Source organism: Numenius arquata, chromosome 7 (genome assembly GCF_964106895.1).
Source record: "Numenius arquata chromosome 7, bNumArq3.hap1.1, whole genome shotgun sequence".
NCBI classification, from domain to species: Eukaryota; Metazoa; Chordata; class Aves; order Charadriiformes; family Scolopacidae; genus Numenius; species Numenius arquata.
Window position 1 is genome coordinate 15,824,818 of NC_133582.1, and position 68,594 is coordinate 15,893,411.

The 68,594-nt window shown below is 40.1% G+C and overlaps 1 protein-coding gene across 1 annotated transcript; it reads left to right on the forward strand.

Moving 5' to 3' along the window:
• The first annotated feature begins 18,437 nt into the window (after positions 1–18,437).
• CDC40 (cell division cycle 40) lies at positions 18,438–60,507 on the forward strand. Its single transcript, XM_074150541.1, has 16 exons — positions 18,438–18,632; positions 28,954–29,040; positions 30,577–30,706; positions 40,371–40,454; positions 42,411–42,550; positions 43,175–43,271; positions 44,757–44,896; positions 46,453–46,527; positions 47,167–47,212; positions 48,614–48,715; positions 50,008–50,123; positions 50,208–50,341; positions 55,461–55,537; positions 57,662–57,806; positions 58,733–58,936; positions 60,007–60,507. The coding sequence occupies exons 1-15, from the start codon at positions 18,438–18,440 to the stop codon at positions 58,908–58,910; spliced, it is 1,746 nt and encodes a 581-aa protein (XP_074006642.1). The 3' UTR covers positions 58,911–58,936; positions 60,007–60,507.
• Positions 60,508–68,594: the final 8,087 nt, after the last annotated feature.

Here is a 68,594-nt window from a genome sequence, read left to right on the forward strand (position 1 = left end):
CCCAAAAGGAGGTATTTATTAATCTATAAAACAGATTCAACACATGTAATATAGGGATGGACAGTCTACTGGGACAACATCCTGGAAGGTCAACACAGACTAATACTGTGTTAAAGTGAGTGTGTAACCACTGCTAGTGCTACTGCTAAGAAATTTCAGGCACACCAATATACAACTGTTCAGTAGCAGTAACTTCTCATCACTACAAAGATAAAAACAAAAATAGAAATGTTTTTTTTTCTCTTTAATTTACAAGTTTGGAAGTTTGGCCTTTTTTTCCTAAGATAAAAATCTAAAGAAGCCTTTCTTTGGGGACTGGCCTTCAAGATGTTCAGGGACATTTTTCACTTCGGTAAGTCCATAGATCGTAAGCAGAGCTGTACAGAATATCTAGCTCTGATCCTGTTTTGACACAGTAAAAGAAAAACCCACAACCAAACTCATTTTATAACAGTAAAAAGAGGGACATGGGGAAACTTGACAAGTGGGTCACCTGAAACTGTGAAGTTCACTTAGAAGTACAAGGAGGTAGATCTTTTCCACACATCAATCAAGGCAGCCCTGCTGAGAAGGACCTGAGGATTACAATGGACCCTAAGCTGAAGACAAGCCAACAATACTTTTTCATCACAAATAAGGCAAACGGCACATGGGGCTGTATTAGGAAGAAAGAGAACAAGACAGAAACAAGAACAAACAGAACAAGAAAAGTTACCATTCCCCTCTAGCTCAGCACTAGTAAGGCAGTATCTAGAATACTGGTTTTGGGGTTCCCACTTCAGAAAGACTAATCAGAAACTGGAGACGGTTGTCCCAGACGGTAAGGGGCTGAGAACTCACAGCCTCCAAGAAGACTGGGCAACCTAGACCACTTCAGCCAAAAGGTCTCAGGAACAGCAAATAACAGCAAATGACAACTACTGGATAGGAGTTACAAAGACAATGGAGTCAAACTCTTCTTGGTAGTAGTAGACAGTTAAAAGTGAATGGCCATAAATTGCAACTTGGAAGGTTCAAGGCTGGACTTCTGGAGCCAATTCCTTCATAGGAGGATGGTATAGGGCTGAAACCAGTTGTAGAGAAGCCTGTGGAAGCTCCATCTTTGCAAGTGTTCATGACTCATCGAGACAAAAGGTACCCAGCCTGGCTTAATGCTGGCCACAGCTCTGAGTTGAGCAGGAGTCTAGATAAAGCGAGGTCCCTAGTCATCGTGTCCGTGGTTGTATCTTATGAAAAGACTTTAAAACTGCCAAGGGATTAACAGAACAGGCAGAGGCAGCTATAGAAAAATGAACCTAATTTTCCTAGTGTTATGATAATTAAGAATTGTAGGTCTCTCTACCCTTAAAGTAGTTGCATGGAATAGAAAATAAAACAGGAAGGAAGTTTGGCATTACCACTAGAATAAAATGTGTCCTTCCACCTGAAGCACATAACATACAAAGAAATGGTCTGAACTAAACCAGTCCAAATGCTGTATTAAAAGATTATTTTGTGAGAACGATGTCATGCAAAACAAGCTTCCTCCCATCCCCCACACATTACTTATTACTTTAACTTTTTAATATAAACTATGTATTTCATTCTTCTGGAAAAATAAACAGTTGCAGAAGTCCGTTTGACATGGCACCAGATTACTGATATCTAACTTATGCATGCAAAGTGTTTATTTCATTTTAGAACAATCTCTTTCTACTGTCTTACAGAACTGACAGCATAAAACCTCATTTCATCTTAACTGTCATCCTTATTGCCTATTTTATTCCAAACTCCCTCATCCCCAAGTTCATTAATAAAGCTTCCCCATCCATAATGCCACACTTAAAATTAGGAGGTTAATTTAAGGGATTCACAGATTAGGGTGCCTCCAGCTTAGAATAACATATTTGCTGGAATTGCTTTCTTCTGAAAAATAGTCTGAGTTTAAGAAGAGTAAGGACTATTTACAGGTATCACAGAAACGTAGGGGTTGGAGGGAACCTTTGGAGATCATCTAGTCCAACCTCCTGCCAAAGCAGGGTCACCCAGAGCAGGCTGGACACAAATGCATCCAGGCGGGTTTTGAATATCTCCAGAAGGAGACTCCAAAACCTCTCTGGGCAGCCTGTTCCAGTGTAATTATTTCTGACAAAAGCCCAACTGATATGTGAAGTCCAATTCCAAACTTACATAGATGCCTTATTTTCTTACTCTGCTACTTTAAAACTAAGCATACTGTGATGAAAATGAAAAAGACGACTTGTGTCTTGAAAGAAAAACCACAGGAATTCCCTCCAGCCACCCAGCTCCCCCGGTCTACTTCTTTTTTTAAGGAGCGTGATTCTATTGAAATCAATTGATTCACAAGTGCAGATTTCACAAGTGCAGAAAGATATTTGAAGAGAATTATTGGAAAACTTTTGCAACAATCTGCTATGAATACTTAGGTAATAATTTGATAACTGCTTTTAAAGGAGCACAGACAGAAATCCTATCTTTTTACCCCCAGCATGCAGGTAAAATCAAAAAGAACAGAAAATTAATCCAAGTAAAACAGAAACCAGCAAACAAAACCAAAAAGACCTTGCATGAGTACCCAATCCCACTTACTGTAAGACCATACAACTGCAGGGTGACATGAACACAAGGACCATCAGCAGGGGCTACCTAACAAAAATGGCACAAGAATTTCTTCACAGTCTGCGTTCTTACAAGTACCTTTCTGAAACTCACTGGGCCTACTTAAAATATTTCAAAATACAGACATAGAAGAGACACAGAGACAGGGTTCCTGCCTCGAGTTCAGTGTCAACAGTGCAAGAATTTTATACAACATGATATTAGACTAAGTTAGTCATGAAGTTTCAGATTGTATAATGTTCTTAAAACCAGACATTGCAAATTGTTAGCATAAGGCACTGAAGCCTCATACTCAAACTTCAATAACTGGCTCTGCAAAATCTTGTGTTGCTATATTTAAGGAAAAAAGCATCTGCCAGAAGGCAAGATGAAAACCTAACTGATACTCTAAAATTATAGGATGAATGACAATGACTAACAAGATATTAGTCTGACTGTCTAGATGGTCCTTTGACTAAAACAAATATGGCCCATAAAGAAGCTTTACTAATACTTACATGCCCTTTACATCTGCATAGGGTATCTAACCTCAAGTTGTAGTTTAACCTAGTTCTGTATCCCATATTGCTCTTCCTCCCTCATATTTTTGTAAGATTTGTTTGCAAATTCAGGTGGTTTTCTTAAATGAGCCCCTGATTTAGATGGATATGTGCTTTTATCCTCTGCATCCTTAGTATTTTGTTATCTTCCTGCTTGCTTTTCTCCCTTCACTTTCTGTTTTCAGTCACATTTTCCACCAATTATATTTGTACACAGGATTTTGTTTCCCAGGTTATTTTCCCTTCCGTTACTGCTATTTCTTCTCAAACGTACATATCAGCACACTAGAGCTTTCTTCCAAAGCTCCTTCACCTTTTACTTTTTCCTAAATTGTTTATCTACACACCAGATTTATCTTCCTTTCTCCCTTTTCCAGCACCGAGATTCACTTCCTCCTCCTAGCACCTCTTCTATCCTTTAATCCCTCTCCACCCTCTCATTAACTTCCACTCTTTCCAATGTATACAATCTACCTATCTATCTATCTATATATATAAAGCTATCAACATTCAATACATCATTAAAGAAAACCTTGAGAATATTACTACCAATTGCAAAAGGGTCAGGGCTTTACATAATTTAAGAGAAAAATGGGCAGTTTTTAAAATTAATTTTCCTAAAGGAGAAAATCGCACAGAAGCCTCCAGTGCCCCTCAAACTCAATCGGTATTTGAAAAATCACAAATGGTTGGGGTTTTCTTCCTATTCTATCTAACTCCTCCTTACAGTTTATTGCTGCACTGCTTCACCCATCTTATCTTGGCAATTAACTCCTATGCCTTCAGAGACAATGCCATCTATTGATCCCACCCATCTTTCTTGCAGCTCCATCACACCAGGATGTCATCAGACACAACTATGAACATAATCACTGAAAATAACCAAAAAATCTGTTTTGCACACATGGAAGACTGACCAAAACAGGAGTTTCCTCATGTTTTCAAAACTGTTGTGTTCTTGATGTAAGTAGGACAAATTACTAAGTATGACTGCAGCCACAGTCCCCTTCTCATCATTTGTCAGGTTTAGCTCTTCCCCAAGGAGAGACAGAAATTAAGTAGATAAAACACTATTTGAAAATAAAACCCAATGCTATGCAAAGAAAGCTTGCTCAGGAGAGAAACTTTTAACTAACTCAATGCATTTGTGTATAACTAGGACTTGAGAAAATACCTTTCTAAACAAAACTTTGCGATTACTGTTAAAAAATTTTGCTGATGTTTTCATTGTAATTCTAGACAGAACTGTGTTTAGTGAGAACAGAATAAAGCCATAATCCTGAATGGACTTTTTTATTGTAATAGTTTAGTAAAATAAAGAAACATGCACAAGTTCAGAAAAAAACAGTCATCTTTGGTGTTAGCTGATGTGTTCATATGACACACAAAATAGACAAGGACAGTGTAATAAAGCAACAACATCTATGAAGAAGAGGTTAAATTATTATGTTGCTTACATTTTTAACCTAAAAGTTCAAAAAGCAGAAATCAACATTTTGTCAATGTCTGCTAAAACACGCTGTCAACTTACATCAGTTTTTGTTGTCTGGAGGAGAGTTATTTTTAGAACAATCTAGAAGAATTATATTTTGGAGTGAGTTAAACTAGCCTGCTCGCATTGCATACTACTTCTTAATACTTCTGACAGTAGCTGTTGTCTTTCTTTTATGGCCACCTTCAAAAAAAATCCCATTAAAAAAAACTACACTCTTGAGATCAGAGAGTAGAGTTTTAGAAGTTGCTTAACGGCCGACTGAATGCAACTACTATCCCAAGCAGTAATGTGGATTGCAGAGGTCGGCAAGGGTTGAAGTCAAATGCTCACTTCAATTAGTTTCCCATAGCTGAAGTTCAAAATGTTCTGACAAAGAGTAACTTACGAATTCCATGAAATATCCATTATCTACATGTCACAAGAATGTTAAAGTGACTGAAGGCCTTCCTGCTCCTAAAAACCAGCAGTCACACAACATCTGCAGAGATCTCTTTTGCCATGACATGAGCTGTCAATCTGAGGGGCTTCTAATGTTGGACTGATGCATACTGTAAGAGGTGACCCCTTACAGATAAGGATTTCTCTAGGGCAGGTATGACAGACCATGGATGGCAAAGCTATGAGGTGAGAAGAAAAGCATTAGCCAGCATTCTCTAAGGGAAGCTCACCCCTGCCCTTTAGAATAAACCAACAGTTTTGGGTACCTTCCTTTCCCCACTGAGTGCAGACAGTGAACCTACTGCCTCTCCCCATTCCTCATTCTCAGCTGTGTTCTGTGGGTGTGCACAGAGGTACCACAGAGCAGGGCCAGACCAACCACACCGGTGTTTCTCAAACTGCCCTAAACTGACTGCTCAGGAGCTTCAAGGAAAAAGATTGCTACTTTAAGAAAAGGTACTGTTTATATTCTTATTAGCTGCCTTACAGCAACGGAGGTTTGCAGCACACCACCAGATTCAGGGAGAAAAGATTAAGGATATCAGGCACTGAAAACGGTGGAACCACACTGATAGCTGTTGATTTTTCTGCTCCAAGTTTCTCTGTTGCCTACAGAAATAGATCACCTTCATAAATACATGCTCCATCGCAATTAAAAAAATGCCGACAGCAAATCAGCATTTACAGAGATGCTGTGTTTAGAAGACTGAAAGGAAAACGGTGTGACTTTAAACTTTACTTGTCCGGGAAAGAGTATAACATAACTAGAATTTGGATGAGGAAGAAAAGTCTATAATCACACATGAAACATGATTCTACATTCTAACAATTCTTATTTCCCTACCAAACCATGATATGACAGTTACTGGTCAGCTTCATTTTTACCATCTGTCCCCAAACAGCATTCACGATTACTAATATTCTATAAAGCAAACTTAAGTTACCCAAAATGCAACTAACAACTTTGCTTTCGTCATTACTGAAATATTGTGAGAAGTGGAGGGGAAGGAATTTAAAATATTTTAAACAAAAACAACAAGACAACAACAAGCCAGTGTTTATTTTCACGCATACTTCATTTTGCTAAGAAATGCACTAAGAGACACTATGACTCCATTTACACAGATATCTGTGTCACCTTTCATTTAACAGATACATTTTTCAGTACTGCATAGACAGCTTTATTCACACACACACACACACACACACACAACCAACCCCAACAAATTGCTTTTATTTACATGTTGTGTCAAGCAGCTTTGCATGATATACCATTCAGACAAATCGGGTCACACCATTAAAGCCTAGACCGAGTAAAACATTTAGGGATGTCTACCTGGACAGCTGAAGACAGCTATCCATTAAGGTGTCTGGAAATGAGCCAGCACTGCTTCAGCCCCATCCAATGCCCATGGCAGTATGGACTGCCTTTCAGAGAAAAATCTTCATTTAGGCTTCTAGACTACCCACATACAGTATGATGTGAAGAGGGTATAATCTAAATAAATCTATGGATGACAGTAAAGACAGGTAAATTTTATATTCCACCCCTTTTCTAGATTTCATCTGTCAGATTCAAACCTGTAAACCAGCATCTTTATCCACTAAAAATGAACACAGCTGTTTATATTCACTCCTTCAAAGAATGAAATGTATGTCCTTATTTTCTCTTATATAACATGGCCAGGAGAGAGGGTGCCCATCTTTGATATTAGGTCTGTCCCCTACAAAGACAAAACATCTTCCTTGGCTCTCTGGGAGTTCAAAAGTGTTGCCCACGGGAAGTAGGAGATACAATAAAAACAAATTAGAAAACCATTCACCTTCTCTTTGCAGTTGTTCCGCTAACCACAAAACAACTCAAGATTCACAACAGCAGAAAAAAGCAAGCACTACGGTATGACCTGGTGGTTTGGACATACAATACATCCTCCAGAGAGCCTTTCCGTATTTCATTTAATAACTGTCTAAAATTCCATGTTATTACAACAAAAAATACGCTACAAAGAACACAGGCAGCATCCTTAAAAACTGAATACAGAATAAATTTATGTTCTCAGGAAGTTTGACATTGTTATTTTAATTTTATTTGTTAGAAAAAAAAATAATAGTTAAATGCTAAACAGGACAAAACATCAAGGACTGATGATTTGCCTGACAATTTTTAGCTGCAGTCCAAAGCAGCAAGCAGTTGACGCCTTTTTTAAACAGTAAGACCCACCACCAGTAACACTGAGTTACAGTTCCTTGATTAAAGACTAGCAATCCACCACTTTCTTCTTGAAAAACAAGATCCCTAAAGTTTGTGTTTTCTATCCCAGGATCTCATACACTGCACACACCATATCTCAATTAGCACTGGAACAAGGCCAAATCACTTACTTTCCCCTTTCATTTTTATGCATGTTACAGAAGAGACGAGAATATACCCAAGTCTCAACCAAGTTGACAGGCATTAATTTCATTCTGCAACTTTCTGACAAAATCCAAGCTGCAGCAGAGGGACTGAAACACACTGTGTATTAAATAGGACAAAAATAATTATTATTTTCTTGTAATACTTGATACATTATAGGTATCTAACTGAAAGCACAAATTATAAACTTGCTGAGCTTTAGGCTGGTTTTCATAATAAGGGAAACTTCCTAAATATTTACTGACAAGGTATCCTCCTAATATTGCTGGTTGTACTAAAGATTCAGTACATTAATTTCTCCAATGCTAATCAAACTTCTTAAAAAATATTTTCTCATATAATGCATACTAGTCACCTTAGATTTTGAAGCACTTTTGAATCTTTAGAAGAATCTGAAAGTGGCATCACAACAGAAGCACACTAAAATTATTAAGCAGAAATCCTGTATGATGATCCAATTCTGACTAGAATATCACAAAAAGACAACTTGTCATATAATTGACACAGGGAATCACAGAATTGTCAGAGTTGGAAGCGACCTCTAGAGATCACCTAGTCCAAACTCCCCTGCTAAAGCAGGATTGCCTAGAGCACGTTACTCAGGACTGCATCAAGGCGGGTCTTGAAAATCTCCAGAGAAGGGGACTCCACGACCTCCCTGGGCAGCCTGTTCCAGTGCTCCTTCACCCTCACCGGAAAGAAGTACTTCCTCATATTTGAATGGAACTTCCTATGTTCCAGCTTGTGCCCGTTGCCCCTCGTCCTATCACTGGGAACCACTGAAAAGAGTCCGGCTCCATCATTCTTCAACCCACCCTTTAGGTACTTGTAAACATAGATAAGGCCTCCCCAGAAATTGAAGAAAAAATAATAGTATATGTAAGGGGGAAATTGTTAAAGCCCACGCTTTTCTAAATAGGTTTTAATGTTGATACTCTTCAAAATACACTTTCATACTAAGCTTGATAAGCTAAAAATAAACACAGTTTAAAAAAAAAATTGAAACTCAACACTTTTCAAGAGTGTGACTCAAATTTGTACTTTTTGATATAGAAAGTCTGGAACACAAGTAGTTGGTTTATAGAAGAGATAAACAATGTAACAGAAGATCCTAATACACATTTAGATCCATTTACTCCTTGTTTATCTGGTAGTATTAATGCCAGTTCTGATTACAAGCTTTATAATGCATAAGCACATCCACTGAAAATACTAAGTTTTGGCTCATACTGGCCTTGGAACAGAGTCAAACGACGTTGTTCCCTCATCTGCCCAATTCATGGACTAGCTAACTATATTTAATAGACAAATTTCTCCCCTTTGGGTATCCACTAATTACAGAATGTATTTTTTTAAATCCTAACAGCTGCACAATAGCAAACAGTATTAGCAATACTTTTACTTTCTAAATATGTAATAATTACAGTATATTTCATTTTTACTAATAAACTTTCACTAACTTTGGATAATGAGTGATTTTGAAGCACTCAATTGTAACTACATCTATATAACAAAACCCACAGCATTTCTAACAAAATAAAAATCACTACATATCAGCAATTAGCATTGTTTTGTCCAATTAAACCTAGAAATTAAGTTACAATTTTATAGTTTTTAAATACATCTGCATGTCACATTAAATCTTATCTGAAAGCTTGCATAATTCTACCCAAAATTAATACATGCACTACAGTGAGACCACTATGCACCAGTTATAAATTTTCATTACCAAAAAAACCACCACTCTGAACAACACGATTATCATCATTATATTCAAACGCTTCATTGTCTGTTTTCCACATCCTATAATGTCTGTACTATTTAAAGGGCTATAATTCCGAGCACCGAACACACATTTTCTTTCTATAAGACTCCAGACATTTCAACATTCCTATAATCTTACAGAAATAGGGTCCTCTCCCAATATATATTTTTCTGAAGTGTATTTTTTGAATGAAAGTACTGTTCCTAAGTACAGGTGAACCAGGCTTCTCCAGAACCCTTTCAACAACAATGTCCAAACGGTTCCTTGTGTTCCAACATGAAATCAAAACCATCTACCATTTTGTCTCTAACTCAAGCTCAGAGATAGCTGAGTATTCTAAAAATAAGGCTAACAGATGTGTCTTGGGATCTAAATGGACAATAACATCTTGAAAATTAACATAAACCGCTAACCTGCAGAAATGGTATATAGGAAAGTTGCAACTCAGAAAAAAATGTATGAAAAGCCTCATGTTGCAAGTCAGACTTTTGAGGAAGGTGGGAAACCAAGACCAAAACCTCCTACAGTGCATGTTTGAAAGTGTTGCTACATGAGCTTATGAATTCCTGAAAAAGGAGGCATAAAACAGGTAGAGAAGAATTTTTCTGTCAAAGTCTTTCTCAGTCTTCTAGAAGGTTACCATCAAGCAGAGTCCTCAGCTCTCTCAGACTAACATGCTTCAAAACAAAAACTGACCAACAACCAGAATCAAACATCCAACACGTTTTATGACTGCATCATACAGTTTTTACGGCTTTCTTTTCTAGCTGTTTCAATTTAAAAATCATATCCTTATTTCTTTGCTTAATAAAGTTAATCGTTTTTCTAAAAAGATTCTTTGTCTAATGATACAGAAGGTTTCAAAGGAAAAATAACTATGCGCAAAGAGGCTCATTATAATCAGGGATGGACTAGAATATCTACAGCAAGCATATGGAAAAACTGAAACATTTGCTTCCTAGCACCTAAAAAGGATTGGATGCTACATTCATACTCAAAAATCAGCTTTGGTAGCCAGTGCCCAATATGCAAGCTCTGAGCTAGGGGGAAATGCTTACATTTCTGAAAATACTCAAGACACAGAAGATGACCCATTTAGATTGTTTCTGTACACAAATGGCTTTGCTTTTCAATGTATTCCCAGGAACAATGAAAGACAGAATTAAGGGACCATGTTATGTGACAGGACGAAAGTCTGAAAGTATTCAAAATAATTAGGATTTTTCTCAACCAACAGGTTATTCTACATGAAACCTCTTACCAAGTATCGCTTTAAGATAATAGTAATCATGAAGTGGCTGTTTCCTATGGGAACTCTCTAACGTCTAGGCTGAGAGCACATTCAGTTGCTATCCGAAGTTCAGAGTCAAGAAAAATTTTAGGCCACAAAAGTATATCATTCATCAAGATGTCCCATCCTTGGGCCACACCGATACACCACAAGGTCATTCCAAGCATATCATGCTATGCTGTATGAAACAAATCAACAGACACTCAAAGGGATGGTCCACAGGTTTCAAGAGAATAATCTTTTGGCTACACTGATCAGATGTCCAATGAATAAGCAGACAGTAAACTTGTGAGGAATCCAGAGTTTATTAGAAGACAGCCTATAAATAGATTACCGCTTCAAGAATCTATCAAATATGGTAGATATTAAGAACCAATCCCATCTACCTCAATTGCAATAGAGAGTTTGGTATATAAGGCATCAGGCAAGGATTGAGAAGCTGTAAGAATTCCTTTTTCTGCTTTGACATAACACCACTACTATCAAATTATTTCAGCTACAGAAGACTGAGAATACCTCAAGCTAATTATTATTAATTTATTTGAGTAGTCATCTCTGATGAGAAAGAGCAAAGTTCAAATTATTTGTTTGAAGCAAATAAAGCAAGGAATTTAAGCTGGTTGTGTGTATTCAAGAGAAATAGTCTATCACTGAATGACAGACATTGACAGATACACACATGGAGAGAAATATGGGTACATTGAGTGAAAGAAGGAAAAAATTCTACATTCCCCTCTCCTTACACGAAAGTACAGCTTCAACAAATTGTCTTTTACTGAATGCAGCTTTTTTTTTATTTTACATCTGCTATTGGAGAGTGTAAATTCACATCTATTTTATAACTTCCCACTCCTCACTGTTTTGATCTGCATTTCATTTCCTTGGGTAAATAATTCCAATCTTTTAAGTCCCTTGAAAAACTCTGCCATATCCTTCATATCGAACTCTCTACAATACTGTGATTTATCTTTTTTTAAACTAATTGACAGTTAATAACACACTCTGAATAGCAGATAAGAATAAAGGAATTTGTATAGAATAGCACTTCTTTCTCTATACTTTTTTCCCCACTTCTGATTACAGCTATAGATTGGGTAATGATACCTCAAGCAAACTACAATGATGCCCAAATTTTCTTGTTATATTAATACTGTTAAATTAGGAACTTTTAAACGGTATCTCATGTCTCTTTTAAGGCATATAAACGGTATCTCATCTCCAAAAGACACTGTTTTGCATATGCCAACAATCAGTTTTACCTGTCATCCTGCTGTCCTTTCACACAGCTTGCTTAGACTTCTCAGGTGACCTTTCCAGTATTTCTGAATTTGATTAAACAGTTTTAAATCCTCAGTAAATACAGCTATTTTAGAAATTAAATTCTACAGATGATAAATAGAAAATATTGAACAGCTCCTGATTTAAGACAAAACATTAAGCCTCCTATAACTTAACATTTATTTCTGTTATTTCCTCTCAGAGATTTTTGTGACCCTTGAGAATATTTTACCTCTCACATCATGGCTTCTTCATTTAATAGCCTGGTGTGAGGAACCTTCAATTACACCTTTAAAAAGTATGTAAATTAGAACTATATTAAAATTTAATCTGCTATGTTATTACTGCAATCAAAAACCGTAGTAGATTAGTCAGGCACAACTGTCTTCACAGAAGCAGTACTAACTCCATTACTAATACTAGTTAGTATTACTCAGTCTACCATCAGGCGTTGTTGTCACTGTATACTTCTACCTACAGGCAGTTGCATCTGTAAGGGATGAGAATTATGAATGCATGTTTTTTCTTTAAGAGGTCCCAACAATTTTCAGACTTGTTTGCTATGCAAACAAAGTTTACAAGATCACTTGCAGAAGATTTGTTGGAAACTCCCCTTCAGTAACTTAAATTGACTATTGACCAGTTTCTACCAAATTAGACTCGAGTACATTGAGGTTCTCCACATTTGTGAAAACAGGAGCCAGATAGAGAACAGAGACTCTATTAATGCTCCCAGTAAATGAATGGAGCTTACCACAGAGCAGGAAAAAATGGGAAAAAACAGTACAAATGCCCTAGCTATAAGAAATGCTTCAACAGAATTTAATGCCTTTTATTAGATGCCAAAAAAACCCACCTGGGTTTAGAATAGATTCTTGTTTTCTACTAAGTTTCACGTGTAAGACAGTTATTCGTAATAATCTACTTCTGTTCGGAGCCTGCTGTTGGAAGACTAAATTCACGTCGCAACCATAGCATCTAAGTAAAAAGTCAACAACAAGGTATAAACTCACTGAAAACTATCCATTATTTCTGCTTTTCATTAAACGTTTTAACATGTAACTACCTTCGTTATGCTGTAGTTCTCTGCGTGTATAAGGTAATTTATTACACCAAGACACTAGCATAAGTAAGCTAGCATTGAATTTGGCTTTCCGTCCCACCCCCCAAAAATACAGGCACCTAAATTAATATATTTTTAGAAATGTATACACTTTTTCTGTCCTCTAAGTGATTAAAAAAACATTTTTCAGAGAATTAAGGAATCTGACATTAAAGATATGAGAATTTCTCCTTATGCTAATTAGTTTATTTTCCTGGAAGTCTGTGATTAATGTTTTAGCTGCCTCTCTGACACATTCTCTGTTCAACTTGTGTTGGGAGATGCAGGTCATAGCACTGCATAAGCATTTGAGTAGTCTGAAGAGGCCATACAGAATGCTTCTGACCTCTAGGGAGAAGATGGCTCTGCCAAAAAAAAAAAAAAACATTTTGTTTGCAGAGTCAATTGAAATAAGTATGACAGTCTAAGTTGTTCCAGTTTTATCCCATAACTTTTCTTCTTTGAAACCACATCTTGTAAACATGAAATATATAGCCTGTAATCTGTGTCAGATGACCTCAAGATCCCTCCCAAAAAGCTTTAGAGACTGATTCACAGATGTACTGGAACACAGAACTCCTATTGCAATCTGGCGCCTTGATATCTTTGAGAATCCAGGACATAGTCCAAAAAAACAAAAACTGGAAAAGCAGTATTATCACCTTTGCAGCAGTCAGAAGCTCCAAAGTGGTAGAAAAAGCAGAGCGTGAGTTATAACAGGTGCTTCACTCCCCAAGCAGTTAAGTTAAACAGAGCACATTAAGATGCATCAGACACAGAAGGTTATAAAAAGGCCCAATCCAAATGCAGTAACAGTAACCTGATAAGACTTCCATCATGATACCTTTTCTCCGCAGCCAAAAGCATATGAGCAAAGGAAAAAAAACCCTCGTTTTCTTTCAAACTCTGTATTTCCCACAGACAATAGAGCTTCATATTTTAGTTCAATCCTCAGTCTGATAAGTATCTGGCTTTCTTTTTTTTTTGTCTTCCCTCCAAACTGCAGACTTACAGATATCGGTGGATGAGAAGTAAATGTATATGCAAGTGGGGTGATGGCAGTTTAAGAATGTTAAAAATATATACGTATATAGAAAAAATAGAACAAGTGGGATTATACGCATCATCTTCTGTGGGGAAGAAAAACCAACAGAAAACACAGGGTATGAGATTAAACACATCCATCATGCAAAGTGACAAAAAGAAGTATGAAAGAGCAATTAAAGGGAAAGGAAGGTAGGATAAAACACATTAGAAGCACAGGGAAACAGATTTCACTACCTACTATAGGGAAGAAAAGACTGATGTGAAGGAAAAATTGTGAAATGTTGGGTTAAAACTTAATATACTTTACCCCACCTTTTTAAGGAAATTAGTCTCATGCAGGAAGTGTCGGGGAGGGGATCCCCTATTTGGAAACCAGCTGGCTGAATTCAATCAAATTTGACAGAAGGGTAGGGGTCTCAAAGATAATTGCCTAAGAAAATGCTAAGCTCATGAAATCAAGATGCTATGAGTGTCCTGACCACGGGAAAAGCTGCAGTATGCATTAAGACCTTATTAGGCATTAGATGATCCACAAAAGGATGAGGCTATAAATGTTTCAAACAGGAAAAAAAAATTCCATTAGAGCTACAATCATCTATGAGATTTTTAAAAAAAAAAAAAGAGAAAAAAAAAAGAGCAAGAAGCCAGACTTAAATACATCTTCCTCTTTCACCTGGGGAAAAATGGAAGGCATAGTAATATTTGGTATAGTATTCACCATCAGGAGTAGTAACAAACAAGTACCAAAAAGGCCCTTTTTATATGCAAAAGTGGTGTACAAAGTGGGACGTTTTTATCTTCCTTTGAAGAAATCAAAGCAAGAGAGGCAAAGTGACTGCAAGGAAAAACAGCAGTGGAAAAGCTGGATGGAAAGAAAAGCCAAGTAACCCAAATCACCTTCCACCCACTACTCCAGTCTGCCTTCAGAACCAGCAGCATCCAACACATAATATAACACGTTCTCTGGAACCCAATTAAAACAGAATGTACTTTCAGCATACAATAATCAATGAGAAGATGTTTTAAAAAGCTGTATCACTCTCTTGATTTCTTTTATAACGATGAACCCCTTCTTGGATTCACAAATAATTTGTTTAATAGTTACTATGTGTTAACATATTATCTCAACACAAATGACAAGCAGCAATTCCTCAGCTTTTTCAAGAAAAACAATTTTTAGACAACCATATATATTATCCACTTACACTTTTATAGCGTAGTCAAGTCAGTATTTCATATTCAAAAATGGCACCTGCATGCTTGCTGAAAATTAATCTTTGCTACAATTTAAGCAGAGAAACTTCATAGTGTTCCACTGAATACCTGCTTGTGTGCTTGCTTATATACTAGCCCGATGGTACCAGAAAGGCACCAAATTTAAACCAGTAAGTGATTTTCTTAGGTTCTACAATTTAAGCATCTAGAATCTGAGATGATTAAATTTTGCTGGCAAGTGGGCTAGGATGCTTGGACACGACGTAACTGAACATACTTAAGCAAACTACCAAAGCTTTGTCAAACATTTCAGATTCGACGGTAAAAAAGCAGAATTAGTTCAATAATTTTCAACACAATTCTCCAGATAAAACATCACAGACTAGCTGCACAAATGGATCTTGAAATATTTCCCTTTTCAGGAAGCGCACCTTTCAACTTCAGACAATACCCAGCATCTGCATGCCAAGAGAAAAAGGAATGCAGTCATATGGAATCAGTTAACAATTACAGCCAATAAACAAATCGACTGCAGTGGAAGATCCACTTTTGATACTAATAAGCAGTGACTCATGTGAAGCCTCATATAGCTTTCCTTACTTATAGATGCATCATCCATGTATTTAAGAGAGGCATTCAACTCATTACCATATGAAACGCTAGTTAAGCATAGTATATTTCAGCTGTTGGAGATGCAAACAAAAGAAAGGTCTTAGTGTTGAAAACGTGGGACTGTTACCTAAAATCCTGATGCTAGCATATTAAGAGGCGGCACGTCCGTGTTTAATAAAACAGATCTAAATGCAGCACCTTGCTCCACTCCATGCTGCGAACACTTTCTATTTACCCTTATGTGTATTCTATCTTTTTTTTTTTTTTCAAAAATAATCCAAGTTACATCTTCTCAAGCCTAAGGTATTTGTTTAAAACCATCACGGCTGAAGAGGGTGGGAAAAAAAATCAAACTAGAGCATTTAATCTGATTAAATGCCACTGTGTCACAATTAGATGTCACTGTATGTTCACTTTAAACCCGAAAGCACATGCAGCATGAAGAGGAAGCCACGGCAATGTACCGCTCCAGGTGCAAGCTCATGGAATCTATATGCCCAGCGTTAAAGCTAGCCCTTCGGCGCTCTGGACTCTCATCTATTTATTCTGCCCGCCAGCGAAGCGGGCGCGGAGGAAGGCGTTCACGCCGGCCGGAGAAGTTGGGACCTGCGTGCTTCCTCCTGCCCCCCGCCAGCCGCGACCTCCCCGGCCGGCCGAACAATGGTCGCAGTGTTCCCGCGGGCAGATCTGCCCTCCGACGGATCGAATCCCCTCGCCTCGGGGCGGCAGAGCGGCCGCCCGTCCCCGCCTCTGCCCTCCCGAGCCCCCAGCCATCCCGAGGGGCGGCCAGGAGGGGAGCGGACCCCGCCGCCTCACCTCAGCCCGCCTCGGCCCGGCGCCGGCCGCGCGCACCTGGCTGCGGCTGACGTCACCCCCACCGCCCCCCGCCCCGGCCCCGCTGACCCCGGCCCCACCTTCCCCCGCCGGCCGATCCCGCCGCCGCCTGGCCGGGTACGCGGGGCCGAGCGGTCTGGGCGGCGAGGAGAGAGAGAGAAGGAGAGAGAGAAGCGCCGCGCTCCGGCACAACCGCGGCCCCCCCTCCCCTCCTCCGCCTCACAACACGCCCCCTCCTCCCCCCGGAGAGATGGGGGAAAGGGGCTCCGCGACGTGCCGCCCGCCCTCCTTCCCTCCCGCTGCCGCCCGCACGGTGCACGGACAAAGAGGAGGGGGCCAACACCTGGCGGGGGCCGGTCCCTTTGTGAGGGAGGCATAGCGCCGGGGAAGGAGGGAGCGGGGGCCGATCCCGCCCGCCCCGGGGGCCGCCAAGGGAAGGGTTGCGGGGGAGGGGGCAGCACTTACCGGCCGGCCCGGCTCCCCTGCGCCGCCCGCCCCTCGCCTCACACCTTCACGCCGCTCAGCCTCGGCCCCTCCCTCCGCCTCCGCCTCAAGCGCTGCCCCCGCCGCCCGTTGGGGAAACTTCGCGCGGCGCCGGCCGTTCCGCGCGCGCCGCGGCCAGCCGGCGGGGGCGGGGGCCGTGGGCGCGTGCGGCCCCGGCGGCGGCGGCGCGGAGCTTCCCTCAGAGGCGTCACAATAGGCACCGGGCAGCGCGTGTGTGTATGTGTGTCTGCCTGTGCGCGCGCGGGAGGCGGGGCCTCTCCCGGCGCGCCGAGGCAGGAGGGAGGGATGGAGGAAGGGCTGTTTACCCGGCGGCCGGACCCAGGTCCCCCACCTCCCCGCCCAGGCTGGTCCATGAGCCGCCGCGCCCCCCCCTCAATGCGAGGCAGACGAGCCCACCCACCCCACCCCGCGGGTGGCAGGTGGTACAGTCCAGCCCGCCGGGCTCCCTCTCCCCAGTCTCTGGGCGGGGCGGGGCCCGCCGTTGTGTGACGTGACCAAAGCCGGCTGCTGGCGGCCAATCAGCGAGAGGGGGCGGGGTTCCCTGAGGCTGCCCGGGCCGGTGCGGTGGGAACTCAGGCGTGAGGGCCGGGGGCACGGAGAGCCCGGCCCGGGGCGGGCAGCAGCAGTTCTGCGGTGCCGGGATTCCCGGCTGCGCAGCGGGCCCGCCTCGCTGCCGCCTCTGTGCCGAAGAGGTGGCGAAAGCCCTTTGTGTGTGGGTGGGGGCGGGCGCCCAGGAGGAGCTGTCGCGTTCGCCCCCTCCGCTGAGGGGGAGACCGCCGCTGTTACACAAGGCGAGCGCGGGGGGGGGGGGATAAACCCCAAGCGCCCATAACGGGCGGGAGGGCGCGAGCAGGGCGACCGCCTCTGTCATCGGCGGGCGCACGTTCCCCAGGAAGTTCCCCCTGGCGCTTGTCTCCCTGGCACGAGCGGCGCCATCAAATCGGGCGGCCGGACGGCAGCAGCCGCGCCACAGGCACCGGGGCCGTGGGTCCCGCAAAGCCGCCTGGGCCGGCCAGGACCGCGTTGCATGCTGGAGCTTGTAGTGGTCCCGCCCAGGAGTCCTGAAAGCTTAAGCACCAACAACAACAAAAGGAGATGATTCCCCTCTAAACGCCTCTATATCCCATAGAAGACCATAATTTGTCCATTAAAGAGTATTTTCCCTTTTAATGAGCTACCTTTTAACGTGCAGCCCCGCCTCGCCCGTCCTGCGGGGGGAAGGGATGTGGCGAGCTCCGTGGAGCTGTCAGGACCTGGTCGTCCCGTCATCCCCCGCGCCAAGATGTCGGCGGCGATCGCCGCGCTCGCCTCCTACGGCGGCTCCGACTCGGAGCCCGACTCGGAGCCCGAGACGGAGGGCAGCTCCCAGCGCGCCGCCGCCGTGCTCGCCAGTCGCGACGCCGTGCTGCACCTCCGGGCGCCGCCTGCCGCCCCCCCGACCCTCGCCGTCGACGCGGCCCCGGAAGTAGCCGTGAAGGTAGGCGTCCCTCAGCCGCCCGAGGGAACAGGGCCTGCGGCCTCACCTTCGGCCTTCAGCGCCGGGAACAGCCTTGGGGCAGCCCCGGGGCGGGAAGGGCAGGGTGCTGGGGCGGGTGCGGGGCCGGCGGGGGGGACGTTGCTGCCGCCTGGCCTTGCCCTGCCCGCGGTGTAGGGGCCGGGGAGGGAGGGCCTGCGACCGGGAGCGCAGCCGGTGGATCCCACTGTTATAGGGTTAGGTGTATTAAAGCGTATTATCTTTGTCTCAAAGCCGTGCGTTTCTTAGAGTTCTTCAGATACTCCTGTGTTCTGTTCCTCTGAGCTTGAGATATTTTTCTGCGTGGTTTGCCTGGGTGGTGGGGTGAAATCGATACTTGATAGGCTGAGTGCAGCTGAGTCCAGTTCTAAAGAGCAGCCTGAAAGCTGATCGGTGTTACTGTTTTCATACTAGTGTTGCTTGGGAACCTTAATTTCCCAAGATCAGTATCATATTATTTAATTTCTGTGACTGCAAAAGGGGGGGAGGGGAAGGTGTTGGTTTGGTTTTGTGATTTTAGTATAGGCAACTAGTTTCTAATCAAAAGCAGGCATCTCACTGTGATGACTGTCACTGTAGTAGTGTGTTGCTTCCAGTTGTTCTGAAAGTTTCCTGCTTTGTGACAAAGAGGTGGATGGACTCTTTCACTTTGTTGTCATTAGTTAATTCATATGCTGTTGCAACTGATAATATTTGTGTGTGCATGTTATATTGTATATACTGACTACACGTGCATTTTCTTATCTGTTAGAGTCTTAGAAATATCTAACTTCTTGAATTACAGCCTCTGGCAGACTGTCTTATACAGGTTTTGAAAGGAATGCTAATTAACATCTGTAATATCTTTTGAGTGTGAATAATAAGTGGCAAGCAGCATTGGCTGTGGTCTTTGCCGCTCTTTAGGCTGTAGCAACAGGTTTTCCCTTTGCCATGCCAGCACAAAGGTTTGTGCAGTTGTTTGGTGGCTGACATCAGGGAGCTGATCTGAATTTAAAAAAAAAAAAAAAAAATCATTCTGGTGGAGTTATTTGTCCTTGGATCTGTTCCTTGATCTGGTTTGCAATGCAACTGCAAACACGCTGTGCCAGCACAGGTAAATCCCCAGTGCCAGAGCAGGAACAAGCAGCTGGAGGAAAGAGTGAGGCGTCAGCAGCACATTCCATTCGATGCTGTTTGCCAGACTGTGCCCTGAAAGGGGTATCCACCAGTGCAATGAGGACTGTCTTTGCTGCAGGCGTTCTGCTAACTGAGTTAAAAAGGAAGTGAAGTTTCTGAATATCAAGATGTTTCATTAAAATGTTGTCTGTCTTTTTTGAGACCATAGATGAGATGCACATACTGAAAAGATCAATGACTTCAAGCTGAGGCTTTCTGAATACACAGCATACTGGAGTTTCTTTTAGCACTGCAACTTCTTTTGAGGAGTAAAGGGTCATTTCCTTGTAGAGTGATATCAAGGTTTCTTTTCAGACTTCTGTGGTTCAAGAAAGAAGTGCTGGTCTCTTAAACAACATACTTTCAAGGCCTTCCATGTCTAAAAATGATAACATCCCACCAATCAGCAGTGAGAGTTTGCCAGTCACCCTCTCAGGAATTTACCCTAATTCTTTAGGGTTAGAAAGCCCTTGCTTGAACAAACCTAAAAGACATTATGTTTGAGTGTAGGTTACAAGAATTCTTTAAGTACAGGGTTGGAAAAACAGGAAGCTGAGTGAGGAGGAAAGCAGAGTTACGGTTCAAGTATCACTTGACTTGTGCAAATGTTGTTTTGACATGAATAAGGACCAGGTACTCTTAAGTGCATGGATATGTATTACACAAGGGACCAGGAATGGATAAGAAAAGATGGTGGTAAAAAGGGAGGCTAGAAGGCTTAGTCATACAATAAGTATAAACGACAGCTGCACGCAAGTGCATTTTTGGCAGTTGAGAGTGTAAATCTTAAGTGGTTGGTGTTCTGCGTCCTAGATCTAATCATTGTGCCTGTTTCTGGTTTAGAACGTTGGCCTGTTAACTTGCGCAGGCGTTAGGTTTACATGTACTTTAAAGAGGAATAGGTTCCCCACTCTTCAGCACACTCAGCTACAGCATTCAGTTTCTTTGTTATTACTTAAATGTACATATCAAATATAGCCCTAAGATATTACTCCAAGATGTATTTCTTTAGTCTACATAAATCTGCTGAGTCTTTGCCTCGAAGTACATCATAGATATATAAAATTGTATTTCTGTGACAATAATGTTTCTATAATTGAAAACTATAGTAATGATTTGTAACTGTGTTTTAAAGGTTTGAGGGGATAGCTTTTGTTACATCCTCGTCTTACAGCCTGCTTGTTAAAATAGGCCTATTGCTGATCTTGATGTTAAATTACTCATAATAAATAACATTGATATATAATTATCGGTTACTTCAGTCCAGCTGTACTTCTACTTTAATTATAAATTGGAAAGCTGACTAGATGAAAGTGCATGTTTCTACTACTGCTAAAGCACCACTGATGCTGAAAACATTAGGGTACCAGAGGAAGAAAGCATGCACTTTGGGTCCCTTCATCCAGAAAAGGATACATTCCAAAAGTTCAGAGAAGGGGCAGCCAGGCTGAAGAAGCATCCTGCTTCTGTATGAGAAATTACTGAAGAGGCCAAAACTGAACAAGAGATGACTGAGGTGAAAAGTATGACAGAGACCTACCAAGTCATTAAACAGCATGGAGAGCGGCTTGAATACCCACTGCGTCTTCCAGGACAGCAACTCTAAGCTAACTAGTAGGAGCTGGGTTCAAAACAGACAGAAGGATACAGTTCTTCATGCAACACGTAAGACTGTTCCCACGCCAAGAAATATTGTGTATGCAAGAACTTTACACTGTTACAAGGAGAATCTGGACAAATACTTGGAAGAGATCCATTGAACAGTAAATGCACAGATTTCTTTAAGCTCACAAAGTCTTCTAACGTGAAAATATTTGGCTGCTGGGAGAGTGCAGAAGTACTGTCGTGTACACTTGCCCAGTTCTTACTCTCCCCTAGGCATCAAATTATCGTAAGGCTGATGTTTTCATTGGTGGGGAGAGTGGATAGGTTAATTGAGATATTTTCTTACTCCAAATACAACATCAGGTAGCAGGTAAGCATGACAGTGGTGTTGACAGAGGCTGTTCCACCATCCCATCTGACTGTGTAGTAACTGCACTGGCTAAGCACTCACCATCCTGGTGCTTTGGTACTGGTTTTCTACGGATGTTTTTTGCCTTAGTCAGCTTCATGGTGAGATTTAAGGCAGTTAAAATCAATGGTAGGTACAACATTTTTGTCTTTGTGATGTCTCCTATGCCACACGTGTGGCTTCCAGAGAAAGGGAGGCTTATCTCCCTTCTGTATAGGAACACCAGTGCTTTCTGCTACTAGTCAAGCCTCACGCAGGCAGAGGCTCTTGCTGTCTGTTGCTCCCGCCAACTTTAAGGAGAAATAGATCCACCTGAAGTAAGGCCTTAGGCCTTTCTGCTGTGTAACAGCGTCTTGCTGCAGGATGGGTAGCTCCAGGACTCTGATTATTATGGGGTATGAACCTATGGCGAACTTGAGGGACTGGGTGTGAATTGGCCATAGAGATCTCCTCCCCAGCACGGCAGTGGCCATGATACTGGGCAAGGCAGGCTCTTCATCTCTTATGCTCTTAAAGGCACCAGTTTTGTGAACTGATTAAGGTAAACACAGTGAGAAGAAACCCAGGATTAAGACATGGGAATCTGATGATGTAGAGCACCTTTGCCGTTAGATATCCAGAAACTGGCAAAGTAAGGTGTTTGTTGGGTGGCTTTTATGTGTGGAATAATTAAGAATATAAACTGAAAAAGTCAAATACAGCCACTTGCTTACTTGGTCCTTAACACCAGAGCATTATGAATGTTTGTTTAGTGTTTTAATAGTGCTGCCTTTGATTTGAAAGTAGAGGCCAGCATGTGTTTCAAGGCCTATAACATAGCAGTTTCCTTTTTTCACTATAAAGCTCTTATTTTAGGATTCTTTCTAAGTTATATTTTACTAAACGTTGCCAAACCCAATTATAATTCATTTTCCTACAGCTTCTACTGATATGAATAAAAATCACTCTAAGGTTGCTCACAAAGTATTTACCTTTACTATTGAATTAAAAATGCTGAAGGAAATTAAGGAAATTGTGCATTCTGCGAAGAAATCACTTTTGCAGGAAATGTTGCAGCTATAAGCTTTGCTTTTGGAGAGAACATTTACTGTTTGATCTCCATGAGCTCAGTGTGAGACTTGGATGGGAGCAGATTTTACAGTATTTATCTACAGTGTCTTGTTCGGTGGTTTTGAGGAGAGGAGACTCAACTGGGTTGAAATCAATTAGGCTGGCCTGGCCCAGTGCAGGAGCTGGAGGGTTTGTGTGGTCTTTAATGTGGGAAGGGGTTGGAAGTCTCGGGTCTGCTTCTCTCTTGAATCTAGTTTACCTTTGGCACTATGCAAGTGACCAGAAAAATATTACTTCAGGGGAAGAAATAGATTTTAGTCCCATTTCTTAATATTTTTAAAACCTAATCCCTAAGCTATGGAGAGAGGAAAGATAGAAAGTCAGTGTGCGACCATTCTGTGCAGTGATTAACGTTAGTAACTTGGGAGGGTTTGTGTGTTAGAAATGTTTGGGCTTCTTTTAATATGGTGGGTTTTCTTGCTTTCTTTGACACAAAATATCTTGTAGAGAGTAGATGGTTAGAACTCGTCATCCTGCAAGACGCTGGGAACCTAGCCTAGCAACATACGCTTTTCTTACTGGTTTATTTTTATTCTGTTGAAGTTAGTGGGATGGGCATTTACTGTTAAGAGTGTATGAATGGGTAGAATGACTAAAAGCTGATAACAAGCAAATCTTAATGTTGGGTCTTCACTGTAAATGCCATTAATCTCTTGGTAATAAATCTGAAAGTCTTTAGAATGAGATAATACTGCGTATTTGACAGCCCAAGTGGTTTATGCAAGAATTGGTACATGAGAAATTGCTTGAATCTCTGTGGCTCATGGGATGGGGCCTTAATTTACCATGTTTTAATTTAATGGATAATTAAAACTAATGAAATCTTATGCAAAGCAGCCTGCCCTTTTCAGCTATTTGGCTAATTAGTAATTAATTTACCTGGGGAGAAAGGAACATTGCAGGTTTATTATTGAATATGTCCAGGGAAAAAAAGCCATATAGACATCACAGCTCTTTGCTTCCATGATATTGATGAAACTGGAAAACTCTGACCTTTGCTTTGTTCTAGCAAACTTCCTGTTTAGACAAACACTTGAGATTTAAGTGTCAAATTCTACTTCTAAATGCATAAATGGCTCTCATTAAACTTACAGATAGCGACACGTTAGCACAGTGGGAATTACAGAATTTGGCTGAAATTTAAAAATATTGTGGATTAAAAGGATTGTGAGATGCCTTAACATAAACAACATTGTATTTTAAGGAACAGAATTAGCATCCAGTGTTGCAGTCCATGCTGCAGCTTGTTTCTTTTATTTAAGGTTTTGCTTTTTACAAATGCCTATTACAGAGATTTGGCCTGTGTTTAATTCAAAAATGCTTGGGTCTGCCATACACGTAGAAGAAAACTTCTAGCAAGCTTTTTTTTCTTTTTTTTTTTTTTTTTTTTTTTTTTTTTTTTTTTTAATTAATGAATTGCTTTGCATTCTATAAATCAAATACTTTTAATAGATGATGATGGTTTTGGTTTATGGCATTCAGGTAGGGTTTTTCCGAAGACAAACTAGACTGTGGCATGTTTAAGGAATCCGCAAAAAGGAAAGCTAATCTGATGTACTGTCTTTATAGTCTAAAATCCCTTCTATTTCCTGTGTTCTTTCCTATGCTGACTTTTGACTGGCCAAAGGGCCTTTATGGTAGGACTAAAGCAGCACACCTTGGTAGGAGCTAGACGTTCTGTGATATCCAGGGAGTTACAGTGAAGCACCTGCTTGTCTATGCTTGGCGTGGAAGGCTTCTGTCTGTCTCAAGGTAGATTCCTTACTAAATGCTAATGCTCCAGAGTACAGCCCCGGGTGCCATTCCCCTGCGATAGTGTGATACTATGTTGTAGGATGAAAGAGGCAAAAGGAGACCATTTAAGTATCAAAGAATTTTTTTTTTACCTAATCGAATCATATCTGAACTGTAAATCAACCCAATACTGCAAGTAAATACACATCTATTTAAAAAACAAGAGACCCAACCAACACACCAAGTAGTTCGGTGATAAGACATCATCTGCTTCTTTTTTGTCTTGCATCAAGTGATATCTACATCTGTCTGGCCAGACACTCATTTAACAAACTTCAGTGGATCTATAGACTGAGAAGTTTCAGTGTTTGGCTGTCCTTATTTCTGCTCAGTTGTATAATCTGAATTTTTTTTTAGGCTGAATTACGTTGTTCATTTTTTCTATACAGGTCCTTGGACCTCTGATCATTCTTGATTTTCTCTTTTGGACATTTTTTGGTAGCGTGTGTCTTACCTGCTACGTGGTGCCCAATGCAACCACTGTATTTCAGTTGGACGCTTGTTACCAGCGCTGAGAAAATCCAGGAGGTGACATGTAGAGCTGAAGTTTGCAGCTCTGTAGTATTGTGTCTTCCAAGATAGCCATATTCAGTAAAACATAACTTCCTAAAACCTTAATTCTTTTTTTCCAGGTTATATGCAGTATACCACCTTTAATGATATTACGGCCTATATTTATACAAATTCCAAGTTGCAGCAAACACAAGCTGCTTCTCTGCCGGTCCTACGGCTGAACATTTAGCTTTCTCTGGAGGAACACTGTATTAATTTAAATTGACATCTTCTTAACTCCCCTTTTTATGATTCCTGTGCTTTTGTGAGTGGGGCTAACCTAGGGTAATACTTAGCCCATCATTAAATTGGGCAATCCTGCTTCAGCAGGGGAGTTGGACTAGATGATCTTTATGGTCCCTTCCAGCTCTAAAAATTCAGTGAAATTCAGTGAAATTCACAGATGTCCTCCTCTCTCAGCCTAGCTACTGATAGTCTTCCATCCCGCAGAGCCACTCGTGTCACACTTTGGACATAAGCTGCATAATGAATTGCTCACCTTAGGCTTTTAGATAAATCAAGACATGGCATGTGTGACCAAAGAAAAAACCACAGCACAGCAGAGGGACGAGATCCCTTAGATTGCCTTATCTCAGTCGCAGCTCCGCCAGACTGCTGCTCCTGTGATCCCTTCCCTCTTCACTGTAGCTATGGCAAACACATCTGGAATGCATGCAGGTAAATTCTGTGGGCTGTTGCCAGCATAAAGGGACAGAGTTGTAAGATCTGTATGTTTACTTTTTTTGTGTTCTGGGTCTCGGAAAGATGAATTCTGCTGAAAGAGTCTTCTGGCAACGCATGCAGTTGTACCCAGTGATCTTCACCATGTGTAGAGAGGTTGCTGATGAGTTCTTTCCTCTCGTGAAAAAAAACCCAAAGCGCCCCAATGCAGATAGGTTGCCAATTTGGGAAATGACTGATGAGCTACATTAATATTTTTAATGTTTCTGCTACCTAACTAGTGCTGTGCATAATGGCATTTATCGGATGTTGACCAAAGGATAATTTGTCTGCTGCAATTTGAACTCTTGCTGTAGACCAACATTTCAGAATATGTTATGTCAATATTTTCCTATCAAGATTTCAATTCTTTAAAATACTGAGAAGGTGAAGTAGGGAGTTGGGACACATTCAAATTATTATATAGTTTAAAGCAAAATGGCATAATGAAAAGATAACCCTTATGTGTTTCAGGAGCATGTTAACAGATCATCATTTGATGCCCAAATTTATGAAAGCATGAATAAGGCTGGAGGTCTTAGGGAGTGCAGCTCTGATAAATATAACGTGCTTCAATTTCAAGGCTGGGTGGTTTTCGCACAGAAAGACTGTGCCTGTGGTGGTCTAGGAATGAACATATTGTGTGGCTTCCAAGTGACTCAGCACTGTTCCACCAGCAGCGAAGTAGAACCAGAATTGCTATAATCGTCCAGCAGAGGATCAGCTTTCATGGCACAATCTGTTTCATTTCTCAATTGCCGAGCAGCATATAATAGGACTTAACAGGGAGAAAAGAGGAGGAAAAATAGCAGAACTGAAAAATTCTTGGCATTTTTGCAAAACTGGATTTTTCTCACTTTTTCAGTTTAAAGAGCAGGAAAAAAAACTGTCTTAATTTCAAGTAAACTGATAACTGTTTAAATGCTACTGGCAGTTGATCAGATGTATTTTGCCATATTATCAATTAAATTAATTTTTGTTTTCTCAAATTACAAGGTTGGTGCATAAGATGTGGAGTCTAGCTGACAGAGCAAGCTGTATGATGTGACTTGAAAAAGTTGTCTGTGGAAAATGTCCTTAGGTCATGGAGCTGTGAAAGGAAATACAAGTGTGTAGGTAATACAGGTCAGGTAACGGTTTTGATAATGTTCCTATTCTAGCAGGGGGTCGGAGGGGGGTCTGGTTTTGGTGCTGAATGATGAGATTAGGCAAGTTCGTAGTGTATGAAAGTCAGGGCTATGAATGTACCAGTAGCCGTTGTCATCCAAGCCCAGTGAATTGGAAAGGTCGTGTGATGAGAGAAATGAGGTCAGGCCAAGAACTGGCAGCGCTGAGGGCTCCAGTAAGAGCAGTGCAATGGCTGGACCTGCCTGTTAAAATAATTGATGTACGGTGAGAGTAAAGCTTTCTAGTTGGACTTAACAATTCTACTAAGACAGTGGTCTTAGTACAAAAACAATTGATGGGATCACTGATGTCGTTCTCTCTTTTTATTTTTTAATAAATGCACCTCTTTTTTTTAAGCTGTTTCAACCAAATATAATTTTGTTTTTGTTTTTTTTGAGTAGTTTTAACGAAATATAATCAAGTAACAATCCAAAGATCTTTAGGTACTGTTTTTCTTTTCTGTGTTGTAGAAAACCAGGTTTTACATGCATAAGTAAAGACATGCAAGTCTTACATGCCTGAACAAATTTGTTCATAATTGACCTGCTGCTGAATTGGGGGTAAAATTGCTTAACAGCTAATAATTTTAAATAAATAAAGAACATGCGATTTTGCTCTTTCAAGATACTATAGTACAAAGCATGATTGAGTTTGTTCAAGATAATTTTCTATTAATGAAGTGACTACTAAAATTCAATCCTTTATTGTGCCACTTCCTTCTGTGAGTTGCAGATGCTTTTGGATCCTGTTGTAGGTGAGCACTGATTAAGCACTGATGCTGAGATAGCTTTTCCTGTATAATTACTAGGGATATTGTCAATATACTAGCACATTGTAAATCCCTTTGAACTGCATTTATTCTAGAATAAAGGTGCAGGAAGCAATAACAGTAATAATACTGCAATGTAACGTTCTCCTCCATTAACTGCGGGGTGGAGGGGAGTAGGGGGAGTGGTCGTGTCAACTTAGGATCAATGTAAATGAGCCTTTGTAGAGCTCTGTGAAACCAGGTGTTTTTGAGCACTGCCACCTAATCAGCCTTTTTCTTTCCTGTCTTCTCTGTCTTCAGCTGCATCTGCCCTTCTGAGTTTTTCCCTTTGAGTTGCTTGAGACATTACTCTTTTGGTTAGCCCTTCTTTCTTGACCCTTCATCTATTGAGTTAAATTTTTGTCACAACAGTCCTGGAAATGCGTTTAAATACTGAAGCTGAATTACATTTATACCTTTTGGTAAAATCTCGGAGACAAGGAAATGTTGGATTCTCTGAAACTCATTGCTACACTTATGTTTGTGTTGATGTCTAGTATTTTTTTTCTCAACTGTCGAAAGACAGTTACTCGTGACTTCTGCCTTCTACCTTTTGTAGGACTCTAGTTTTCACACTTTTATATTAAATTAGTGACCATTTTAATTTGCTCTTCTTTATAAGGTCTGGTTTTCAAGTATCTTATAAAAAAAAAGCTTGACTCCCAGCTTGTTACTGTTTTTAAAATATGTGCATGAAGTCTTTAAAAAAAAAAGAAAAGTAAGAATACACATGCAAAATTCTGCATTTATCCTAGATTAATTTCTTGGTGAGGGCCCGACATTGGTTTTGCAATCAATATTTTTTAAAAATAGAAACTTTGGCCAAGATACTCTTCTCCTTTCATAGTGCTTAAAGTGTCAAATTGAACTACGGCCCTAATTTGGTCTGAAATGTGGTAATGTCATATATTTAATAAGAGTCTGTATGTGAAAAATGATTTATTAATATGTCTGTTTTATTTCAGGAAGATGTGGAAACAGGAGTACACCTTGATCCTGCTATCAAGGAAGTTCAATATAATCCCACTTATGATACCATGTTTGCCCCTGAGGTAAGAAACAATATTGATCTTTAGAGCAGAAATGCTTTTGGCTTAAAGGGCAGGGGTTCCATAAATCTTGTGTGAAATTCATATGAAACATATCTTCTTTGATGCTTGCTGTATTTTGGAATTTAGTTTGGGCAAATTGAAAAAGATTCTACACAGTTGTGTTGGTATTTTTAATGCTTGAATTTTACTATTCTGCATAAAGCTGTTCTAAGAAGAATCTTAAAAGTGCTTATCAGAATTACAGCTACAGAAATTAAAAAGCTAGGAAAATAGCAGTATAAAGATGTTGAGTAAAATGTGAACTGTATTAAAGTGGTCTCTTACTATTTTCACATTTTTGGTATTTACTCATAGTGCTACTTAGAGTGCAATGAATGGTTGTAAGTCTTGCGTATACATGACTTTTAAGAGGAGGATTTAAAATTAAAATCCAAGTACTTTCAGTATGATTATTCACATCAGTGCTAAGTACTTTAGCTACTTAAGCTATGCTAAATGCGTATAGAGAAAAACTACTTTAGGCTGAATTTGGACTGCCTGGTGCCATGTGAACCGCTTTCTATTTTATTATAACTGACGGGCTATCTGAAAGATAAAAATAGCTATTCATTTAACTTTTTTCAGTATTTAACTTCTTTGTCTTCTGTTAGACCAGGAGTTAGCATTCTGGGTAGACAAAGGCTGCCTGCATCAGTCTGAAATTTCTACATTAGTTATGTTTTATGTTTAGAAAATCTTTTGTGACATAAGTTGGCCTTTACATAGCAAGCTTGCATTTTGCAACGTACCAAAGCCATGAAGCGTGTGAGCAAAAATACTGATTAAACTTAGTACAGTGTTACCTTGTGTGAGTGTTTTAGTTGAGGAAGCCTAATGTGGAACAGTCTTAGGTGTCTCCAAATACGTCTGACAAGCATAGGGGTTACAGTAAAACTTAGTTTGATATTAGTCTCGGTGTATTGCATTTGTTTGTATTCACTGTTCTTTTCCCTAACCATGGCTTGGTCAGGAAGACTAGCGTTTGTCACCTCACAAGAAGAAAAGCGAGACAGGGTGTCATCAGTGTATTTCCCAGAATAATACAGCAAGTCCCCAGTTGCTTTTTAAATGCACAAAAGTATCATTGGCAGTGTAATTTCCACATCAAGTACATGAGTTTAGTAGGAGCTGATACCTCTTTCTTGGTATCTCCCCCTTACAAGGAATAGTATGCTGTGGTTTTGTCTTCTGAATGCTTGTACTGATGACATACTGAATGGCAATGTTTTGTGTCAAGTAGTTGATATTGATTTGCCTTCTGTACCAGTAATACAGGCTAGAAAGTTCAATCATGAAACGAGCTGTTCAAAGCACCTGTGTAAGCAATTGCTGTGTAAAATAACAGACCAAGAACCTTATTCAGTAGTCATAAAGAAATTTAAAGTTGAAGTCATTTTGCGTTACAGTTACGGACAAGTCTTTTTCCTGAAAAAGTACAGACATATAAATAAGAAATTAGTAATTCTGATATACTTTCTTTTAACATTATTGCTGTAGTTTGGACCAGAAAACCCATTTAGGACTCAACAAATGGCTGCACCTAGAAATATGCTTTCTGGATATGCAGAACCAGCTCACATCAATGATTTCATGTTTGAACAACAAAGAAGAACATTTGCAACCTATGGTAAGTCCTTAATAGTAGAATTGACCTCCACCTTTATTTTGCCGAGGTTGGACAAAATAAGTTGTTCTCTTTGGAACAGTTAATAGGACTGCAAGTTCTGTAAATTGCTTTTTAACACACTTACTAAAATAGGGAAAGGTCTTTGAATGAGAATCCATACAGCTGGAGATTGTAATATTTATTTGGGAAATCTTATGTTGTAATTCCCTTTGAAACTGTAATCAAGTGTATGACTTCCTACCAAACCCCTCTTAATGAACCCTTCCATTAGTTGCATCAGTCTAGAAAACACAAATCAAAATTTCACACTTTTTAATATGACAAATAACTGTAGATCTGTTATGCAAATAGATTCTTTCATGTGATCCTAACTAAAGGTAGCTCTCTCAAAACCAGAAGGAAATCTTACTGAGTTGTCACATTCTTCAAAGTGGTTGGCTCTAGATACAAGCTGAATTAACAGGAATTGAAGAAAGTGGGAATACGTTATTAAAATATTCTTAGGAAAGACAGACCCAAAGAATTCTATATTGATGGTCGTTATAGTTGCTGCTTTCTTGCCTTGAAGAACCTTTTCACTTGTAAATAGTTGCATTTGAAAAATGAAACATTGGAATTCTGAAGAGGCTTGGGTGTTAAATAGACTTTCTATAGATTGTAAGAAAAATTGATTTTTTTTAAATAGGGAAAACGTGGAAAGACCATGGATGCTAAGCATTCTTTTGGACATGTTTGAACGAACAAAACTGCCACGTATTTACATATAACAGTGATTAATTTTTCTTCTCTGTTTCATTGTAAGCTTTCACTTCTGTTTTAAACTTGACTGCAGGTGCTTGTCTTGCAAATATGAATGTTTTCAGGTGAAGTATCGCTTTATTTAGGCAAGTTCTGATACTTCTGTGTAAACATAGTGTCACAACACAACTTTTTGCACAACAGACTTGTGTCTTTCTTTACTCGTATTTACATTCAAAATACTACTCCCTGCAAATCGTCATGGCTCAAAAATCACTTCCCTACACACAAGTCCTCTTAAATTCGTTAGGGCTTCATGCATCCATGAATTCACATACTGCATTCTGTTATGGATGAGATTGGGACTATTGCTAAATCTGTGTGAGCCATGTGTTACAGTGAAACCTACCTAAAATCAGGGAATATAACATCCTTGGTTTCTCTTCGTATTTGCATTTTATTAGAGGTTTTCTTGTAAATGTTAAAAACTGAAATGTATTTAAGGCAGGTTTTTTTTTTTTTCTTTTACACAGTTTTAGCTCATAGGTACTTTTCACTGACTTGTTAGGATGTGGAATGTAAGCAAAATGCCAATATTAAGAAATGGATGTCTAGTTCCATAGCATAACTTTTACTTACTTGACTGCAATTTTGGTGTTAGAACTTAGCAGGCAATGCAGGTAGGAGCCTATTCAGGGTCTGAATAGACAGATTAGATTTCGTTCTGTGAAATGAAATGTTGCACTGTGTGGGTTGTGCATTGCGAGGGGGTGGAATAGATACTGGAAAAAAGAGTCTGTAGGCATATAGTGTTTGGTTTGGTGGTTTTGGTTTGGTTTTTTTTTGTTAAGTTTTGTTTGGAGGAAGATAAACTAGTAAGTCTACTCAAAGCTCCTGCTATTGCTCTGTATCGTCAGTGTACAGCAACTGCCTTGAAAGCTGTATTACAGGAGAATATAAAAATATATTTTTAAGACTGATAACATTGGCAAATGTGCAGCTATCATATTCAGCTTCCTAGAAATGTACAACAGATAATGATCTGGATACGGTGAAAATGGAACTATGAAAAGGCTGAGATAGGCAATTTAAACTGCAAGAACAAGCACTGAGAAGCTGAAGCTCAAGCTAGAAGATGCAGTAAATGACCATGATATCCTGGTTTACTAGAAGGTCTGTTAAAAACAGCACTCCTTTAAGTTGTCAGAAAGCTGTCTATTAAAAAATTCAATATTCTCTTTTCCATTTGGAAGGAGGCAATAAATATCTTCTCGGAAAAGACCAAGTATAAAAATGCAAGTATAATTGCTAGACATAAATCTAAGTCATACATATTTTTAAGGACTAAGTCTTAACATATTAGAAGAACACAGAGTAAACCTCTTAATTGAAAGCTGCAGATCTTGAGACCTCTGGCCTCTGTTTAGCATCATTGTTCTAAGGTAGGAGGTCTCAAACAAATCTGCAATGGCTAGCATGTAGATTAGCAGTGATTGTAAATGAAGGACGAGCATGGTAGAAGACAAAGGGAATGGTAGTCTTAAAAAAAAAAAAAAAAAAGCGCGTTATATAGAATCTTGAAAGTTTATATATATTCACTGAGAAACCTATATATTCATCACAAACAAAACCCAAGTATTTTTTGGAAAACAGTCTTTGTCATCTCTTTCTCTTGCAGTAAATATTTACTGTTGAAAGCACTTTTTCCTTGTGATGCTTGGATAGCTCAGAACATCCATGCTGTCTTTGACTGAGGGTCCTTCCAGCCCTTTATCCTGTCAGACAGGTGGGCAGCAATGAGCAATGGGCACCTGGTGAGGTGTAGCAGAAAGAAGCAAGTGAATAGTGATATGTCTAAATACTTTTTTCAATATGCACTCTCTCAAACAAGGGCAAGGTCTCTATATTTATTACTTTTCAGTTAATTTGTTGGTTTTGTTTGGGTTTTGTTTTTGACAAATTTGTCCAGCTGCTTCTTGAACCTGTGTGATTTTTCTATGTACATAGTAACCTATTGCGGGCAGTTCAGCAGCCAGCACCTTCTGTGAGGAAATACCTCTGTTCTGAACTATCCCCTAGTCTCTTGTGTTGGGAGACACCATGAGCAGTCATTTCTTATTCACTGTTTCTGTGTCACTCCTGATTTTATAGATCTCAGCCATAACTTCATTTCAGTCTGCTTTTTTTCCCACCTGAAAAGATCTGGTTAATGTTCCTGTTCCTCTGTTGCAGCCTTTCCCCGTCTATGGCTGTGCTTGTTTCCCTTCCACGTCTATGCGAGTTCCACTGTATCATTCCCAAGATGAACAGCAAGGCAGCACACAGCTTTTAACATGTAATCTCACCAAGAATTTGTTCTTTGGCTTAATAAAGTGAGAGGCTTTTCCCCTTCATTTTCAAAGAATTCTTAACATTGCATGTTTCTCTATGACTTTGAGTAATATTGTAAAAGCTACTTACTCCCTTTTCCCAGATTGTTTATCAGTCTGTGGAACAGCATGGGCCTGAGCATGGGTCCTACTTTCATTGTGCTGTGGAAACCAACCGTTTATTCTTGCCAGTGTTTTAATAACTTTTAATCAATTAACCATGTAAAGACCTGTGGGTTTTTTAAAGTGTCTTTGAGGCACCCTGTAATCAGTCTAACTTGGTTTGGTATCCAACATCAACCAAGCTATGCTCACCTCAGAAATATTTTGGAGTTCTGGCATTGTAATTTACCTGTACAGAAATCTGTGTTGTCTGCTCTGCTGCAAGATATAATGCTCACCCAAGCGCCTACTCATTGTTTTCTTTATTACAGTTTCTACTGCTTGAAACTTCTAACCATTCAAATGTCTGGGTGGTTCACCTGTAGTTCCCCAGATCTCCTCTGAAGCATCTTTTGAAAGTTGGCATCATATTTGATACATTTCATTTCTATCATATTGTGGCAATATTAGATGAGAGTTTTTGCACTGTGGTTCAGCTTTAGATCTCTTGGATGACTACCATCTAGTCCCAGTGTTTTCCTACTTAGTTGACTCTTTAGTCTCCTGACATTTCACTTGGAGATAGATATTTTGTCACGTTACCCATAAAGGTAGGTTCTGGTACGGGAGCCTACCCAAGCTCCCCTGTAATGAACACGTGTTTAAAAAAAACCTCATTGATGCTGTCTCTTCATTCTTAGATCATCTGTTGGCCTACATGCAGTCTGGTACGCTTTCTGCCCCTGCAGGTTTTGACAAAGGACAAGTGTCAGTTTTTATACCTTATGTGATCTGCTCCTCGCTTTCCTTTTTCTTTTTTTTGGGGGGGGGGTATTTACTTGGTCTGCTCGAATTTGATTCTTTGTGTTTTTCACGTTTGGATGCAATTTCAACTCTTTGAAGAATAGTTCCTTACTTCTAATAGTTTCTCTTTACATACTGTTCAGCTGTGCTCACTTCCTTCTGGTCTCTTTAAAGTCTTCTTTTAATAGCTGGCAGGCATTAGTTCTTTTTCTCCTACATGCTATCTTTGAAGTGTCCCTGCATTTGGAAAAGGCTTTACCCTTTGGTGCTGACTTTCTGTTCCTTTTTAAAATCTTCTTTACTTAATATAGGCATCCTGCATGGTGTGAGATTTGCACAGTCTACTACAAGGAGATGATTAAAATATGTCATTATTAGTGTGGTTCTTTCCCTAGCACCATTTCATGGTTGTTGCATCTTCTGGCTGAACGGTCCTGGCAACTGTACTCACCACTACTTAAACCTGGAATTTCAATCCAAAAGGTCCTTTAATGCTTGTTAAAGCTATTAACTTGTTAATCTGATCTGTCTTTGAGCTTTCTGTAGCATATAGCATGTTTTCCCCCGACTGGTATTGCCATTTTATTTCTGTATTCTTTCTACAGAGTGTATTCAAAAAGTGTATTCTATCCAATTATGTCAGTATTGTCCTACCAATTACATTAGTTTATGAATTTAAAAAAAGGTATTCCAGCTTCGCATGTACTATTTTTAGCCTCTGCCATTTTTTATGCATGCTTGGGTTTTCCATTTCCCTGCCCTCAGTTTAAATAGGATTCTGTGCTTATTGCTATCCCTATTATCTGAAGTTTCAGATTTCTGTGCTACCTTTTGCTTAAGGATAAGGCTTTTTTAAGATTGTGTGTCGTTCCAAATTGCTTATTTCTCTTTAATTCTTGGCTATCCCCAATTATTTAATCAAAAAGCACTCTTTGAACTTTCTCAGTACCAACAACCTTTTAAAATCTAGATGAGAACTACTCATCTCAGTAAGGTTCCCTTCATTCCAGGAGTTTGGAGGGGTGAAGTCGACACAGGCACTGAAGATGTTTTCCACATTAGGGTTAAGATCTGTAGCTTGTCTTTGCAGTAAACAACTTCTTGAAAATGAGGTGCCCTTCTAGAATGTATTTTATTCAAATTCACAAATTCCATAGCATAATTGAGTCACTTTTGTACTGTCTCTTAGTCCATGGAAAACTGAGGAAGAGCATGCCAAATGCAAACCTCAGATCTCTGACAGATCAGCCAGACTTCAACTTCTATATCAAGAATGTCTCTGTGATACCAGCGTTTGGAAGTAGTCAGGTATCTGCTGCTCTCTATAGTCTTTAGGATACAAAACATTGTAGTTCAGGCATATAATACACAAAAGGAAAAGCCAAATTTTAGACTGCTCTAGTCATTCTCTTTTTTTTTTTTCTTTCTTAGACACTGAATTCTTAAGCTGTCATTTCATCCTTGATCCCCAAGAAGTTATGAACCCTTGTTATTGTGAAGGCAAACCTGCTTCTCTTGTCTTTCAGACTCCCCAAAAGGAGTCGGGATATTCAGGTCTTGTACCCACAGACAGCAGCTTGAAAGCAGTGATCTAGTCAGATCTCTTGAGTCAGAATTGCTTCAAGGTCATTCCTATTTTTATACTATTTTGCATGGTTTTAAAACCTACGTACATGTCGTAGTTGCGATTTTGTAGCTGTAGTTTTTTCATGAGTGTAATAGTTGAGATTTTATTGATACTACCCTGAACTTTCTGTGCTGCAAATTTAAACTATTTCTTATATTCCCTTCAGCAGCCCTGCCAACCCATGGGTCCTTGTCGCTAACGTTTCGCATAGTGAAGCTACCATTGGGTCCATCAGTTTTTCACCTTCTGTCCTTCATCTCTCTTTAGAATGACATTCATGTTTCTTCAATCTTTTCTAGGCCTTCCCCTCACCCCCAGCATTTTATTATCATTGTTACTGAACTTTTATCTAATTTTTTATTTAAAATACGTTGCTTAAAAATGGATGTGCTAATCCAGATTAGGCCTTGCCAGTGCGGTTCTTGTTTTATATAGTTTTCCCTTTGTAATAAATCTCAGATTTCTTTTTTCTTTTTTTTTTTCTTATTGGTGTCAGATAGACGTGTCAAGTGTATCAATACCACTGCCCTTGCAGTCTGTATTTTTTCCCCCTGTACCTAATCAATTATTTTCTTTTTTTGATATTTGTCATTCAGCATGTCTTTCAAGTGAAATATTTCACACTGGTCTTCGGTATCAGCTGCAGATTTTACAGATATGTGATGCTTTGCTGACGGCATAATCTGTAAAAATATTGAATAAAATAGTCCAAGCAGGCCAACAAACATTATTTTTCCAATATTGTAGTCCTCCAAGCATGGCTAAAAAGACTAGGAAGTCCTAAAATACAAACACTTGTTTATTTTTCTGTATCTGTACTCTCAGCAGAAGCAGTCTCTTTTCTTGAAAATTCCCTTTTGAGCTCTGCTTAAAAAAAAAAAAAAAAGGCAATATGCTCTCCTTAATTATATGTGCATATATAAGTTTTCATTGTGAAGCGGAATTATGGATTTTTTTACATGCTGCACACAAACTGTTCATGAATATGGTAGAAAAATAATTTCACAGCTATTTCAGCATCAGTACTCATCATCAGTGGACTGTTTCATTCATGCAGCATTTAGTATTTTAAAATCTCTCCTTTGCAAGATATTCATGTCTTATTAAATAAGAGACAATCTTCTGTCCATGAATCTCAACTCTTTTTATGAGTGTTGAGTAAGTTGGTTATAACAAGATTACTTCATCAGAAAGACTGATATTTTAAGAGCTTAAAATGACTCTGACTTGGAAATAGCACTTCTGATTTTTTTCATCTGCTCGTGTTACATGCAACATCTACAGTCACTATTACCTCGTTCAGTTATAGGCACTTTATTCTCTGATGACTTTGGTCTCGTGGAGAGGCCAGTGCAGTCAGAGTGGGCCAGTCCGGCTGTATTGTTCCTTATACCTGAGCTGCCTTGGGTCTCTGTGCGCTGCATTGCACAGCACGGTGTAAACACACTTTAATTAGCTGTCTTTCTGGAACGCACATCAAAGTCTGCTTATTAAACCAACCATTTTCAGGTGCACTGAAATTATGGATGTAGGTGGAATTGTACCTTTCCTTGCTAAAATGTATCATGAAATATCTACCTCCTAAATAAAACTGAAGGAGACGTAGGAGTCAGGGCACATTATATGGCACACCAGCTGAGTAGGATAAAAGCAAGCTGTCTTTTGCAGCTGCATTTAGGAGTCCCAGCCAGAAAGAAAAGATTCTCTTTCACATATCCAATAGAAAGTAGAAATTGTTCGGAGCTTTGCTATGAGAATGATGCTGGACCAAATTCAACCCAGCTATAAGAAGTCTCCGCTTCCACGGGAAGCTGTGCTTGGCCCAGGGGCCCTATTCATTAGAATACTGTCCCTCTTTTACAAGTACCAAGCAAATAGAGTCCCAGAGACTGTGTCAATACAGTTGGAGGACAAGTAAACCAGTGTATTGATTTTGACATAAATCCAAAGTATTATCTCTCTGTTGTTAACAGAAAGCTTATAGCTTGGAAAATAAGTAATTGAAATAGTGGCTTAATAAAAGCAGGCAGTTAAATTAGCAAAAGTCTAATTGCAGTGTCTGCTCAGTTTGGTTATCCATGGAAGTAAATCCTAATAACAGCCTAGAATACCTAAGCCAAACAACAAAAAAAGCTTATAGTGGGAATCTGTATTTCATAAGAGGTCATTGGTATATGTTTCTCTCCCCGTATTCACAGAGCATCTGGGCGTATGTTGTTCAACGACTGGGTCTTATCAGGTTTGAAGCTCTTGAGTTGGTCTGCAGGTGGATTGCTCCATTTGTATAGGAACATTTGCTGCGTTCTTGGAATGGCTCTTCGACTGATTTCAATAATTTATTTTTTTTTCAGCATCTAAAAATAAATGAACTGGACCATCTTCTAGGACAGTAATATTTCTGAGAAATGGTTGGGGAGATGATCTCCTTTGGCTATTGGGATGATGTTGACAGGTTCTCAACTTGTGTAAACCCAAGTGCTTTCGTGGACCATTGGTCCCTGGGGTGGACTGGGTAATCTTCCACTGTTTGTGATCATCTCTGTGAATCAACAAAAATATAAGAATTAGATTGTATGCTGTAATATTTCTTTGATTTTGTGTGTGTGATTACTATCACTGGTGTTTCATACCTTCATTGCTTCTCTCTTTCCCCCCTAACTCCCCTTTTTTTATTTTTTCCTACCTGATACGGAGAAATTCTCATTGGGTCCTCAAGGGACAATTTGTCATTTGAATAATATTTAATAAAAATTGGTGATATGTCCACCAGGGTGCAGTCTTTCCAAAAAAAAAAAAAAGCCATCATGGTCAGTAAATGTTCAGTGCACCCATTCCTTGGCAACTAGATGAGTTTGTGTCTCTCATTCTCGTAAGATCATGCTATCCACTTCAGGAGAAATAGAGAAAAATGGTAAGATAGGCATATTAAAATAAGAACGTCAGTATCAAAAATTGTAAATATCCTGAATATCTATGAAATGCTGATACATTTTATAAATTATTTATAAGAGTAAATACAGCAGGTTTTGTTGTTTAGTTTGGTGGGATTTTTTTTTACAAGACTCAATAGCTGTAATCAGGAAATGAAGATGTGAATACTTAATTCTTTTAAAAATTAAAGGCCATTGCTTCTGCCTTTGATACGATCCACGTTAGTTAAAGCAACTGCTTTCAAGTTGAGGGAAGAAGCTTTCCCAGCTTTCCAGGAGGATGAAATAATTTCTGCTGGGGGAGACAGAATATGCACAAAGCAGCATAGAAGACTTTATTTGCTTTCGTTTTTTCCCCCCATCTCCGTCCGCTTCCTTCCAGCTGCTGCCGTCCCCAGCGCTGCCAGAGATGAGTGGCATTCCCCTGGCTGTGACCCAGCAGAGGTGGCAGGCAGGGCAGGGGGCTGCGGGGCCAGAGGCGGCTGAAGCTGGAGGGCTCTCTGTGCAGTGGCATCGGGCAAGCGTGACTTACTGCCTTCACAGACCAAGGAGCAGTGCCCCCAGCTACAGCAGCATCTGGTTAAAATCACGTGTCGCTCACATAAGATTTTGAGCTAGTCTTTTTTTCCCTTATGCCATGTTACAACAAGAAGAGGTTGCTATGGCGTTTCAAAAATCTCATGTTTGTGTTAAAACAAACTGACCTGAATTCAGTGTTGGGCTGGGGGCCTCCTAAGATCCCTTCCTACCAGAAAGATTCTGTGACTTTGCTCCCTGTAACTATGCTCTCTTTACATCGTATGTTAGCTGTTGCCTGTTATATTTATTTACTTCTCTGTTTTGTGCAAATTTAAGCATTCTGGCAGCTTCAAGGACCTCATGGTAATATTTTGTGGTAATCCTAATACCCAGGGCAAGTGAAAAATTGATGGGATTTCAAAGTGTCAACCTTTCCTCATTCCTAGCTCTTTGATAGCCAACGGGGGGAAAAAAAAATGATGGAATGTAGGGGGTGAGAGATAGTCATAAAAGCTGTACAAAATAAAAAAAAAAAAACTTGAAATAATATTATTTTATTTCTCCTGTTGTTCTAGGTTATGCATTAGATCCCTCTATAGATAACCCTGAAGTTGCTACCAAATATATTGGTTCTGTAGAAGAAGCTGAAAAAAATCAAGGTAAATAATTCAGAATCATATATAAATGACTTGCAACTGATGACTGCTTCCAATTCTTCACTAAGAAATGGAGTAGGTATTGGCAAAGGAAGGAATTATGAGAGACTTACCCATGTCCCAAGACACAGTAAACGAAGATGTGTTGCAATTGTAACGTGAAGAGGGAAGAGAGATATTGGGATTTGTAATTGGAACCTGGCATGTGCCGTTGTATGCATAGAATTGATCTGTATATTTGAAACAGAACTCTTTTGCTCCTGTTAAATTCTGTCCTGGCTAAAATGGTAGTGTGTCAGCATTAGAACACTTGTATGTGGGGCTGGTGGCCTTAACTGTGCTACTCAGTAGCAAACTGATCACTCTGTGCAACCCCTGGTGTTCTATTGGGAATTGCATGTTATCGCTGGTTAGCGGAGTTAAGCTGTTTGGGTTATCTGGAAAAGAAAAACCATTGGAAGGTTGCCAAATGGTAAAGGCATAGCGTGCCACTGGGAGGATCGAGTACCAGAGGCATGGGGTTTGTAATTAATACTTTGATACAAGATATTTAACACTCAAAGTGACTTACTTGCATTGGAAAACTCTGCGTGTAAACTTTACAGTTACGCTTTCCCTTGCATGTCTTTCTAACATCTTACTCACGTGTGTATACGAAGGTTCTTCATTTCTGTGTCCTCTTCTGTGGAATATATCCAAGGTTATTTCCTTCCAAAGCAGGATAAAGAAAATAGACTCATTTTGGTATAGTAGCTACAGGTGTTAGACAGAAATGGCTAATATGAAAAAATGCAAAAAATAGGGAAAAATAACCTTTTCATAATGGAATTTTAATAATTTATTTTAAGAGAACTTCATTAATGTATGATTCCCTCATATAATTGTTACTTCAGTTTTTACATTGCCTATTTCCCCTTGCTTATATAAAGTTCTTTTCAGCTCCTTTGTACTAGGTAAGTATTACTGAAGCTGTAGGAAACCATTATTTGAAAATTGCACATAATTGCATATACAACCTTTTGGAAAACTTTTAAGTCATAACTTTAACATCTTCTAACTTTCTTTTTTCATACCATATCTATATTGTTTAATGGTTTTGACAAACGAAATTCTGAGGGCACAGCGTTTGTGAAAAGCTGGCATTTATATGAAAGAACAAGACAGTGAGTGGTTGGAGGTAGATGACCTTGTCAGTGGGAAAAGACTTTTTAATAGGGCCTGTAGTGATAGGGGTAATGGTTTTAAACTAAAAGAGGGTAGATTCAGAATAAAGGAAGATTTATTTATTTATTTATTTATTTTTAGATGGGGGTGGTGAAACACTGGAACAGGTTGCCCAGAGGGGTGGTAGATGCCCCATCCCTGGAAGTATTCAGAGTCAGGTTGGACGGGGCTCTGAGTAACCTGATCTAGTTGAAGTTGTCCCTGCTTGTTGGACTAGATGACCTCTAAAGGTCCCTTCCAACCCAAACTATTCTATGATTCTATGACTTTTTACTAAATTAAAATACGCAGTTGGGGTTGGGGTTTTAGGAGACTTGTCTTATTTTGGTTTTGGGGGTTTTTTTAGAAACAGAGAGGCAAGGGGGATCAGAAGCCAATTGTTAGGATTCTACTCTTTCAAACGCTTCACTGTCTAAAGTATGAAAATTGAAGTGTTCATACAGTCTGCTAACTTGTTAAAAATGCATGAGTACATGCATGGTTAAATTAACAAACCATGATACGCAGTTTAAGTGGTTCCTCTGGTACTGTACATAGTGGTTCCTCTGGTACTGTACAGTGCTCATAGTTAGAAAAGTTAGCGATGCGTTGGCCAATTTTGCTCAAATGTCTTTTCCATTTTGCTGTGTGTATTGGAAGGAGTGGTGGTGGTGTTTCTTTCAAACTGACCATGATATGACCTATGATGCTGTATTCTGTGTTAGCATCTAGATAGCGTATTGTTTCTTTCTTCAGGTTTAACAGTGTTTGAAACAGGACAAAGGAAAATTGAAAAAAGGAAGAAATTCAAGGAGAATGATGCATCTAATATTGATGGTTTTCTGGGACCATGGGCAAAGTATGTTGATGAAAAAGAAGTAGCTAAACCATCAGAAGTAAGTACTACTTTAACACAGTAGATATAAATTGTTAGTACATTGCAGTAGTTTTAAACAGAGATCCAGCTGCACTAGTAGTTTTTCCAAGCAGCAGGTCCGTGCTGTGCTTTAGGGTGACAAAAACATTTCAGGTGATATGTCCAAATAAAGTGTTCTGAATATTTTGCGTTCAATTATTTGAAAAACTGTTTGGAAATAAAATTAATTATATCTCTATGAAGTGTGTGGAATCTAATTAAAACATGTTTATAAACAGAAGCAGCTTGAAAAGAACTGAAAGTAAAACTTTTTTTTAAAAAGGGAAAAAAAATAGCCAAACAAAAACAATTACCCCCCAAAAAACCCCCCTCCAACCAACATACATTCTCTTTGTTTAGTGATGCTTAGCTGTAGTCTATGAATAAAAATATAGTATTTAATTATTTTCAGTGTACATAGCTTTTTAATTATTCTACTTTTGATAAATGTATTCTCTTTATTGATGCTTAGAAATATTTCTAATCTCATTTAGCAAATAAATGTCTTCTTAATAGTAAGTAAATGGTAGGGCAGTTCTGGATTTTGTTATGTGATTCTGAACTCTGAATTTTTAAAAGTCAAGTTCATGTTTTATTTTTCCAGGAAGAACAAAAAGAGTTGGATGAAATAACAGCTAAGAGGCAGAAGAGAGGAAAAGTAGAAGATGATAAACCTGGAGAGGAGAAGACTATATTACATGGTAATGGCATCTTCCTGCCTGTTCTCATTTTCTTGCTCACTGTGTTTTCTTGCCTGCTGTGTTAATTAGTAAGGATGGCAGAGAGCCTCAGCAAAACTGCTGAGGCACCTTGATGTTTCTGTATTGGAGATAATAGTGCTCACAGGCATAAGCATAAGAGGACAGGGAAAGAGATAAACTTGGACTAGTTCCACTTCACACTGTGAAGAGCAGCGTGGAAATGTCATCTTTCAGGATACTGGTTTTATTTATTTATTTTTAATGGTACTAGACGCATATATCCATTTCCTATTTTACAGAGCAAACATTTTAAAGTTATGAGTTTGGCTTAGTTTCAACTTCAGAATTACTGCAGTTTTATGTGTCAGTACTTTCATCAGCAGGTAGTGCTTTGAGTTACGGCTTACATACAATTTAGAAAATCACTTGGACTTTATACTTCCTCAATTTTTAATGTAAATGTTCTTGCTGTCATACTATGAATAATTGTGTATCAAATAATTACCCTGTGGAAGCCTATAGCACGTGGTACCTGCAAAGAAAATGGTTTCGTAGCTAAGTAAAATTAAGTGATTTTTGGAAACTATTATTTCAGCTCTCTGCATGCAGAACAGTTCTGCCTTATATTGCTTGGCACAGATAGTTAGGTAAACTGAGTCTCTCTTTCTGCAGCCAGGCTGACACACACAAGCTGGAGCATCCTTTCTTATGTGCATTAAAGAAGCAGCTATGAGATATGCAGTGCTGACATTAATACTTCATTCTATTTATAGGTAGTAGATAACAACAATATTTATTGAAAAGTGATGAGCATAACAAATCTGAAATTTTAGCCATGGAGCCTCCTATGGAATAATTATTTTGTATCAGACTTTTCATGGTCTCTGCCTGAAGTTTCACCGTGAAAGACCTTACAATATAAACTTCAATTTTTTCAAACACAGACATTCCAGAAATATGCCATTTTGTAGACATGTGTAAACTGTCTACAATTTACTGTATCTACAGATCTGTATCTACAGATACTGTGGAGAAGGGCACTTGTACAACCAAAACTGCCATAGCAATATCCCAGAAACAGAGAAATTAGTCAGTGCACAGCTTAATGTCGTGGCTATCCAACGCAAGTCTGCTTTGAAGTATCCGTTTCCATGCACAAAGTTAGTGTAAGGAAACCCTTGTTGGCCTGAGGAACTCTCTTGCTCTTTAATGCTGAGTAAGATGTGTATGGGGGGAGATTGTCTTAATATTCAAATTATCCAAGCAGATTTTGCTGAAATGACTTAACTTGAGCTCAACTGATGTCAAATAAGATTCCACATCTGCGTTCTATGAAGTAGAGTTTTCTTTCCCCTACCCCCTTCACAGCAGAGCAGCTGTGTTGAGAAAAACCTTAATTGCATGTGGCTGTTGAGTCTTTTGAGGATTATAACCTCTTAAAATACCGGCTCCTGGATTCTCAGAACTCCGTGTTTACCTTTTCAGTTAAGGAAATGTATGACTATCAGGGGAGATCTTACCTTCATGTCCCTCAAGATGTTGGAGTTAATCTCCGTTCTACAGTGCCACCTGAGAAGTGCTATCTTCCAAAGAAACAAATCCATGTCTGGTCTGGACATACAAAGGTAGGAAGTTGTGTTTGTGAGTGTGCATCATAAAAACCCACTTCACTTTGTGTCTGAAGCTACTAACTTCTATGAAATTGAAGTATCAGTAGAAAGAAAGGAGTATTTTCGTCTCTACCACATTATGCATGTAATTGGTTTCGTTACATGCTCACACAAGGTGTTTGCCTGCATGTACTTTTTTACAAACGTAATGACTTACTGACCTCCTTTAAAGGGACAAATATTATTCAGTTACTTCTGTGGGATTTGGAGTTATTTCCTAAACTAACACATGAATGAGAGTAAGGCCAATTCTAGAGATCCTTGGAAATGCTTTTTCTTTTTAATAGTAAAGGTACTTAAAGGCTATTTCATATCAAACTTATGAAAAGTTACATAAGTTTTGTGATTATGATGCATCAGCATTACCAGATTCCCAAATACAGCTATTACCTTTGAGAGCTGTGCCTTGTTAAGAGGTTTTTTTTTTTGATGATGATGCTTAACATTTAGTTTCTTCTTGTGCCAGAGCCTGTAACTATATACGTAATTTTGGTATTAAAAAAGCGTTTCACTGATCAGGTTTGTAAAGCTTATACTCAATTTCCTGCTTCTTTTGTCTGTAATTTTCAGTATTGCTTGAGGGAATATGCTGTGCTGCAATGGACAGCACCGTAATGATATCTGAAAGATGGAAGAAAGGAGGACACAGGGAACACTTTTAGCTTTTACTCTTTTTCAGTTGAGTCACAACTCTGAACTCTTCTTTAATGATTGCTGCATCAAAGAGCTTGTAGCTGCAACTATCAGTGCTGTCCAGAATAACATCTCCTCCCCAAAGCTCTAGTCACTCCTCTACCTGTTATCCTGTTAGAACATACTAATGCATAAAATAGCTTTTCCCTTCAAACAAGGGATGAATAACAGTATCGATGAGAGAAGCAAAAGGCAAACCTAGAAAAGCCAAGGGATATAAGTAGACAATAATAGGGAGGATGAAGGACCCAACTCCAACCAGGGGTGGAAGGAACTGGGTGGAATATGAATAGAGTAAGTGACATGAAATTGAAAGAGGGGACATCAAACTATGAGTACTTGGCGTTTCTTTGGACTTTCTCTGGATGGAGTACCTGAAATACAAATAGATGGGAAGATGCTGTCCTCAGAGAATCCGAGTTCAGTGGGTAGAAGCCACTGGTAGTATATGTAAGAAATGGAAACTATTTTTGTGGAAAAATTCCTCACCTGCCCCACCTGAAGAGGCTTGTTATACAGAAACAGTCACCCAAACCCACAATTTGTATTTCTTTGCTGTGTTTACCACAATAATGGTGTTAGAGTTGAAGGAGGGTATGAATACAGCTGTTGAAGCAAAACAATTTGTTGCCAATAACAATTGTTCAAAAAGCATTGCTGTTTCTAAAATGAAATATGGGTAGGTTATTTCTTTTCAAGATATTGTATCTGTATATTTTATGAAGATAAGCTTTAGCTTTTTGTTAGAAAAGTGAGCAAGTGAACAGAACAAGTATGTTGATGCTCCACTTACTGTTTAATTATGTCCTTATTTACAGGGTGTCAGTGCAGTTAGATTGTTTCCTCTCTCTGGGCATATACTGTTGTCTTGCTCTATGGATTGCAAAATTAAGGTGAGTTATTTTTCTGATTTCATGTATATATATTATACCATCATTGAATGCAGAAAATGCATTTCAGAATACTTGAACATTTAGTACTTCTACCAAATACCTTTGTCTGTGTTAACTTTTATTTTTGTCACTTGAACTTTAAATTATAAATTCGTTGGAACAAAGAAATAATACACAATACTGTGGGTGTTAGAACAGTGTTAATCATTTCGTAATAGCATTTAGAAGGTCACAAGTTCCTCAGGTTATTGCCTTTGTTATTATAATTCATTTTCTGTGAAGCCTGGTTTTACAAATAGCAGTAGGTTTCTGCTGAAGTGTTTTACTGAAGCATTTGTGGTCTTGAAGTAATCTTATTTTAGTCTGGCATACATCATATTAGAAAGCTGATAATTTTTTTTTCTAGCAAAACCTTAGGGCTTTGAAGTGGACTATGGTATGGGATTTTTAGTTATTTTAAGGAAGTTTTGCTAACAAGAAGGTGACAGAGATTTCTTGTGAATTCCTGGGTAGATAGTTGTGATTAATCAGTAGATCTCATATGTTGCCATATATGTTTGCACTTTATTTCAGCATTATTTTTGTTTAACAATTGACACTTTTTCTCCCCATCCCCCACCCTTTTTTTTTTTTTCCAAGCTATGGGAAGTATATGGTGATCGAAGATGTCTACGAACATTTATTGGTAATAGTCTTCTTTTTAAACTAACGTGTATTTAAAACATACAATTTAAGTTAGCTTATTAATTTATCATAGAGAGAACCTGTAGGCATCCAAGGCAAATGGTATTCAGTATGATCTTGGCAATAAGAATTGAAAAATGTGCAAGTTTTGAGTGAACCTTTGTCATTATTCCAAGCAAATTAATGTTGCTATATAACACCTTGTGACCCCTAAAACAAAACATTAGTGTACTACAGCCAACAATACTTTATGCGAGACTCCTTTCCAAAAGCAAAACTGTGAAATTAAATTGCCCCATCTTCCTGTTGAGAACAGCATTTATGTATATTACAGAACAGTATTTATGCGGTGAGGGTGTCTCATGGTCTGATGATCCCACCTTAAATAGGTAGTCTCTTCTATGCTGAGTTTCTAGTGCATGGGGATTTTTTTTTTTAGGTTCAGGTGCCATCTTTGTTCATGTAACAGGTGCTTTATAAAGCAGATAGCTGACAGAGAGAGAGAGAAATACAAACTTCTTAGCAGCCTTGAATGCAGAACAAAAGCAGCTGATTCTCCTTTTGAAATGGGAACATTTCTAGAACACGGAGTGAATATATGTTGAGCAACAACAAAGAAGTCTTTTTTCACCTAATATTTCCGATGACAGCAGTTTGGCAAAGATGATGGCTCAAAAAAGGGTCTCTTTCAATAGACTGCTCTTTCTGAACAGTTTGACTGTTTTTTATTCTCAAAAGGTCCTTATTATCAACCAGATTCACCTTCTATTTTGCTATTTTTAAGTTACTGTGCCAATATTTTAACTGAAGAGATCTCCTACAAGTCTGATGCAGTGGTCAGATGAAAGTGTTGAGGTTGAGGGTTACCAAGGTTAGCACCAGATGAGAGCATTCTTAATTTTCTGATCTGGTATTTCCTGTATTTTGTACCTGTATTCTAATTTTAAATGCTTCTCCTTTAAATGTATCTCATGTACTGTTTGTATCTCCTCTTTTTCATTAGGTGTTAACGTTTATTACAGTGTTTTAGACTTCTCTAGCAGCTCTTCACTGTGACTAGAACAATCTCTGAAGCCAACAGTACTTAAAGTTCTGCTTGTGTAACAATTTATGAATGATGCACAGCGGTTGGCTCTGTGCAACGCTGTTGTTTCTCTCTCCAGTGCTTTAGAGGTGTGGGGATTTTTGGTTTTTGTTCTCATTGTTCTTTAGGAGTTACTTTTTCTTTCTTACTTAAATCATTCTTTACTAGTGCTCCTGAAGAACTTCAGTAAGTGATTTCCTTGTTCTCTTTGCGTTGCTAAAGACTGGAGCATTTAACTTGAATAATGTTTTTTTTAAAAAAAAACAAACTTAATGCATGAAAAGATAGAAGTTTATCAGCATTTTTTCTATCTTGTAGGACATAGTAAAGCTGTTCGAGACATCTGTTTTAATAATGCTGGCACTCAGTTTCTTAGTGCTGCATATGATCGCTATCTTAAACTCTGGGACACTGAAACAGGTAGGCTTATACTTGTAGATGCTGTTATTTGGTGCTATATTTAATTAACAGTAAATACCAAGATATATTATCAGTCAGTCAGGGTCTTTCCAATTATCCTCAATATCGTCTTTTAGTTCAGTGTTCAGACTTTCATTACAGGATGAATAGTCTAAATGTTTTTGTGTTATCTGTAATGGTGCAATCGACACTACCTATATACCTGCATTTCATATACCTTTTTATTTTGAGAAGTTTGACAGTTATTTGTAACGCTAGAACAATTTTCAGCAAAAAGACAAAGTTTTACCAAATCAGTTAATTGCATGTTTACATTTACAGGCATAAAATTAAGTAATGAAATCACACTTTAGACCTAAATATGCTTAGTTTTGCAGAATTATGTCACTTGATCTTTAGCTTAACCTGAATTTGAAGAGCACTCCAAATAAGAAAAGATGGTAGAAATTGAACTGCTGGTATAGGGAGCGGAGGGTAGGTCTGATGCTTTCACAGAACTGCCTGGGAGATGCTCTGTAACATTCTGCTCCAAATAGTTTCCTAAGCTAAAAAGATATAGGATAGATTTTTGTCAATATTCTTTTAAGCCTAACTCTATTCCTAAAACAGGAAGTTTCCATGATTCAAAAAGACAGTAGCTTTCTTGCTTAGCAGTGCCACTAGCCTCATACAGCCAGAATACTCCAGACTTCAGACTGAGTCTGAACTCAGTTATTTAGACACCTGAAAAATGTATTGAGCTTTCGTTTTAAAACCGGCTTCTGTAAGTTACGGATAACATGTAATCGGGGTATTTATGGCTGAAGGTATGAGAAGAAGTCAGTGATTCTTGTTGCAGTTGGATTACTGTTATCCTTTTCTGGGTTTAGGATTGAGGAAGTCTTGCTTGAGTTTAAGTCTCTTGTCAAGACGACCTCTGATCCTAAGGAGGTGATGCTTTGCAAAGACGGCGGTCAGCCTGTGATAGACTAACCAGTCCTGATATCCTGGATGTGGCCTGATGAGGTACAGGGTACTGAGCAGTTATATTGTTTGGAAAGCTGTAGTAAAGTTACAGAACAGCTTGTATGTGTATGTGTTTACACAGGTGTATGAATATAAACATGTGGAAGAAAGTATAATCAGAGCAGGGTAAATTCTATCCTCTAATCTTCTCAAGAGCTTTAAAATAAGTATTTCCTTCTGTTAGTAAAGTATAAGTAAAACGAATGGCTTTTATCAATATCTGAAATGAACTAATCATTCCATATAACTTCCAGTCTGACGCACTATGAACGGCTTGTCTGTTGCAGGGCAGTGTATTTCAAGATTCACAAACAGGAAGGTTCCTTATTGTGTCAAATTCAACCCTGATGAAGATAAACAAAATCTCTTTGTTGCAGGAATGTCAGATAAGAAAATTGTGCAGGTATGTCTACTTAATGTCTCTTCCTCTAAAAATTATGATATTTAGTAAAAACCCAAGATCATATTCTGACATTTTTATTTGTAGTGGGATATTCGAAGTGGTGAGATTGTGCAGGAATACGATAGGCATTTGGGAGCTGTCAACACCATTGTGTTTGTGGATGAAAATAGAAGGTTTGTGAGTACATCTGATGACAAGAGTTTAAGAGTCTGGGAATGGTAAGTGTAAAAAATTGAATTTTAACTTGAAGTATATTATGAGCAAACACGAGAGTTTATTTTTAAAAGTATACACAGCACATCGGACGCTGGAGTGTACCGAGTTCTAGCTAGTTGAGGAAGAGCTGAATTCAATTATGTAGTTATAAATGCAGTAGCTAAAATGTTTCACAATAAAGTAGAACCAGAACAATCTCAGCTAATTTCTGGTAACTGTTGAAGTTGGGCATATACTCTGCAAACTCCTGCGTACTGCCACTCAGTCTAGCACGGGTCACAGTTCTTAACCATTTTTGTCCAGTGAAAGGAATCATCCCTTCCAAAATCTTACTATAATACTTTCAGTGTCTTTGAAATCATTCTTAATGTCTAACAGTGAATTACTGTTGCTCGCATACTGCCCTTCTGTACTGCAATATTTGAAAACTGGTTTTAAAGCCTAAAAGACCTAAATCACTGTATGCAAAAGAAAATGTCTTAAATAGCCTCTGCTTTATTGGCGCAGATTTTATATGCGCGTTGAGCTGTATTTATTTTTAGCATTAATTATTAATTATCTTAATATTGTATCTTTTAAAATCATTTCTCTAGAGATTTTAATCTTTAAAACTAGTTGCTTCCTATCACTTTGCTGAATATTAACCAACCCAGCCTGGCTTAATGCTCAAGACACTTCACAGGTTTTTCTCCCCCAAAGAAGACATAAGACGGCCATGTCAGCCTGAAGCACACTGCACCCCTAGTGATGTCTCTTCTCTCTCCTTTCCCCAAGGGTGTATTAACCCTTAAATTAACCTTTTAAAGAAACGTCTGCTCTGTTATATTAGTGTGTGTTGGTTTTGAAAGCTTTGAACTTAGATGTGCATACTATTATATAATATTTGGCCCATGTATGAAATAGCTGGTTTGGTGTAGCTTCATTTCTGGCTTTCTGCTAGTCTGGGTTTTTCAGCAATCATTGATACCCACAGAATAAATACAGTAGATGATGGAAAAGTGAAAGTCTATCTAAGAAAAGCTCATAAATATACAATTTTAAATGGCTTCCAGTTTTAAAACATATCTGGGCAGAGACCAGATCTCTCCTATCTGAAATGTTTTCCACAAGGTTCTAGGTAATAAGATTTTCAGCACAGGACTTTTAAGATTTCTCTAGGTTTTCAAATTTCTTTTTGAAATAATCACTCCCATATCTTTAGGTATCCATTTCGTTTTGCCGTTCACACATGCAAAGCTGCTGCACAATATGGACACTAGTTCAACAGCTCTGTAACTAATCAGTTCCTTCCTAGCTTTTTTTTTTTTCCTTTTTTCTAAACCTAGAAAAGAGACTCCAATCTGTGGTTATTGGAATGTTACCCAAGCAGCCAGCAAAACCCTCAGCGTGTCTGTGATGGGCTGCTGTCATTGCCAGCAGCAGTGGTGGTAATGACCAAAGTCTGGGAACCCAGACTTAGGCTAGACATGTAATGCTGTCACCATATGTCACTCCAAGAGTGCCTCTGCTCAGTATTTCATAATTAGACCCATGTATTTACTGAGCTCCTTAAAGAAAAATCCTAGCAATATCCTGTCTGCTAAGGCGTGTCTCCTCTCTGGCAAGTGGGAGGAAGATCTCACTTGCACAAATCTGTTATTTCCTTGCGATTGGATTGCCCTTGTTTTGTGAGCTTTGTGTTGATGGCTGAAATAAATAGTGAAGTGGGTGGATTTAGTCACTCAGTGGGGAAGAGCAGGAAAGGCAAAAAGGCTCTGGCATGGGAACATCGCAACCTGATTGTTCCAGTAGCAGAATTTTTTTCCTTCTGAAGAAAAAAATATGTACTGAGCTTGCTGTACGCTGAAGAAAGAGCTCCCTTGTTCAGATAACAGGGAAATCAACTGTAGGCAATACTCATAACACAGTCACTAGGGATTTTTTGGTTTTATAAAAAGCAAATGTAATGCTGTCTTCCTAGGCACAACTTTAAAACAGTTCTCCACAACCTGCCATGATATATGTTAATCAATCTGTAGGCATATTTCTATCATTTCAAGATCCAGACTTTTACAATGCATTAAAACTAAGTTAATGCATTAACTACAGAAGCTTTTGGAGCTTGAAAACTTCTATGCCAAATTATTTAATGCTGCACCTCAAATCCTTTTTTTCTGAGTTTATAAGGAAAATTATTTGCAATTTAGGGTGATTTGGTTACTGCACCTTTTGGCATGTTTCTTCGTAAGTTCTTCAGCACAATATTTCTTCAGTATCCTACAGAAACAAAGCAGAAATTATGACCTGAGTACGGCCTTAAAAGCCAGTAATTAAAGCTGGTCTAATTGCTTAGTTTCAATTGTCTGGAGGAATTTTGTAGTATGTTTTGTAAACACTTTGACTTGGCCAGAGCTGGTAATGGGATGCCATGTCAGACTTCATCACAGTGATGAACTTCTCCCCTGAGAGTTTAAATCTCCTTTCCCCAAGAGTTCATCCCACGCGTGGATTTCACTGCACACTGTACACTGAATTGCAGTTGGTTGGTTGCTGAAAGTTCAGACTGCAAGTATAGCACAGACTCTTGCAGATTAAATGGTTTCTTTAGGAAGCTTAATGGGAGCACTTTAACATTTGTCTGCTTTCGCGTTTCATGGGATTGTATCATTACAGCACGGATATTAAAGTTGGCATGAGTATCATATTCTGCGTTCTTTCTTCGAGAAATGCAAGATGTTATTTTTTCTTTTTCCGTGTCTGATCCTACTTGGATAAACAGTGAAATGATTTAGGCAATTGACCTTGGAGGCTTGTATTTCCTTTTACCTTCAAGTCAGCCAGCAAAGCAAGAACGATACAGTGGCTGCTTAGTTATTATCCCGCCGGGCTTAGGAGGCTTCTCATCTCTGTAAAGCTATAACCCTCAGCAGGCCTTTTCTCTCTGTCTTTCCTGGTAAAGATTACTGTAGTCTTTTGAGAGAGCTCTTCACAACATGTAGATCCCAAAATTGGATTGGGTTGGGTTTGGGGTTTGTGGGAATTTTTTTCCTTCTTTCTTTAAAAGGATTTTTCTCTCTCCTGCTTGGGGAAGAAGTTATATTAGAACCCCAGAGTATCACGTTTCTAAATCTTGGCTGGCAGTTACTGCTTTTGATATTTAAAACTTTTCAACCTTTGAAATGCTGTGAAGTGGAGGAAGGACTTGAAGATCTTTAAATTTAAAAATTTGAACAAAAGATACATCACATGAGGTTTGAGTTCAGGCAACCATGACAGCATCTTTCTTGGTAATTTTTTTTTTTTAAGGGAGCAGGCTGGTATTACTTATTTAGCAATTTGACTGGAAGCAAATGTGAAACATAAATGTATCTCTTTATTCTGCCTAATAGTTTAATGCAGCGTATCCTGCAGCTGTCCTAAGTGTGTCTGGTGGGTTTCAACATAAAGCAGAGCTGTCTTGAATAAATTGTGGTAGATGAGCCTGCCTTCATATGTAAAGGGAGAGAAGGCAGGACAACCTGTGCTGCATTTAAATGTCTCACTGCAGCACAATTCAGCATTGGAGACGCATCTTCTGTGATGAGAGTTTATTTAATGGGGCTTCCAGTGGGATTGCTTTTACCTGGCGTTGAGGACTCCCTATGACTGGTGGGCTGAGGGAGGGTTGGATGGTGGGAGCTGATCAGGATCTGGCCTCGCAGCACCATGAGCTTGTGTCCTGGTGCAGGTGGGGTTTGAAGCTGTTTGGGTATTGATGCAAAAGGGTAGGATGGGTCACGGGGGGGCTGCACTCCCTGTGCTGTCATGTTGGTCAGCCTCAGAGATGATGTGGACTTTCTGTTATTCCTTACAGCTTTACTGTCCAGCAGTAGTCTTAGGTCTGCCTGTTTGGAAGCCACTTATCCCTGTGCATGCTCTTATGCAGAGTGTGTTAAGGGGGTTGCCCTTCTTATTCTGAGGGGTAAATGATTTTAACGTTTAACTCACAGGAGCATTTGTGTTGCTTCCTGACAACAGAGCAGCTTCTCACCCAGTTGTCCATGTGCATGTTGCTTAGCACAATGATGGGAAATAACTTACTCCACAATAAAATGGAATTGTAATTACCTTGCTAATGTCGACCGTATTGCTATCCAGCAAAGCTCAGTCAACTAGTACAAGGCAGCCACCCATGCTCTCTGCTCCAGTTGTGTCCCAGCAGCCCTTCTACAGTGTGAATTAAACAGTAAAGTCATAACCATCCCCTTTGTATTAATTAATGTTGCTACAGAACATTTTGCATGCGTTTTCTGCTGAATACATTAATCAAATCTGTGTTCTGATGGAGATTTCTTTTGCTTAATGAGAGACACACACATGCCTTCCCTTTTTATCAGTCTTCTAGTGCAGAATATGAGGAATACTGTGAATATGCATAGCCTGTTAGTAATTTAATTTATATAGTCAAAACCAAATGACAGTTCTGGAGAGTAAGGATTAGACTGTACTTGTTTTTTCCCTAGGCCTTTTTACATGATAGTATATGTTCTTAACATAAACTGGCACAGTCCTGTGTGCAATCAGGACTGGGAGTTCAGTGTTCAGTTCAGCTGTGTACATTGGAATTGGTTGGTATCCTGTTTGGGGAGATCAGGAAGAAAAGGCCATTGTCAGAGAGATGAGAGAGGAGAGACTTCTGTTTTCTTCTTTTCGTTTCTTTTTATGTTGTTAAAGGAAAAGGCAGAAATATTCCAGTTAAAACAAAACTCAAGTCAGCAAGACATTCCAATAAGATAAATGCATCTATCAGTCTATTCTTGCTACCTATATAAGAATTTTTTAAGAGCTGCAGTTAAACTGGAAGCAACAGAGTATCTTTGTGTTATGGTTTTACTCTTAACAATTGGAATTATGATTCTGCTTTAGACTCTGGGTCATTTGATTGGGGTAAATTCAGTCTATCAGAGGTTAATCCTGTAGATGGCTCTGCAGCTGGAGCTCTCTAGGTGGGCATTCATAGTAGTTTTGAGCTTTTGCACACTCTTCCTTTGGACGCCACCGTATGCTCTCCATGGCTCAGTGGCTGAGTAAATCACCTGGCTGGAGGCAGCCCTTTGGAACATCTCCATGTCTTCATAAAACACATACTTCTTCCTTTTGCAGGGACATTCCTGTAGACTTCAAGTACATTGCTGAGCCAAGTATGCATTCCATGCCAGCTGTGACTTTGTCTCCAAATGGTAGGTTAACACTTTACTGCCTTCTTAGGCCTAGTTTACGTAGGCATGGCTTACTGATTATATCTCTGTCATGTTGCTGTGTGGCGTCCCCCTGTCACCTCACCTGCACCCTCAAATCAGTGTGTGCATTTATTCCAAGATTGGACTGGATCTGGCTTTGATTTTAAAGATTAACAAGTGTGTCAAAATGAGGGGTTATATCAGGATAACTGTATTAAGAGCTAGGATGTGCTCTTTGCTGTGTTTAAAATACCAAGATAAACAATGGTGGGAACTGATGATGGCTGCAAAGTACTAGGCAAGTTCAGCAGTCCTTGTGGTGCCACGGTTAAAGCAGAAACTGATGTTGTACACGATCCTGTTAATGGTGTTCCTTCCTGTTCTGAGTATAGCTCAAATAATTCTTGCATCAGAGAAATCCCAAATTATCTCAGTGTTTATGTTAATGTTTCACTGGTGTTTATGTTCTTCAATTAGAATCAAACTTGTAGGAGGGTTCAGTGCCTTCAATAATCAGTGAAAACCATTCTAACAGGACAAAATCTCTTTTATTTGTTTTGGCCAAAATAATATAGTTTTAGTGTCAACATTATTGAAGTGTTGCCAGATTTACAGTTCACAGTCTCGTGCTAAGTAGTGGCTGATCAACTTGTTGCACAGCTAAGGTTTTCAGTCAGCATCAAATTGTATTTGCTTTGCAGTATAAATATTTTATTCTTAACAATAGAAGTGGGTTTCTAATATAAAAAGGAAGATCCTGGAGAAAGAGATAGCTGCATTTAAAAATGTTAGCCTCCCAAGCTGGCCTGTGTCAGTTCCTGTTTCTGAAATTGCACAACTTGCTTTATTCTGATCCAGTTTTTCAGCTCATCTCATTCTTCCACATTGAAATACTGGATTTCTCATTCTTTTTCCAGTTCTGGCCAGCCAGAATTTGAGTATTTGATTTCTGAGATGAGATGGTAAATGATGTTAGGGATGAAGTATTCATCTTTTCAGCTCAAGGCATCAGCTGTCACATTAACTAAGATTATCTTGACCTACAGTAGTCCAATATCACACAAAACAATTTTTTTTTTGCAATAGTTACGCTACAGATTGTGTGAGGCACATCATGTATCAATTTGGAGTTAAATGATTCCTTTAAAGAAAAGTAAATTGAAATTTTTACAGATGTGGAACTTTTCTGCTTAGAGGCACTGATTTATGAATATCATCAATTAAATTTTTCTTTCTGAGCAATGCAGGAAACAGACCTTTTAAAAAGTAGAAGGGGAGAATAACATGCTTGAAATACACACTTGATTCGTCTCTTGGGGAGGCTGAAGAAAATCCTCAGATTCCAAGCTAGTAGCTGCAAGTGTGGTCAGATTTACAGTCAAGTCAGCACATTTTATGTTATCACTGTTTGCATAAAACAGTGTAAAGGCAGTGATGTTAAACAGAATTCAGGACAGGAGTTGGTGTTCTGTAGCACATCGTCTTCGTTGGATTCTCAGGCAGCAGTTGATGCACTGCCAAGACACAAAATGAGATATAGAGTTAAGATTAGAAAAGCCTGTGGTTTTGTGGTTTTTTTTTTTCTTTCACTAAAATATATTTATTAAATTGTATTCCATTAGGGCAGAGAATACTAAATATTTGCAAAAATGTATAAAGATTTTCAAACTCCTGAGTCTACCTTACACCTGTTTTTTCCATAAAGAAAATAAATGGTGACCATCTTAGAGTACCCCCAAAACAGGTAATGAAATAGATTGCAGCTAGATGGGTTTTTTTCACCTCATCTGGATTACTTGATTATGTGCAGCAGGAAGCTTACTCAGTAGCTTAAAAGCTTCTCAGTAAGTCAATGAGGTTGATGCAGCATGTTGTTATAACAGCCAAAGCTTTTCTACAGTCCTGAGTGTATTTTGTAGGAATAGGTGTCTCAAAGCCTGTCAAACATAAGGTTTTGCCTCTTGGCAGTTGTACCAGGCAGAAGCAATATCAGCTGCTACCTAGAACCCTAGTACATAATAGAAATCTAGATTAAGAAAATTCTCTTAAAACTTTCCAGTTAAGTCTGTTTCTTCAGCTGCTGCGCTCTCATACCACCTTTGTTTATTGCTTTGTTTATTGTAGGAAAATGGTTGGCTTGCCAGTCGATGGATAACCAAATTCTGATTTTTGGAGCACAGAACAGATTCAGATTAAACAAAAAGAAAATTTTCAAAGGTCACATGGTAGCTGGCTACGCTTGTCAAGTGGATTTTTCACCTGACATGAGGTAAGTTCTCGTGGGAATGAGCTTCATCTTAAAACTTGCCAGCACAGACACTAAATTTCTTTTGAATCCTCTGCAACATTCATTGATCACAGCCACCCTATTAACTTGGTATCAGAGTTCTCGAGCCAAGCAACAGAATGGAAAGTTTGCTCTTGTCATTCAGTAGGAGTAGGTTTACTCAGCGGTTGCTCTGAACAACATTTACAAAGCAGGCCACGTAGTCCAGATTCCCCATTCTGCAAAGATGATTTACAAAAGATGATTTACACTGCTGGTAAAGCAGCCAGAGACTCCCCATGTTTTGCGCAGCCCTGGTGCAGCACAGGAGGCTTCCACTTCTGGCTTGCAATTGCCTCTTTTTGTGCATGATCTGCAGCAGAGGGTCTATTCTCACAAAAATGCGCTTGTCCAGAACACCTGGAATTTGGACTTGACCGGTTTTCCGAATTGGCAGGTCTGGTGTGGGTATCCTCATTTATTGTTCAGACGACCATCTTTTTCATCCTGTTTGCTTAGTAATATGCCCATACATTTACCATTGTATGTGCATAAGAGATTCATTACTATAAAAACCGGAGAATAACCTCAGCAAAACTGGAAGAAAAAATGGAGAGCAGTGTCTATAAATTTTAGAGAAACTTCTGGCACTTTCTCTTTTGCTGATGTATTCTCTTTAGTTCCAGTAACAGTGTATGGTATAATCACATTGCTTAGCACATTTACCTTGCAGTTGATAAATCACCTTCTGCAGGACTTGGGTGCTTTAGAGCACAGCGTGAATGCTGATTCTTTGGTAGGTATGTGTGCAGACTGTCAGACAGGAAGCTCACTGGGTGAAGCTCATTTCCATGGCTCGATGTAAAAGTATTACAATACAAGCAGTCTTCGCGCATGATACAGCTTTTCTTTTAATCCTGTTAATATAGCTATGTGATATCTGGAGATGCAGATGGAAAACTTAACATCTGGGACTGGAAGACAACAAAACTCTACAGCAGATTAAAAGCACATGATAAAGTCTGTATCGGTGCAGTGTGGCATCCACACGAAACATCTAAAGTCATTACATGCGGCTGGGATGGTCTTATTAAACTATGGGACTAAAGAGGATGCAACAAAGATCTAAAGATGTAAGTCTTGCAAACATCTGAGATTAGAGTGAATTCTGCTGTAAGGATGGGTAGACACTTGTCATACTGCAGTTCTTAGCTAGCTGTGTATGTGCACTAAAACCAGGAAATCTTCAGAAGACACGGCTGAAAGGATATAGTTCTAAATATGACCTCTGAGTATGAGAAGCGGAGGTCATCTGAAGCATGCAGAATCAAGCGTTAGTTTGTCCTGTCTCTTTTTGTGCAAAACACTCTTGTAAAATAAAAGAATTTTAAGAAAAACTATTTTTGTGGTTCTGGCTGTCAAAGATGTAGGGAGTTAAAGGAGAAAACCAGCAATTGTGTAACTCTCCTCCTAAGAAGAAATCTTTGATATCTACTGCAATAGAGCTGGAAAAGGGGCACTTGTTTACTTGGTTTTGGGTGGTATTTTGTTGTCCCCAAAATACTTCTGTCTTTATAGAACACAACCCCACTTGCTAAGATCTGTTAATTCACAGTAGAAATGAAGAACTAATCAGAAGCTCGCAGTTGTCGGGTAAACTGTATCAACTGAAGACTATTCAGAAACTCTTGGTTTCTGTCTGTATTTAACAATAGCATCATGCTGATCACCGCGTTTCATCTTTACAAGTACTCCTTAATGTCAAGATTTTGCTTGTAATTGTTGTGTCTTAAGTGGTGTTTTTCCTCTCCCCGTATGCTGTTATGTTCCAATAAGCATGACATACTAAAAAAAAAGAAAAAAAAAGTTGATGTCTCTTGTTCAGTTTGGAATACACTGTATTATAAGCCCCATAAAGTTTTTGACAATTTAATGTATATATATGTCACACTTTTTGAAGAACTTATTTTTAATAAATCTTTTTATAAAAATCCTGCCTATCTTCATTCAGTTCTTCTATCTAGCAGTGTCCATATAAAATATTGCTTACCCTTTTGTATTTTAATTTGCAGTTGTACCAGCATTTAGATAAACTCATTCTCTCCACTGTTCATACAAAACTAATGCAAGCTAGAAGCAAGAGAAAAAAAATCATTTTTAACTTGTTATAGACTCTCTTTTTCCGATGTGGTTCTTTTCACAGGGGAGTCTCAACTCCTGAGCTGGGAGTTGAGCTCTGGTGCGTGCTGTGCCCTGGGTGCTGCTTCAGGAGAAAGTGGGCTGAAGTCATTTAGAACAGTTTTCTTCCCTCAAACACATTTCCTAAATGGGTATGTGGCAGTGTGCCCTGACCATTAACAGTTTATAAGTACAGGGAATTGGGGAGGAATAGAGCGGATACAAAACTTCTCACAGGAATGCATATTAACTTCCATAGCAGAGAAACCTTTCCCAAATGCTTAAAAGCCTTTAAATCATAATGCACAAAATGCTTGGCTTCGTAGTTGGTACTGTGTTTTTCCACGTCACCTACCAGGCAGAACTTTATTTTTTAGAGAGAGTATATACAAAATAAAAATATAAGTGTATAAATATTTGTAGTAATATACTGGGTGTTGGTTTTGGAGAAAAAAAAATATGAAATATTGACTGAACTAGTTCTGCTGGAGTTGATGAACTGGGATTAAATGTTTGCAACAAGCCCAGAACCAAAATTCCCTTAGAAACTTTCAGATAAAATCCTTTGTCCCTCGCAGTTGGTCACCGTGTTAATCTTTTGTGGAATTTCTCACATCTGCATTGAAGCCTGCAGGGGGAATTTTTGTGAGGATAATTCCCTCTTGTCGGCTGGAGAGTTGTGAACTCCCAGGCTCATGTTGTCAGCTACTTTGCTGTGCACAAGGATCAACGGCGCGGGTCTGTGTGGTGCGAGTCTAGACTTGTCTTTCCAGCAGCCACCTGGGAAAAGATTCCTTGCTGGGCTAATTAACAACTCGAATCATGTCCTTCTCTTATCTTCCCAATTTCATGTTCCGCCAGAAATTGGTCTGTTGCAGATGTTGGTCAGAACAAGTCTAGACTGAGAGCCCTGGGCTGAACGTGGCGTGTGAGCAGACAGAGCCAGGGAAAAGGCAGCCTTGGGAGAAAAGGGAAGAGTGTGTTTCGAGTTCCCCCAATTTATTCTCCTCTAATACTAGGCAGAGAATGCAACAAAGTGATTCAAGCCCAGAGGAGCTGCTTAGGAGGGCTTGAGGCAAGTGTGTCGCACTGCTGGGAAGGAATACGTGCAAGTTGGAGAGCAGGGCTGCTGTCACAGCATCATCATTCTGTTCCCCTTGGTCTGTAACTTTCAGAAATGATGTGCCAATGTGTTGCCACTTTTATTAATACCAATTACTTTTACAGCAAAGGTTTTACAGATAAGTGAACTATCTCCATCATTCTTGGAGTTCGGCCTAGGAAACTTCATAGTTCCTTTGGCCTTGTGCCATCTTTTTCTTGGACTTCTTTCACATGCAAGAGGGGGAAATATCCCACATATCCTCATGCAACTTGCTGGTAAGAAGGCTGTCTTTCTTGAAGCAGATGGTCTTGGCATCTGTCTTGCACAGAGTTTATAATTGTCCCCAGTAAGATGGGGCTGCTCAGTCTTTGCCCTCATTATGAGGAACAAATATCTAAATCACTGTACATCCAGAAAAGTCTGAGATTGCTAAAAATTGGCTTATTACAAGAAAATGGGCAGATGTTCAATATACCATTTAGCGCTGTGGTCTATAAAGGCTGATTTAAACAGTCAGCTTTGCAGATCTCGACAGCCCAGTAACACAATGTACTTTCCTTCTTTCTACCAGCTGGTCGTTACAAACTCCTGCTCCCGTTTGCTAGGAAGACTCCATATGACAAGCAGCCTGCACGAGGGGGAACACGTGGAGAGCGGAGGAGGGAGGGAGGGGAGTTTTGCTTGGAAGACTTTAAACAGTTGAGCCTATACACCAGAGAAACTAGTTGCCAGGGCAGTTGTTCCTCTGGAGACTACTTAAGGACTTGCTACTGTAGGTTGATTTCTAGCATACGCTCAAAATCTAAGTAAAAGTCTCATATCTTGTAGTAAAATATGTCTTTTCTGTCAGGCTTGCTGATTTAAAAAAAAAAAAAAAACACATACACCATGGCTGTCTTGCAGCACCCAGAGAAAACCGCTTGTGGCAGGGTTATGTTTTCAGAAGCTCCGAGCAGAGTTTAAACCTTTTAGAAACAAGTCGTAATGACTTTCAATGGGGCAGGGACCTCTAAATTCGCCAGGTACACTGGAAGTTTGACCTCAGACCTGTTTGTTATCTTCTTCTATGATAGAACATTTAAAATGCTAAAGCACTGAGTCTTTCTGAGTCTCCTTTTAACCTGCTGTGCTTCATGCCACTGCTAAAATTAAACATTATTGCAGATGCGTTGGGTTTGTCACTCAGAATGAGGTTCTCATTAGGCCTTGGGTGGTCTTAGTCAGCCTGAAAGCTGCCAGCTCTAACTGAGCCTGCTTCCCCTCTGATGTGGGAAGGAAGAAAAGAAAGGAAGACACACAAATCCTCTTGGGAGTCATTTCAGTAACTGGAACTTTATGGAGCTTTGAGACCACTGACAGTTACCAGGACATGGCACTGGGAGCTGTAGATCTTTCCAGTTCTCCTGGCGTGATTACCCCACAGTTGGTGTCTTGCTCTAACTCCTCGGCTAAACACCTCAATTGTGAAATAAGTGCTTTTTGGTGGAGTTTAAACTCTTGCAAAGCAACACCAAAAAAACAAATATGCAAAAATGGCCTGTGTTAGAAGAGCTGTAACACTCTCAGCTTCCTCCCGTAGCTTGCAGCAGGCTGCTTTCCTCAGGCAGCTGTGGCTTTGCTCACCCAAGCTAGTTGCTTTAATTTCGCTCCCACAGCCATGTACAACCTTGCTCCTTCAGCTCCTCTGTATATACTCTGTAAAACACAATCCCTTCCAATATTACTTGCTTGGGAGATGAAGAGGGAAATCGAATTCCGAATGAAGTCAGTTGTCGGGCCAGACATCTAGAGGAAAAAGTAAGCCCCTTTCCCCAGAGTTTTCAAAACCATATTGAGTTCTGTCAGAACAGCTTCTCTGCAGCCAGCTCCTCTCTTTCTCTGCCCCGGTGCCAACCCTCTGGGAATACTTTGGGGCAGGGGTCGAGTTGGTTTTGGTCATAATCCTTCCAATATTAAAAAGGTGGAAGAACATTATGGAATAATTTTTCTTCAGGTGCTGAATTCTACTATGTCTTGGAGCAGTCTTCCTTCTCTTCACAAAGAAGAAGAAATAACAAGGTGTTTCAGGGCCTGGTGATTCAGTTTCGGGGGGAGGGGGTCAGCATGAGGTTTGATGACGTCCCAGCCTCTGTGTTGTGGCTGCTCCTGGCTGGTGTCAACAGGGAGATGCTGGGACACAGCTGCTGCTGATGATGCATTAGAGATCTGACACTAGTCAGGCAGCCATCCTCACATCCCTGCAAGGGTGGTGGCACCTAGGGTGGTGGGCCCACTCAATATCTGAAGGTGGATGCAAGGGTGGGATTCACATTATTTGGATTTGATTCAGAAGTGGAATTCCAAATATAGAGGTGGGGGGAAATACCAGCTGAGGCACAGGAGCATTTTAATTACTTACGGAAGTTTTGTACTGTGTACACCACTGAACTTTCTTTCAGGAAATTGCTGAAAAATAAGCGCGTATGGTGGTAACCCACCAAAAAGAGCGGGAATGTTGCATCGGTATTCAAGTCTGAGTTGTTGTTTCTACACAGCATAAAGCAGGCTCCTGTTTTCTCCTTGTGTAAGGTTCTGCCCATCGGGATAAGGGACATAGCACAGGCTGTCTCTGCAAAGGTCTCTTTCTGAACCAGCTGAAACTCTTTACAACAGGCAGGTCAAACTACACCGTGAACAGGGACTTCTATTTAAGGGAAGAGGTCCATTCATTATCACAGGCGGTTCCCTTCAAGTGCCAGGCTTGCTCTGCAGATGCTGCCCCTGAAAGCCAGCAAAGGGAGGCATGTATAAATATGTCTCTGAATGTAGGTCAGCTCTGAACTTCCACCTGCGCTAAACCAGGTCCCTACTGACTGCAATTAAATGTCACATTGTGTTAACAAGCAGGAAAAAATCAAGAGTGGTTTCCTACTGAATAACCCTGAGGATCCTTTCAAGGGCAAGGGAGCAGCTAATGAAGCTCATGAAATCAAAGTTTTTGAATGAACCAGATGGTCTCAGCTGTTGAATAATTCATCAGAGAGAATGAGTGCTATTTCTTCAGGTGTGCTACTGGGTGATACGTCTTCTTGGCATCTGCCATGAAAGGCCAGACATATGTTCCCTTTACGCTTTCTTTGATCTTTCACAGTTGAGAGGCACTTGTGAAGAACAACCCTTCACAACTCACCGATGGGATCAAAGCTTGGGGCCAGAAGCGCACGTGATAAACGTCAGGTTTTGGAGTAGGGCAGAAGGTGAGACATTTCTTTGGTCAAATTTTGGAACCTCCAAGGAAGCCAGCGTGGAATTCAGAAAGGGACTGGTTCCCCTGGAGAAGAGTGTTAGTGTCCTAACACGTCCCCCTCAGTGCTACCGTGGGCACTCTATGGGAAGCCCATGTAGCAGTATTAATTGTGATAGTTTAGGGGATTCAAATCTGTTGCTGCTCTTCATCTTTACCAGGTCATAGGCAGCACCTGTAAATTCTGATTCACAAATGTGATTTATAAATCACTGTGGGCCTCTCTGCAAGGGGAACACCCTCACCTCCACACAAGGAACTGTGCAAATAACACTGCCACTACACACAGGTCATCTCTGCAAAGATCCATTTTAGACCCAGCTGACACATAGAATCACAGAATGGTTAGATTTGGAAGGGGCCTTAAAGATTATAGAGTTCCAACCCCCCTGCCATGGGCAGGGACACTTCCCACTAGTTCAGGTTACTCAAAGCCCCATCTAGCCTGGCCTGGAACACCTCCAGGGATGGGGCATCCACAACTTCTCTACGCAACCTGTTCCAGTGTCTCACCACCCTCACAGTAAATTTCTTTCTGACACATAATCTAAATCTCCCCTCTTCTAGTTTAAAACCATTACCTCTAGTCCTATCCCTACACTCCCTGATAAAGGGTCCCTCCCTGTCTTTACTGTAGGCCCCCTTTAGGCCCGGTGGAGGTGTCAAACTAGCACCGTAACAAGTCCACTTTGGGAACAAGACGTGGTCATTATGTCCTTGTTAGCTGGGGGTGGCACTGGCAGCGGCTACCATGACTGACCTGAGGTGCAGGCAGTAAGGACGTTCCTGGGCTGGGCTTTACGCGGTGCCAGGCTGGAGGCAATGGGCTGGCTGCTCTGGAAAGCTGATGCAGATGCCTGCAGGGAATGTGCGGAGATGCCGCCTTGGGGACTGACAGCCAGAAGACTCGGGGGAGAGTAGAGCTGGGCAACACCCATAACAACAACACTGAGTAGATTCAAGGCAGCTGAAGGTGCCAGGAGCAGCTGGTGGATGGTACTGCATGGTCATACAGCTTAGGAAAGGGGACAGACCCCTCTTTTGCAATGAACTCCAGTGCAAGAGCATGGCTGAGCATGTTGCTGGAAGGTCAGTCCAGAGATGGATGTTTGCCAGGTGCCACCTGACGAGTTGGGCTGATTCGGGCCCTGTGCCTGCCCTGCCCCAATTTGGCCTGGGCACCTTCCTGTGCTGCTCCTGGCAGGAGGAGTTTGATTTGATTTTCTTCCTCTGCTGCCACCGAGGGCAGGGCCCCCAGTGGGTCTCTGAAGAGTCATCTCTCTCTCTCTCTCTCAGACCAACCAGAAGGAAAAAAATAGGTTTTATTGCATTCTCCACAGGAGGTGCTGGATGCTGCCCAGACTAGGCACTCAGGAATACTTTAGCAATGCCAGGACAGGCTGGTGGCCCTTTCTTCCTGCCCAGACATGGCCCCACAGTTACCAGTCTCCAGGCTGTGGCTATAATGGGAGAATGCCTGGCCCACACTGGTTTTAATGGTGCACTGTGCACTTGAAGAAGGGGGCAGCTACCACAGTTTCTGTGCAGAAAGGTCTGGGAAGTGATGTGGAATGTAACGCTGGCACACAGTTCCTGCAGGGCTTAATCTGCAAGGAGATCATCTCAACAAGATCCTCACCTGTTCCATGGCCTCTCTAACCGTCCTCTCTTCTCCAGAGCTGCTCCTGGCCAGTGCAATGCTTCCTGCAAGGAGTCATCCCACAGGAGCACGGCAGCCTCAACATGGGTGCCAAATGTGTGTGGATGTCCCCAGAGTGGCTGAGAGCCAGCACTCTGGGGGAGGCTGGCTGGTGGATCTTCAGCTCTGGCTGAAGCAGCATGAGACCGTGGATGCCAGCAGTCCTGGATCCATACCGGTCTCTGCCAGCACAGTCCCTAACAGGCTGGAGATACCACTGGAGCAGGATGTACAGCTGGGACCCTGCAGCAGGTAGGGGCTGATGGTGTCTGGGTATGGCAGTGGGTGGACAGAGATCTACCCCACGCTTTAGCCCTCAGTGACAGCCCGTCTGCTATGGCAATCAGCCACAGTCAGCTTGCGCCCCCGTGCACCTACCCGGCAGCCCAGTCATTAGGAGATGGGAACTGAATTAATTTAAGAGTCTCTCCGTTAGGCATAAAGAGATCAATAAAAGAGAAGGGCACAAAAGCAAGACCTCAGCGAGGAAGGCTGTAACTCCACTTTAAGAGATGCTAAGTAGAAAGGCACAGATAGTGCATAAAATCAGAGCTGTTTATTTTCTCCCATAATATCACATAACTGCCTTCAGAATGATAAATGGCTTTTATCTATCCCGTATCTGAGATAAGGTTTCCTTTAAAATTACCATAGTTATTGGAATCTTTTCTTGCAGAAGATGTATTTGCTACAGCTTGAATTGTTCCTGACACTACCTGGCAATCCTGAGCAACAGATTAGCTGAGGGTTTACTAAAATCTGCGTCTTAAGCAAAGAAGAACCAGGATGGACTTCCACTCCATTTCTGTATTTTACATATACACCACCATTTTTGCTTCAGGGCAATAAATGATGGAAGATGTGCATCCCTTTGGAATTTTAACACCTGAGAGAAATCATGTAATTTGTTTTTTAACCTCTATCTACTGGTTTCTTAAACAAATTATAATAAGCTACTAGGCTAGTTACTCTAAGACTAATCAGGAGGAAAAACCTGTGCGCTGCTAGAGCCCATATTTTTATGCATTATTAATAAGTCAGGACTCGCAGCTGGGCTTTTGCAACCCCATTATTTGACAAATGGGAGTTGAGCCATTCTGCAGTGCAGTAAATGTGATCGTTCCAACAAGCTAGATTATCGTTTTAGGAAGCCCTCTTGCATTTTAATGAATCTCCTCATGGCCCTGCACTGTTAAACCACCTCAGCACTTAACGTAGGAGGATTGCAGCTAGCATTGCTGTCACAGAGAAGGCATTTCCTACCTATTTTCAGAGGTTGCTGTTCTCTTGGGTTGTGTATTACCTGGCTCAGGGATGGCAGTATGTAGCTTGGCCCCATAGAAAACATTTTGCCCCATGTCTTGGACACAGGGAATCCAACGCATCTGCAATAGGTCATCTTGATTATGAGCACTGTAGAGCTGAGGAGATGGTGGGCCCCCACAGCGCTCTGTTCTGGGTGACTGCAAAGCCCCTCGCCCTCTGGTCCAGGTGGGATGTGCAGGAGCAGAAACAGAAGCTATGTTTATAGAATCATAGAGTATCTTGAGCTGGAAGGGACCCATAAGGATCATCAAGTCTAACTCCCTGCTCCTTGCAGGACTACCTAACACTAAAGCATACAACTAAGAGTGTCATCCAGACGCTCCTTGAACTCGGACAGGCTTGGTGCCATGACCAGTTCCCTGGGAAGCCTGTTCCAGTGACCCACCACCCTCTCAGTGAAGAAGCTTTTCCTAATGTCCAATCTGAACTTTCCTTGACACAGCTTCATTCCATTTCCTCATGTCCTAATGCTGATCACCAGAGAGAGGGGATCGGCACCTTCCCCTCTGCTGCCCCCCTTGAGGAAGCTGTAGACTGCCATGAAGCAGTCCCCCTCAGCCTTCTCTTCTCCAAGCTGAACAAACCAAGTGACCTCAGCTGCTCCTTGTAAGTCTTGCCCTCAAGGCTCTTCACCATCTTGGTCACCCTCCTCTGGACACACTCCAGTAATTTAATGTCCTTCTTATATTGAGACACCCAAAACTACACACAGTACTCGCCACACCAGTGCGGTGTACCGTGGGACCATCACCTCCCTTGACCAACTAGCAATGCTGTGCTGGATGCACCCCAGGACATTGTTGGCCCATTTGACTGCCAGGTCACACTCTTGACTCATATCCAACTTGCCATCAACCCAACGCCCAGATCTCTTTCTGTGGGGCTGGTCTGCAGCCTCTTGTCCCCCAGTTTGCACGTATAACCAGGATTACCCCGTCCCAGGTGGAGAATCTAGCACTTGCTCTCGTTGAATTATACCAGAAAGCAAAACGGTGGCAGGAGGTATTCCTTACCTGTGAGGCAAACTGACAAAGATGGCCTGGCCATGTCTGTTCACTAAACTCTTTCAGCTTCCCAAACAAGGTGGCTGCATCCAAGTTGTCGTTGGCTTGGGCTAACTCCATGGCTGTGCCTAGGGATCATCTGAGAGAGTCCTAGATGGCCTGAGCCAAAATTGTGCCAGGGATCTCATTAATTAAG

Bases quoted from the DNA above. Each gene is read 5' to 3' on its own strand.
- CDC40 (XM_074150541.1), top strand. From the start codon at position 18,438: ATGTCGGCGGCGATCGCCGCGCTCGCCTCCTACGGCGGCTCCGACTCG. The intron at 42,551-43,174 runs GTAAGTACTACT...TTATTTTTCCAG, and splicing joins AAGTAGCTAAACCATCAGAA to GAAGAACAAAAAGAGTTGGA. The intron at 57,807-58,732 runs GTAAGTTCTCGT...CTGTTAATATAG, and splicing joins GATTTTTCACCTGACATGAG to CTATGTGATATCTGGAGATG.